General features: G+C 42.2%; 2 protein-coding genes across 2 annotated transcripts; one reads left to right on the top strand and one right to left on the bottom strand.

Annotated features, from left to right (window-relative positions):
• The first annotated feature begins 14,266 nt into the window (after window positions 1-14,266).
• Window positions 14,267-25,645, top strand: zbtb34 (zinc finger and BTB domain containing 34). The gene is made up of 2 exons (XM_070833682.1): window positions 14,267-14,356; window positions 18,912-25,645. The coding sequence occupies exons 1-2, from the start codon at window positions 14,339-14,341 to the stop codon at window positions 20,472-20,474; spliced, it is 1,581 nt and encodes a 526-aa protein (XP_070689783.1). The 5' UTR covers window positions 14,267-14,338; the 3' UTR covers window positions 20,475-25,645.
• Window positions 25,646-33,751: 8,106 nt separating this feature from the next.
• angptl2b (angiopoietin-like 2b) lies at window positions 33,752-44,965 on the bottom strand. The gene is made up of 5 exons (XM_070833454.1): window positions 44,519-44,965; window positions 38,992-39,893; window positions 36,262-36,455; window positions 35,071-35,341; window positions 33,752-34,950 (listed from the first exon to the last, which is right to left on the bottom strand). Exons 2-5 carry the CDS (start codon window positions 39,866-39,868, stop codon window positions 34,751-34,753), a joined length of 1,542 nt encoding a protein of 513 aa, XP_070689555.1. The 5' UTR covers window positions 39,869-39,893; window positions 44,519-44,965; the 3' UTR covers window positions 33,752-34,750.
• Between the last annotated feature and the right edge of the window lie 5,517 nt (window positions 44,966-50,482).

The following is a 50,482-nucleotide window of genomic DNA, read 5'->3' as shown; positions in this document are numbered from 1 at the left end:
GCTGAATGAGGGTATAAAAAGATGGCAGCCCCCTGGACCGATCATTTAGTCCTCCCATCTGCCTCCAGTCAAGTTCTGGACAGGCAATGTTAGAGCTTTCATTCTGACAGTGATGTCAAGGTGGCTGCTGGACAGAAACAAAACCAATCATGTGTTCATTGTAAGGATTATTTTTCACAACTGTGAGCATGACATCATTATGATTAGCATTAACAATGACTCTCTTCATCCACTCTGTTTTTCTGCTGGAGTCAACGGCAGTTTAGATTTTCACCTTTATCGTGGTCGGTGTTTGCTCTTCATTTCCCGTCAAACTCAGATGTCACACCCCGCGTGACCCTTGCCCTTGAGCAAAAACAATATCAAAACACTGAGCTGCGAGGACAACGGAGCCAGACAGGGAACACTGGGATGCCAGTGCCAGACAATAAGAGGGCGAAACGGAGGATGGTAGAAATTCTCCTCCCAGCTGTAGGCCTTGTCGGATCCCTATCCCGAATTCCTGAGCTGTCTGGAGGAGCCCTCGGGGCTGGCAGAATAGCAGGGTGCGTTGTGGGAGTCTGTCCTGTTTCTGTAAGCCCAGGCAGGAGGTCAGAGGGGGGCGAGGGGGGTTGCTTGATAACGCTGCATTTTTGACCCCCTCATGCTCCCGCTGTCTCTGCCGCCACGTCTGATTCACATGGAGGCATCAGTAGCCCTTTAGACCTGTCTCTTAGATTCATGCCAAGACTAATTCACAGGCTTGTTGTGGCCGGCAGTGTTTGACACCGTGCATCAGCTTCCAAGGTGGACTAATGGGAGAGTTCAGGGAAGGTTAAAGGGTTAGTGTGCTTTACCACTGCTCTAACCTTGATCACCACAGTAATTATGAGGGAGGGGGGGGCGGAGAAGGAGCCTGAGGCTACGAATGTGGCAGAGTAGAAGAGCAACAATATGAGTGTGTAAATGCTTATATGTGTGGATGGCGCGGGTGTGAACAGAACAAAACAAAAGCGACAGAAACGAAACATATTTCACATATTCACCTAGATCACACTGACATGGCGTGTAATGTAAGATTATGTCATGTCATGACTTATCCAGGTGGAACTTTTTTTTTTTTTTACTAGAAAACAAACTCTATAATGACATCCAGTGACACCACATTTGGCTTTGGAATAATTTGCGGCTCTGCTGAGTTACTAAACAAAATAAAGCAGAATTTAAAGCACTGAGCGGTCACAGATGTGTGGAGTTTTTCTTGCAAGTGAAAGAAATAGCTCAGATGGAAACCAAATCCTGTGCATTGCTGCTTCAGCAGAAATATCAAACAACTGGAAGGACTCGCAAAAACTTGGCAATTGTTCTTTGCCTTTGAAGTTCTCCATACTCCCGTGTTGTAATAAATACATAGTTGTAGCAAAAGAGTGATTAGAATCAATCATGAAGGTATAATAGATGGTAAGAGTCAAACTGGCACACGTGGAGATCTAACAGTTGCATTCTTGAAGCCACTGAAGAGAGAGAAAAGCTTCGCATTGCTCCGAGTCTGTCTGAGGCTGTCACACTGCATGAAAGTTGACATGTCATATCATGTGTGTTCATCAACATGCCGCAGCTCTCCTCGGAGCGCAGACCGCAGCTCTGTGTGCAGGACCAGTTCGGCCTCCGAGGGGGCGGTTCTGGAGGCGATCCATTATCAGTAATGGGTCAGGGTCGCACAATGGGGGCACTTTGTCAGATCTGTTGGGGATGCACTGCGGTAGGCAAAGGGGTCGCTTTGATCTTGGCGCGTATGTTCACCAGAGTGTGCCATGTCTGAAATCTGATCCTCTCTCTGACATTTCCCTCCCATAACCATCTCAGGATCTATATCTCTGCAGAAAAGAAAAAAATCACACAGAAAAAAAGATGAATATTGCCCTGAAGTGCCTGACTTTTAGGGACAAAATTACAAACCTGCGCTACTAACAACCGACACAGATAATATCTTTGTCTTTGCTATTGTCTCTCCATTGTATCAAAGATAAATGGGCTGTTAAGAGTTGGTGTGTGTGTGTGTGTGCATGTGTGCATGTGTGCATGCAAGTGTGCATCTGTGTGTCTCTGATAGGAGTCTGGACAGCCCAGTGTTTGTAGTTTTTGTAGTCCTGAGGGCCCCTGGTGGGTGTGCTCACTTTAAAGGGCCCAGTGAACTGTGAGGACTTGAGACATGAGACTGTGCCGCCCAACTGGCCCCAGGACACGGGTTCACCCGGAGAATGTGAGCTGAGCAGGGGAACTGGGCCGAGACGGGCTCCCACAAACCTCTGCTCCATTCCTCAAGACAGCAATCCCATCTGAAAGACTCAGTTCTCGCTTGTCAGAGGGAAACTCTACCTTGCAGCGGTTACTTGTTACTGATTTACATCTAAATCTACTATCTTTGTCACAAGTGCTGTGTTTTTAGAGTGGTTTCTTTTACATTTTAGGTGCACAGAATTTGACTCTGTGTATTTCATCCAGCAACTGTAAAGAATATTAAGTAAAAAAAAAAAAAAGTGAACAAGAAATTTATGTCTGTGAAGATTCGTAGTCAAATAGTTTGAGGTTCTAAGTCAAAGCCATCCAGATGTGTCACTTGGTGTTTGAAATATAAGTGTGGTGACATTCTATATTTTTCTACTGGTCAAGAAATCTCATGAACTGAAGCCAAAACTAACAATTCACTGATCATAGTACCAAGTATTACTCTTCAGTGGCTTAGTGCTCAGTGCCGCAGACCTTCATTGTTGTCCAAAAACTATTACAAATACCTCAGCGAGCTGAACTGTTGCACTGGGTGACATGTTTCTTCATTACAATGAACATGGACACTGTAGTTTATTTCTAGTCTACCCCACACACATCATGCTGCTGTCATACAGTAAATGTGTCTTATTGCACAGTTAAAAACAGTTTCCCAACAAGTTCACTATTTACTCCTGCTCCAGTTACAGTTGCTAAAAACTACAGTGACCAGCTGTTTTAGGAAACTACTTGATATTTTGTAAAAATCAAACTATACATTTGTGACCTATGTTTAAACATTTATGTCTGGGACTTTAAAAAGTAATTTGATTAATTCATTGTTGGTTTTCTTCTTTTAATGAGATTTGTAGACAATAACACCAAACATATCCTTTATTAGAGGTCAAACTGAAATTGTAGTTTAAATTAACTTATATTAGCTGGATAAGATAAAATAAATAGTTGCTATTGTTATTTAGTATCATGCTCTTTAACCCAAAATGTAATATTTTATCTGAAGACTGGACAAAGGAAATGTTTATTTTTCTACTCTACTGTACCAGCTAATGGCCATAAAACGTTTTTTAAAAATGATGGGTTTCACACAGGTATGACATTGTTGGGCATTGATTTTACAGGGAGTATTTTAGCTGAAATGGTCAAATCAAAGTCAGCTGGTTGCTCAAAAAATAAGTATTTATTCAATGAGTGTGTTTCGATCACAATTTTTGACACAATAGTCCCCTTTTTGTTAACAGTGAGAAATACTTTGGATAGAAGGCCAGCTAATCATCTGCCTCACTGATATCAGAATAATGTGTACATTTTCACCAGATCACTCTTTAAACTCCTGACACCAGCTGTGCTGTGTGTCTGACTTATTTTTAGTCATGGAGATAGTTTAAGGAAGCCCTTATAGATTGCACCCTCCCAGGAGAGAAAAAGTGAGAAGGAAAGCGAACCCCAGCTGAGTGTCGATATCAGGTTATGATGTTTGCTGTTTTAACATGAGCCTCTTTTCTCTTTTCGCCTGTTGATTCTTCTCTTCAAGGGTAGACAGGCAGACAGAGCCCGGGGGCTGTATCTCCCCAGCTGGGATCTTAGGTTAAGCTCCAAAGAGAAAAAACACCATCGTTGGTGGATTTCCTTCATTGCAACTCTATTTTTTATCATCCGCTGGACGATCCCATCACTTTTTTTTTTTTGGTTGTTGTTGTTGTAATTTGGACTGAGGCTCCTTTAATTTAAGCAACTGCTTTGACGCCAGTTCATGCTAAGGTCAGAGGTTACAGAAACACTGGCAGCGTGAGCTGTGCCAGTGTGAGTTAGTGTCATTTAAAGGTGTAACATTAGGCATAGGTCTGCTTGTTTGAATGAAAAGAACGTCCTTTCTGTTTCATGCCACTATTCGAAAACTGCTGCCTTCGAACACGAAAGAAGCACTAAAACAAAGCAGGCAGCGATCAATTTGCAGTAATGAATTGTGGCTTTGGATATTTGATCTATAATCTTGTGCTTTACAAAGTAATCCCCACAGCACTGGGAGACAATGACTGAAAAAAAGGCAGCACCAACGTTTTCTCTTATGTTCACAGAGCAGCATTCAGGTTGTGCTCTGGGTGAGGTCTGACGGATGTCAATTAAAGGGCTATTTAAATATTTAAGCAACAAAGTTTGCAAGTCGTCCCTTGGGTGCAGTTATTGGAGGGGGGAGTAATGCAGCCTCAGCTCTCCAAGGAGCAGCTGAATGCCAGGCAGGCAGCGTGGATAGTTGGGAGGCATCACGGCTAGGGTTACAGTGTGAATTAAAGCTGACACTAAGAAGCGCTCCTCACAATGACCTGCAGAAAACAGCAGACAAAAGAGCCTATTTTGAAGCAGGACAAAGGGGAGGTTAGTGGAGATACCTGAGCCCAGGCTGGCCTAGTCAGCGTGTCTGTGGAAGGACGAATGGCTGGTGCCGCGGGACCACCGCAGCTAGACGCGGCAGGGGAAGAAACACATTGAAAAGCACATTCCTGCACAGCCATAACACCAGAAAAGACATATGACATACACACACACACACACACACACACGCACACACACACGCACACACACAAGAATAGCCTGAGTGTAAGCTGTAATTTGTAAGACATCATTTTTGGTATCAATATCAGTGTCGTCAATGGTGTGACTGACCGTGTTCTGGGTTTGTGGTCACGCACACACACACACACACACACACACAAACACTCACACATGGCAAATGATTTCATAACAGTTCAAAACAGAGAGAGATTGTCAGCAATCTGTTATGCTCCCTGGAGGACTTTGTCATCTGAAAAGCATATTTAACCTTTCAGATCTTTTCAGAAATGTAATTTTCCCTGCAGCAAAACTTACTCAATCATTACTATTGACATTTTGTGATGAAATTTACATTACCAAAAATACTTCTGAGGGCGCTCCAGCTCTCTCGTAGCAACCCCCCCCACCCGACTCTGCCTATGAATGCTTGTGAATTCCACAAGAGTTTGCGCTATCTCCCTTCATCTGCTGTCACCATGGTCCTCAGCATGCTTTCACCTCCATCCTAATCCCCCACTTCATCTGAAAGTCAGGATGACAGCTCTGGCTCTTGTCCTCTCTCTGCGCGCTTGTGTTCGCTCATTCGATTTTCAACAGCATCCACCTGTGCTTGGAGTGGGGAGGCTGCAGGTAGATGGGTACAGCTAATTGTTGGAGTTACTGGGAGCTTCATGCTCAGTTGCTCCAATCAATTATTTTGTTAATACACAGATCAAACTACCAATACCCTCTCCCCAGGGTTCCAAACTGAGTTGTCTTGATATTGATATTATTTTCCAAACAATTGATCATTTGCTTCTAGCCGAGCCGACAGGGCCCTGGTTGGAGTAATTACTTTGTGCAGACATCTCCCAGGGTGTAAAGTGTCCAGACGACATTCTCAGACCAGCGCTCCGAGGGTCACATCTCACTCTGGTACCAAACTGGACCGTTCAGACTGCCATTTGAAATATTATCTTTGTATTCACTGTGTCACTTTCTCGCTTGGAGTATTCAGATAATACTCTTGACACAGTGGAGGAGCTGCAATCTTTAAGACTGTTAACGACAAATGCCTGTCAGGCTAACCACTCAGGGCTTGGTGAGAAAGGTTGCTTTCACATTGTGAAAATAATTAGATTGTGGCACAACTTGCAACAACCCAGACGGGTAATTAGAGGAAATGTGCAACCAAGCCAATGGAAACCAAAAGAGCCTCCTCATTTAAATGTGGCATTAAATTGCATCTAAAAGCAACACAAACAACAATTTAAGGTGTAAATGAGCCTTAAGGAAGTGTCTGTAACAGATTAACAATGTGGACTGAAATTAAAAACTGAGACTGGATTGAGGGATTGTACGGTGAAATTTGATAGCTAATAATCTATTAATCTATTGATACATTGCATAAGGCCAACATAACTGAATGAGGATTGTGGATTTTGTCCCCCAACACTTGCAGTGGAATTGCATAGGAAGAGATCTTTTCATGGCCAGTGCAGACAGGAGGGGTGACTGCCACAGCCAATAACCATTTCCATGTATGTGGGGGGCATGTAAATATTGATTTATTGATTTAAGACAGACTTGAAAAATGGTGAACCCATCCTTTAATTATTGCAAATTTTGTTGTATAAATTGCACTTCAAATTATTGATTTTTGTCATTGATTATCCACACAAAGAACACATATAACACATAACAAGAGAGCATCCTGTAGATAAATAATATAGATAATGTCCACATTGTATAGTCAGTGTATCATCTTCCATGTATTTTCTGAGTAAAATATCACATTTGACCTGCATTTAAGCACTGTTTTTTTCACAGCAGACATTTTGATTTGGTATAGCAGGAAAAGCCAAGGTGTTACTAATAACAATATCTATGGCTCTGTTCAGTTCAAGTGTCCCAGTGAGCCGGCATGCACAATACCACACCTCAAATTAATTTTATAATTTACACATGTGCTTTTCATACTATGGCAGGCCAAATTGTCTTTGATTTAAGATTCACTCAATTGTAAATATTTTTTAATGTGGTCGCTAATTATAGTAAATTTACAGCCAAGTTACTTGTACCGAATTATTTGATGCTGGTTTAACTAATAATTTCTTGCATTGTTAATGGTGAGTTTGCATTGACACAAGTTTTAATATGAAATGTGAAGCCTGGTAACAGTGCACAGTCAGACAGAGTAGCCCCAGCAGGAAACCAGCAGCTTATATGTCTCCGGTCTCTACTGATTAACATGGATAACTCTGACCCACAGAACGGGTGAGGATTCCTGTCTAATTGAATTACTGTCAGTCTCCTAGCCTCCAAATATTGTCTTGAACTTATACCCCTCTCTGTTGCCAGAATCTATTTACATTATATATGTTGGGGTTTTTTTTTTTTCTCCTTTTCAACTTAACTGCAATTTAGTTTTAGGCTCTGATGCAGAGCGTGGCTGTTTTTCTTCATCAACATATTACAGACATACAACTGTTGTGTGCATGTTCTTGAACCAAATGTCTGAAACATAAAAGATCAAGATATTCAATGTAGTTCAATGTATAATAAAACAATATGGTGATTAATATAAGGAAAAGCAGCGTTTTATTTGACTATACAGAACTAAACACCTGCTGCGTTTTGGCCCCACTTATTCCACTTAACATGACTTTTACATGTATTCAATAAATCTTAGCACAGAACACAGATCTAGAGCTGTGATCTAAGATAGGGAGGACGGAGGTCAAAGTAAAGCTTGTCTTTGAGTGTGAGTCTAATTCTTACGTTATGGCTAAAGTTATGGCACTTATTGCATTGCTCTGGAATGAGGTGCAAAAACATGGCTGCCAGCTCTCTTCCCCCCCAGGCCCTGCAAAACCCAAAGGCAGGACTCATGTACCGTTTCAATGTATGTTATCCATTTTGCACCATGGGAAAACACAATAAAGAGTCCTCAGCAATGCTAAATAAACAGCTTCGTCCTCACTTGTTAGCATCCAGCAACAGCTCCCTTATATAGAATGCATTCGACTTGGGCATTCACGTCACACCGACATGAACGCTCTATTAAATATGCATATCTCAAGTGTCCACGTCTGATTCTAAAGTGGACAGGCTAAGATTTATGGCACCATTGACCCTCATTGCTTTGCTGCTTCCTCAAGAGAACCTGCCACAGGCTGTGTGCCAAACGCTTTAAAATTTAAAGAGGTGATGAAGAAACTATCCAGAGGAGACAAAAACACATCAGTTCTGCCACAATAAGGCTTTTCTCTTCCTTCCTTCCAGCGTCTTCTTCCCAGTTGATCTGTTTTACCCTGAACACTCATTGCTGGCAAGGGCAGTCAGTTGACAACCGGCCGTTCAAACTTTTGGTTGCAGTTACGTATATAAGCCTAGGACCTCCAGTTTAGACGAAATGAAGAAATCCTTGGCTTGGCTTCCAAAGCATATTTCTTTGATACCATGATGTGTAAATGACCGAAACATGCCAAGACTGCAAATATTGGAAACTTCATCATTGCGAGTGCCATGTGAACAGCTTCGCCTTTGCCTTTTCACAGACTGCGGGATGAAGGAGGCTCCAACGCGGTGAAGGGAGATTTTTTTCTTTTTCTTCAGGCTTTTTACTGTAAGCAGAACACCTGAATTCTTTCCAGGCTCTTTGGAGGACTCTGAATTTGACCTGAGCGTACAAGTAAAAAGGGTATCCAACTTCTTCAAAATGTCAGAACGCCACATAAATCTATGGTTGCTGACGTTCTCTCCACAGAGGCTCAGATAAAGAAACACCTCTCGAAAAGTGGCGACGTTGACATACTTTTCTAAGAGAAATAAGGGGAGGAAGAACTCCCATACTCTCACAGCAGCTCTTTGATTTGTCCACAGTTACTGTTAAACTGATCTGAAGTACTGTGACAATACCTCTGGAGTGTCTCATAAATGCTTTGTATTGACCTTAAAGCATTTGCTGACCACAAACAGAACTATGAACAAGGGGGGCATTTCTCCTGTGGGTAGGAGATGATTTTCTCCGGCAGGCACACAGGATCACTGTCTTGATACTCTTAGCTGACCTTCCACAGACAGCAGCACCTTCCATTGCTCCAGGCCTTCAGCCTGAAAATCTCTCCTCTGCAGGATGGATTGGGTTCCAGGACCCTCTCCTCTCCTGGGACTGACCCAACCCGGGGAACAGGGGGCTTTCATGGGAGATCACAGGTGCTTATATACAAAATGGCAATTTTCTTCGTCCATAATTCCATGTTACTGCATTACCAGATCTTATCGTGAGGCCAGTATCTCATTCCTGAGGTTTTAGACGTTAATGAAAGATGCTTTGCCTCTGGCCACTGGGGGCTAAATCAACAAGCCAAGGATTCCTGTTGGCCTTTGTAGGGGAATACCAAAGGCAGAGAGCGGACTGAGCTGAGGTCAGAGACAAAGCATGGAGCTGAGCATGGAAATGCTGAGCCCAAAACAAGCTTGTATGCAATCTAGTGCAGCAGTTCCCAACCTGTTTTGTAATCCTGCTGCCCTGTCAAATGTACTCAGTGACACCACCTGTCATGTTCCAAACGTGTTCATTTGAATTGGTTTTCAAATGCATGTTAATACAATGAATCGTGTAAAAGTAGGTATTGTTACAGTGACGCTCTCATACAGTTTAACTGCATTTGTAACACTGCAGCTTGTCTGTTAGTTTTATGTACTTTCAGCTGATTCATTCATTTTAGCTGACAATTTATTCCAACTGTTTATCCGTTGTTTTTAGCCAACTATTGCAACCATTCATCCATCATTCATCATTCACCATTCATTCATTAGCAGTCTGTCTTGACCATACAATAGGCTACTTTTAGCTAGTTATGTAAACCTTTTATCCATTCATTGTAGATAACTGTTAAGGCGTTTCTGCACACTTAATTACTTACTACTTTTCATGCAATCTGAAATCAAGTGTAACAGCCAACTGTGAATTTCGTAATTTTGTAATCAAAAACATAATTTCTATATTTCTTTTATGAGACGGACTTCTACGCAGTGTTCCCACGTGCACCCGCAGAAGTACCCCCCAGGGTAGCAGGGCCCCTGATCTGATGCTCACTAGCAAGCCGATTTAAATGTATTACGCTTCCTATCTTTCCCAGGTCACACATGGTGATGTCTGCTGCCGTCACACATGTATATAAGCAGCTAAATATGAAATTACTGGATTGAAGTACACCAAAGGTATAATAATACATAATGGTTGCCATATTATTCTTTTCACTGGAGAATTGAAACAATTTGATGATTACTTTTTATGCTCCTTTGTGCCCTGGAATCAGACTAAAACTACCTCAACAATATGTGTTGAGGATATGTAATTTCAGCCACTTAGGATCATTAAAAAGAGATCATATTGAATATCACTTCTAGAGAGGGAAAGAGAAAGCGAGAAAGAAATAAAGAAGAGATTTGTTTGTCAGTCAATTCCTACCCACTCAATCTCCTTAGCCTTGTGAAAGAGGGGGAGAGAAAGGGGTCGGGGTCAGCTTTCTGTAAATCTTGTGATGAAATGTTGACAAAACAGCCAATTTTCTGTAATTTTGCTGCAGCCGTCTTTCAGCAGCTTACTCACTCAGAACCCCTTCATTTCAAACAGCAGCACACTGCGACCTCTGACATGTAGCTCGTCCCTGACTTCTTTGGCCTGGCAGAAAGACAGTAACAGTTGTGCCTTTTAGGTCAGGTGGATGCCGTTTAAGAAGCCAGCTTCATAAAGGACTCCTTTGTCTCTCAAACAGGCTCTCTTGGGCCCCAGTAAAAGGATAAGAAATGTAGTTAATAGCTCAGGAGTGGCCTAATCATCAGCTGCCATTACTGCTCCAATATCAGCAGAGATGACAGACTTATCAATAACAAAGGCCCAGCTGAAGCCTCCACCGCTCTGTCATTTTGATCTTTGCTCCACTAATCAGAGCTTTCATTTGAGCTAAGCACCAGGCAGCACACCTCTCATTCTCTTCATGCTGTGCCAGATATCACTCATCTTTACAAGCCACTCTGTATTCCCTCAACCCCAGGCCACCATTTGCACAAATTGGCTTAATTTCTCAGGCAAATATATGACACATCTGAGAGCTCATTATCTGTGCAATGCAAGTGATTATTGTACTTACTGGTTACACTCTCTTAGCTTGTGAGGTTTTGTTCTGAATGGCTTTGGTAGGAGTCCAGCTGATTTTTAAAATGAAATGAAGATTTGTCAGACTGACTATCACTGTGATGTATAAATATTTCATAAGCTTATGCCGTGTTTGCTTTAAGAGTGCGCTGCAAAAAAAAAAAAATGCACAAAAGCACTTTGAGGCATGTTGTTTCTACCGTTTGTCCAATACAAAGCATATACTAAAGGGTAAAAATACCTTAAAGAACAGCAACACTTTTATTAATAAAAGGCTGTCAATTGTCTGTACAGATTAACTGTGTGTGTAATTAGCCTCGGAGGAAAAAATGCCCTTGTGTAGGGTATTACATATCCTAAAGGGGATGATGTATAAGCTTTTTAATGGTAATATACATAGTTTAATGTCAATATTTCTCTTGTTCATTCTTCCACAAAAAGCTCCTCCATCAAGGAGAAACCTGAGAGGGCCGAAGAGGTGCTCCCGCACCTGGACGAGCTGGCCCTTTCATTTACAGTCATGGTGAGGATCAGGCACTGACTGACTCAGACACCTGCTATTGGGAAATATGTTCTCCATCAGTGAGCTATAGACTATTTCTGGACAGGAGCACTGGGGGACCATTGTTCTCCCCAGCACTGACAGCCAAGGTATTCTGGGACTCTTGGCACACATAGAAAACAATGTGTTATTCATGTTAAGCTTAAAAATTCGGCTACTTACTCAACATTACCAAAGAAAGTGCAGCTAGAGAGAATTGTTTGATAGATTTTAATATTGCAATAAAATGGCAAACATCACATATTCCATAGAAGGGGTTCATTTTTTTTTTTTTTTTTTGGAATGATTGCAATTAATGGAACAACAAAATTTAGAGAAACTGATTGATCAGAATTATTAAAAAAAAAAAAAAAAGAATTAGTATCATTAGATTTACTAAAGTATATTGCCAGCAGCACACACATTTCCTTTACAGACAAAGAATAAATACCTATCTTTCATATTAAGCATAACCTATGGTCTCAGGCTTAACATAAAACAGTGGAGCTCCTTATTCCCTCAGTTTGATACTTGATATGCGCTCTTTAAACAAATCATCTGGTCTCTGCTCCTATACAGTCTTATACAGGGGCAGGGGGTTTGGGGATTTTGCAATGTCATCTGGGATTAAGAAGGAGCAGCACATCAGAGCCCCGGGCCACACCACCTGGAGCCCCTATACGATCCCTGGCGCTGCACCACTCAAAACCAGCCCCATTAGCTTACCGCCAAATAATTCCTGGTCAACCAAATGACACTGAGCTAACAAAGCCCCATTTCAGAAAAGATTACAACTTCAACAGGAAACCCTTTGATTATGAGTTTGTTTGAAATGTTATCAATACCATGATCATTCCTGCGGATCAACAAAACCATCTCTAATCACCATACCTTGGCTGCACCTTCGGTTGTGCATCAATCTCCTGGAAGGAAAAAAAAAAAGCTAATCACGGTCGAGAATAGAGGAGTGATTTGTTTAACAAGAAGCACGTGCAATGACAAAGCGATTCCTTTCTCGACGCTGATCACCCACCTGCACACAGATTAGGTCAGATATTCACCTGAGCTGCCAACCTGTCACTCACACTAGATAAAAAAAAAAAAAAGAGAGAGAGAGACACACACAGCACACATTCATCTCATGTTAGTGCTGCTAACAGTAGACTGCAGACAAGAGGGGTTTTTTTTCTCCTCTCCCTTTTACCAACAGAAAAATCAAACCAAACGTAGCATATACAGCGTTTGTCAGCAGCTGCTGTAATCTCAGAATGAGAATAAAATTCAGTGAAATAAGGCCATGAACTTTAACCTTTGGCTGGGGTCATAATACACAACACAATCTGCTAGTAAAAGATATAAAGGTTGTAAGTGCAAGGTGCTTATTAATAAATATACTTGCAGGGCTTAATTATTCTATATAAGAACTGCAGCGTGGTGAGATTACCACGGTAAACAAATCCTTTTGTCTACATTGGGTGAAGGCCAAACACTGAATACAAGTTCTGTTTTCATAAGATCCTGCATTAAGGTTAGACTTTTCCGTTGTGTTATTTTTGTAGTTTTATCGGATTAATGGGAAAACCATGCAGATGATCGGGAATATTTTTCCACTGTCTTGAGGAAATGCTTTGATCTTTCTCATAAAGTTCCTACAGTGTTTCCAGCATTTTCCTCATTTGCCAGAGCTCAATCAATCATGATGCATGAAGTTCATATGCACAGTTCATATACATAATCAAGCCCACAGAAACAGGTATTAACTGTGGTAGCAAATAAATAAATAGAAATATGATGTGATTTTTCATATTGTATTTGACTGGTTGAATATTTACTCCTTAATGTTGATTCACTTGAACCTTCTGAGAGTTTTGCTTTATAACCAAAGGGAGGGATGGGAGGAAGAAGGTGGTGTTTCAGGATCCATTTAGTCTCTGGCGCCCCTGTGTGGTATGCATGCAGAACTGAATGAAATCCTTTTGAGCTCATAAAAACAGATTATGCAACTCATTCCAAGCAACTTTTCCTAAACACTGCACATGGCTGAAAAACTAGTACGTGACCTTCAAAGCTCCCAACCAGTGGGCAGCTGACTGGTGTCCCTGGAGCTGCTACAGTGACACAACTCAGCTCCACTTACATGTAATTTTAAGGGCTTCATTACAACACCGCAGCTCTGGGTGTTTCCTGATCACACAACCAGTGCAGCCCTCAGTTAGTGGATTAATGAAAGAAGAAAATAAAATCAATTTCTCACCAAGAACCTATTTTAGAAAACAGTGAAGCTTTTCTCTCTCTCTCTCTAACTCTAACTCTGTGTGCGTGTGAGTGAGGAAAGATGTGACCAGATTTACCAGGAGAAACTCTGGTGTCACTGTCACAATGAGTGCAACATTTACAAAACTGAGCAAATACACCAAATAAAGGTCCACTAAAGGTGTTCCCTCCCTCTGTCAGTGAAGTGGAAGCAGATCAGACTGACCTATGCACAACATACTCCCATGGTGTAGGTGTAGTCAGTAGATAAGAGTACACGGATTGCCATTATCTGTTTAAAACTATGTGGTGACGGACTGTAGGTTAGTGCACATTAATATATCTGCGAGTGTATATGTCACGCCATATGTAAGGAACATGATGTCTCAGTACATAACACTGACAAGAGCAAGGGAGGGGCTGCTGCAAAACACACCGATAGAATGAATGCAAAGAGCCAAAAGAACACTTCCTGTTGATGCAAAAATTGCAGCAGCAACTGTCTGACACATCTGGACTGGAGAGGGGGGGAGGCCTGGCTGTAGTGTTAGCGAACTACTGAGGGGAATGGACAACGTTTAATGCTAATCTGGAAGACGGTGAGTTTGAAGGACTTAAAATTTGGCTCGAACCGGTGACCATGATGTGTTTGTAAAGCCGGCGCGTCTTTTCTCTTACGGTGAAAGTAGTGGGGAAATAATTGCCTGCGACCGTACGCTAGCAACGAAATGCTAGCTAGCGTTAGCCGCTAACTTAGCACTGGTCGCTACTTGACACGGAGCGCTTGCTAGCCAAGCTACGCTAGCGGTTAGCATGAGCTAGCTAGTAAAGTGGCTTTTTTCAAATGACAGCCGACATAGTTTGTACCCGCATTCGACGTTGTAGTTTCACTACCAAACCATACAGTGTTGTCAAGCGTCTGTGTAGTTTGTGAAAGCGTTACTGAACCGTAAAATAATCCAACATCCGTCAGAGTGAAGTCTGTGTGAAAGTTACATTTTTTCGGAATTAATTCCTCGGTTCTGGGCTAACTAGCTAACTTAGCGTTAGCTAACTTAGCGTTAGCTAGTTAGCGCTTAGTGCTTGTGTGCTACTTGATAGAAGGGTGGTTCGGCCCAGTGAGCTCATGCAATCTTTTAACTAACGTTATGGTAACTACATTTCACCGTAGAAATGAGAAACGGTGGAGACATTAAACCAAAACCAAGTGGACATGACGGTCAAGCTAACGCTAAGGTGTGCTGCCCCGCTAGGCAGACCCCCCGCACCGTCTAAAGCTAACTTACAACCAACAGAATGGTTTGCAGTAAAGTTTGAGACATGGCACATTTGCTCCTTATTGCATCGCCTCTGTATGCACGTATGATGCGGTCACTAGTACATGTCAATGCCCCCCAGTGTCCATGCGCGATGAAGCTAACACAGGTAAACTCTACATGAGTAAGTTAATGCACCACAGCTAAATGTGTAGCGGAGACTTGCAAGCCTTATTTCAATGCCAGTGTCAGCGTATGGGAGGCATTAGGCCCTGTAAGTGTTCAGTGTGTCAGGGCCGAACCTGCATCGTTACTTTAGATTATTTTCACAGGACATCTGACAAACTGAAAGACTGAAGATACCACAATTAGCAATGCTCCTGGTAACAACTGGTGTAGTCGTGAAGTTATTGTACACGCTGTTAGTGCAGGAAAGTACAAAGTGCAGGAACATGGTGGGTTATTCAGTACACCTGGGTTCACCTGGGTCACCAGGGACTGTTTACTACTGCCTCTGTGACATTCATTCCCTCTTGAATGGCCCAATCACCTGCGATAAAAGCCCAGTTTGATCAGTGCGCTATACCTGGATAACTGTATAATATTTTAACTATCGGCACGTTAGAACAAAGTGGAGCCAAACGAGTTAGGACTTTTGCAAGAGCTGGCAGTATGGTATTGTATTCCTATTCAACCCTATTTCTTATAGTCCTACTTCTGTTTGGGAGAAGCGAAGCAGTAAGACTGAATTGTTTTGTACTGCCCAGCTGAAATTGTGCAATACAAGACATATAGATGCCATGTAGATAAAGTAATGTAAAACAGGACACTTTGAGGTCTGTCCCAGTAATCTGGAAATTCAGGAGTTGCCTCATCAGTGTCAGAGGTTAGTGTTTGTAGCCAGTACCAGACTATACTCTCTACATTTTCTCTGTTATATACAGCAACCTATTTAAAATGTTGCTTTGTGCTCATTACATTGTGATAGTTATCACTTAATTACTGATGTAGGTATCACTGTATTAACCGTTCTCTCTAAATGGTAAGGTAAAAAGATAAATTCATGTGAGACTCAAAATATTCTCAAGTTTCCAATGATGTCGTGTACAGTATTTTTATTCTGAATACTTTGCTGCATGTCAGCCACCGTTTGTGGCTGACATGGTTGAGTTCTTGAAAACCAGACCATTTGGCGGTGATAAAACCTGTTTTACGGGCATTGCGTCAAACGTATGACTGCCAACTGTTATTGCAACAGTGGAATTACTGCAGGGTGGCTCTTTGTGACAAAAGACAACGTAGCAGGATGATATCCTAGCTAATTACTTCTGGTCATTAAAAACACAGTTCACGCTAGTAGGTAGACAGAATGCATGGTAGCTGCTGCAGGAGGGAGGAGTCAGTACTGTTGTGGGTCAGCCAGCTTCTTAGGAACAAGAAGATAACATTTGGCTGTCCTTGTGGATGTATTATTTTTATCTCGTATCATTCCGTGCTTTGTAATTCTGTGTCCAATGATGATTTCTGCTCAGTGTTTTCACAAGTGTGCAACTTTTGTTTTGCATATGACAGTGAGTTTGAGAATGCATGTCTTGTTTGAAAAGTATAACAAGGAGGGGCTAGATTCTTTTTAATTCTTCCACTCGCAGCCATCTAATAAGCATGTGAGCAGGCAGAAATGAAAGATGAGCATTTTTTCCAGTTATTTGCGCCAAACAAATCAAATATGTGAACACACCCGAAGGCTAAGCATACACTATTTAGCCCTGCATACTGAGCTCCCACTAAGCCTTAACAATTTCTACAATGAACGTTATTCTTGCACCAGCAAAGTTCCTCACATCATACTCCCCCTTTAATGTATCAAAATCCGGTCTATTTTTACCTTGTTTTGTACTATCTCTTTTAAATTGCTCTCCCAACCTTTGCTTGTTAAGCAGTTCTGTTCTGGGTCTGGTCTGCCCCACAAGCTGTTTTTCAAAGTAGGTGAAATGCTGCTGAGGTTGAAGAAAGCACACAATGCTCGTCTGCTGACTTTGATTTTTCTTCTAATGTTTTCTTTATTTCTCCCCCCCTTTTTTTTTTCTCTTTCCCTCTTGAGTGACGTGTCAAAGTTACAGTCTTGGACGCTTTAGGTGACGTCTTGCCACCAGAGTGAAGCCAATGTAGTCAGCATCCTTTTAAACGCACCTGCATGCAGCATCTATGTCAAAAAGGTTTACTACCAGGCAGGGAACTTGAGCCGCAGATGGAATTTTTGAGCTGAGTTTAAACATTTTTGGTTTTTCCCATGTGAGCCAAGCATGTGACCCTCGCCCAGCATGTGCATCTCAACTACTGAGCATGCATTCTTTGGCTCCTCTTCAACTTGGCTCCATTCAGTATGCATGCTGTTGGCAGCCATCGCCGATAGGTTTTAGTGTATGAACATGTTGTATTTAAAGGCCTGTAATGGGCGAGGAAATATGAGGTACATCTTCTTGGGATTCTCTCAGTAGTGTTCTGCTACATCTTTCCCTCTCCTGTGCCAGGATGATAGCATATGGTTTGTTTGACAGGTGTCTTGGCAAGCTTTGGCAACTGGAGAAAGTGTTTACGTTCCCGAAGTGCTGACAGGCACTCGATGCGCAGAAGATCATGCTGAATTGCTAGCATGGGGCAGTGAAAGAGGGAAGAGGAGGTGCAGAGGGAGAGATGGGAGAAGGGCAGATGGAGACCTGACAAATACCAAGGTTTTGCAGCATGGAAGCGTTTGCTTTCACAAACACATAGCTGATCAGTAGGTGTTGTAGATTTTGATTTTCCAGTTATGGCTTTCCAAAGTGTGGTTTGCCTAGTTCTGCCAAGACGGCACAGCCTATGTCTAGCTCAAGTCAGTACATTATTTTGTGAGGGTTGTAGGCTACTGCTTGTGCGGCGATGCCTTTCATGTGCAAATTATGTCGGTCATTTTCTGACTATAAATGCACAGCAAAATGAGCTTGCATATGTCTTTTATTCCTTATCTTTGGGATTGAGAGGTAGTGAAATGGTCGGACACTGTAATGTTCAGTGCGTTTCATCTCAATACTTTGACAAGGCTACTGCTGACAATCATTCCACTGGCAAACTACTGTGAAATTGCTCTGCTGCTGGATCTTATTTCACATCCACATTCCTTATACTTGACTTGTCTTTTTCTTTAACATGTTGTACGCCAGTGTGTGGCTTGAGTAAGATTCTGAATGCATTATTGTGTTTGGTTAACATGGGATACACAGCAAGACAGTCTTTAGCATAAACCGTACCATAATGACCAGGGTGCCTATGGATTCCTATAAACGCTTCCCTGTTGTTTCCTTTCCCCTCCCCTCCTGAACAATGGAGCATGACCAGTGCCAGAGTATTTACGCTGAGGCCAATATCAACATAACGAAAAAATCTGATGAATAAGTCAGTTTTCATTTTTAACATACACATGCAATATCAAACATTTATGTTATTAAGGATATACAAATTACATGAGGAACCCTTAAAAAAGATTCCTTAAAAACACATACCAAGACAAGAAGTTTTACTGCTGAACAACAAAATTTAATATCAAGGACAAAGATGACAGTGACAGTAATACCATGGTATAAGTAACGGTAACAAAATATTGGACTGTAACCTTAATTAGCATAAATGCAGTGCAGTGCATTCAATGTTGTCTCTCTTGGCCTAGTTAACTTGTCACACAGTGCTGTATAATGTAACCCTGTATCAAATGCCCATCTTAAACAGCCACCTGTCTCATTTGTCTTGCGTGTACCGTACAGTGTTTTTTTGGCAAGCGTGGAAATGTAAAAATGCTGCAATGGATTGCAAATGTAATGTTTCAGAACCTAACGCTGTCTCTATTTTTTTCTGTCCCTATCAGGCTGTCGACAAACTGGAGAAACATATCCAAGAAATGGACGACGGCAGCTACATCGAGTTTGATGTGCCGGAGTTCAGTAACACCGTTCTGACCCAGCTCAATGAGCTGCGGCTGCAAGGGAAGTTGTGCGACATCATTGTTCACATTCAGGGCCAGCCATTTCGAGCCCACAAGGCTGTACTGGCAGCTAGTTCACCCTACTTTCGTGACCACTCTGCGCTCAGCACCATGAGTGGCCTTTCCATCTCGGTCATAAAAAGCCCGGAGGTGTTTGAGCAGCTTCTTGCGTTCTGCTACACAGGTCACATGTCCTTGCAGCTCAAGGATATTATCAGTTTCCTCACTGCTGCCAGCTTTCTGCAGATGCAGGCCATCATTGACAAGTGTACCCAAATCCTGGAGAGCATCCACTCCAAGATCAGCATCCCAGTGAGCGTCTGCAGCCCAGACAAGGACGACTCGCAGGCCTGCCACAATGGGGTCAATGACAGCAACCTCTTTGTAAACCCTACCCAGATCTCCCCCCCTTACTACTCTCGGCAGAGTCAGTCAGGACATGAGGTGCGCTTTGAGCTGGCAGGAAAAGGCCTGGGCCGGGGACGACAGCAGCCGGAGGAGGGCCAGTCGGACCGAGGCAGCAGCGACAGTGTGTCAGAGCATGATGCTCCCATGGAGGGAGAAACGGAGCAAGTGGAACTGATTGGCAAAGATGGGCAAGTAACAGATGTGCATGTGAAGGTGGAGAAGACCGAACGGCCCACTTACTCAGATAGTTCCTCAGCCGGTGATGATGGCTACCACACAGAGCTGGTAGATGGAGAACAGGTATTGGCTGTTAGTGTGGGTTCTTATGGTCCTGTCATCCAGCCTGCTACCTACTCTTACTCAGGGCTGTCCTCCCCGTGCTTTGTCAACCTTAGCAGCTCCAGTCCTTCCCGCTCCATACTCAGTGGCTTCAGAGGTGGGCGAGCCAGGGCAAAGCGCCCCCTGGCCATCCCAGCAGGGGTGCTCAGTCACATGAAACCAGGCTCGGACGACAGCGAATCAGCTTTGGGACCCACAGGGCTGGAGAACGATGTGAGAGAGCGGAGCCTGCGGAGCCAGTGGTACCCCTACAATGAGAGACTCATTTGCATCTACTGTGGAAAGACCTTCAATCAGAAAGGCAGCCTGGATCGCCACATGCGCCTGCACATGGGAATCACCCCATTTGTTTGTAAATTCTGTGGCAAGAAGTACACAAGGAAAGACCAGCTGGAGTACCACATCCGTGGCCACACGGACAACAAGCCCTTCCACTGTCAGATCTGTGGCAAATGCTTCCCATTTCAGGGCACCCTTAACCAGCACCTGAGGAAGAAGCACATGGGAGTATCAGAGGGCAGCAATCATATGGACTCTCCAGAGAGGACGGAGGGAAGCTCAGGTCAGAAGGACCAAGAGGATGCGCCTGAGGGGATGGCCTTTGAGGCGCAGTATGCAGAAGAGGCACCAGCCAATGATATGGAGGAGAGTTCAAAATGCAGTCCAGAGGCGGCTCAAGCGTCAAGATGTGATTTTTAGGTTCCGCTTCAGGTTAAGGAAGCTTTAAGAAATGTTTATTTTAACTCAGCTTAAAGGACTTTTTTGTTTTTGAATCAGCTCCCTCCACTATGGACATTTCTTGCGTCAAGGGTTTCTGTCAATTTTCTGAAAGTTAGATACTGAATGCAGAGAGCAAATGGGTGCTTTATAGAAATTTGATTCTTTCAAGCAAAGGGAGTAACAACTTACTATTTTTTAGGAGGTCCCAATAATCAAGACCCCCTAATTTAGTTCTCTTTTTATCTTTCCATGTTTTTTAAAACATATTTACAGAGTTATATAGGCATGTTGCAATAATTGATAATGTGAAAGCTCTGGTAAGATGCTAGTCATATCACCTTTTTACCTGACCTGTTTTTGCACATGTGGCCACAGGAGGTCACTTACTCACAAGGAATGATTTTTCTGCCAGTGCAAAGCTTCGTGTGACATATCCGTTCAATACCTCATGATGCAACTACATACTCATAACAGACAGTATTTTAACTTAAATGAAACTCACCAGGTTCTACCTCATAGCCAAGAACCTACCAGGCACAGATATGTTCACCATTTGAAATCCGTTTTAGGTTGTATGTACAGTATCTTATTGCCAAACCCTGTAAAGAATATTCTCTCAACACAAAGCCTTGATACTTAGGGGAAATATTCCTTGCTGATTGTATGGATTTGGGACAAAGTCCTTGTCTAAAGTTTCATGGTCAGCCAGGTTAAAATGATAATTAAGAAGGTGCTATGTTTGGAGTGCATTACATTTGCTAGCTTTCTTGTGTGTTTGTTTTTGGCAGAGAGAATAGAGTAAGAGAATGGCCCTGTTTTCTGTTCGGGTTCAGGCTTTGCTGTTTATTCTACAAAACACTTTTTATCTCTCATCACTACTGGAGATCTCACTCTGTTGGCCAAGGCGTGGTTTTAGATGCTGTCACCCATGTAATGGGAGAATTACGTCCATCCAGCGAAGTCATTTGTATCGCTCTATACTCTGATTGCAGACTTATACTGAATTATTATATGTGTAAATTGTTTTGTCCTGAGGTAGGCTTCTAGGTTAACGCTCGTGTCTAACAGAGGCAGGAGGACTCATCGTCAACTCAGCACAGTAGGAACAGCTCTGGATCTGTTCAAAGAAATCTATATAGTATACTAGTCTGAATTATATGCAAACAGAAAGAACAAAGGAATCTCAGCCATTTTGACATGGTTTTTCTTCCATTATTTGAAAGAGCTATTGGTTTGTTTCCTTTTTTTCATTCTGTCCTACCCTTCCTGATGGGACAAATGATCTGTGTTCTCTGCATCGGTTGGGGTCAAATGCAGACTTGGAACACGTTTTCCTCATTTGTCAAACCTACGTTATGGTGGATGGTGTTGACATAGATACAGCATAGCTAGATCAAGGCTAAGAGGTAAATGCTGTTAGAAGTAGCTGTTGATCCAAAGTATCGATGCACTTTGCAGAGTTAGTGGGTGGGATGGGTGCTGTCCCAATGATGAAATGTGCTCATTTCTGTCTTAATTCTGTTGCAGCAGTGACATTGTCAGAGTAATGCTGCTTCACAGCAGTGATTTTGTTTCCTCTGAGTAAAAATGTTGTGAACTTTAACGAGACATACTATTGGCTCCAAGCCATGCATATGGCAACGATGTATTTTATCTATACTGTTTGAACGTTGGGGATCGGGGATGGGGGTGTTGTTAGTATATGGAGACGTGGGTTTTATTTCCATAGTGATCTAAAAGAATTTGCATTCACAATAAATATATAAAAGGCACTTAGAGAGCCTGATTGGTTATCCCGTCATATTTTGAAAGGTTAAAGCTCAGCTGGGTGGTCCCCTTTGTGCCATTCTGCTTTCTGACTTGCCTTCCAGCTGTTTAATGCTTTTTTATAAGCGCACCTGCTACATGCTTAACTTGTCCCATCTGGTCTACGCTGAATCTGTGTCAATGAATTGAGTTTGATTATTTTACAGTTTTCATATTTTCTACTTTGTGTGTGTGCTTGGTGGGAAAATATTATCTTATGTTGCTTCTGTCTACGGTTACGTCAAGAGTGCAGTTCTTTTATTCCACTGATTGTGCCGTCATCGTCCTCACTCATTGACCGTTAAGATAGCAAACCAAACTGTAGGGAATTTTGCAAAAATCGGTATAGCTAGCTTTTTGTTATCTTTTTGTATAAGGAGTCATCACAAACACTTCTGGTCATCACCGCCCACAGTCAACACTTCTTAGGTGAATGTTTACTAAATCATTTCTGTCAGCCGCTGGTGTGATGTGCAGCTTCGACAGCTGACCTGACCTCCTCCAAATCAGTCGCTGGCTAATCTGAATCTGCCTCTTACGATTCTTGCCCTTCACCTAGAAAACAAGATGGAAGTGCATACCTTCTTGCATTATTGTCAGTAATGTTTTGTGAGTAATGGGTACAAACTGCTAAAAGGATTTTGTGCCAAGAGATCACACCAAAGACTAATAGGTGATTTTTAACAGTAAATTCTGACTGTATTGCGTAATTGAATGCTCATTAAGAAGAATAGGTTCTTAATTTGACGTAGGACTAGTTCATTGCTGTTTGCAAGGAATGTACATTTACCCGCTTTTAACAATCACTTGTGTAAAATTTGAACAATTTGCTAAGAAGACGTTAAGCAGCAAAGTCATAAATAACACCATGTATTAAGCCATACAAAAGCTGACAATATACAAGTTGTGCAATAGGTATTGTAATTGTTTAAAGCCAATGTAAACAAAAGAAAGAATACTTCACAAAAAGTGGCATTTTAAACTTAGTGCCTTGCCACAAGCTTTACATTTTAGATTCTGGCACTTAGAATCCTGTGCCTCTTTCATTTTTTAATGGATTGAATAGAGAGGTTATACTAAAATATGGCCACAGTGTTTATTTTAAGGTGGTGCCAAGAATGAGTAGAAATTGATTCATGTCATTCTTGTCTACTTTGTACAGACTAAGTCCTTCCCCCCCCTGCCCCCTTTTCTTTTTCTTCGCATTTTATCATTCGGGTATGTCGTTTATTTTTTCAGTTTTGTTTTTTTTTTTTTTTGGTCATTTGATGGGTTGATTTCAAGGCTTAACTGCTTTTGTAGCAAATGATTACAATCAAATGAGGCAGACTTGTTCCCTGCAAGCCATTGCCCCTTGTTCAGAGACTATACTGTATCCCTCCTCTCTAACCACTGAGGACAATCTTAGCGATGTACTGTAGTTTTAGGCAATTCAATGAAGGAAGGAGATGCATGAGAAACACAAATCCACTTCCTCTCCGTTCTCTCGGAGCATCTGGCAAGGGAACAGCTGCTTGGGTAGCAGATACTAAACTGAATATTTGTGGAGGAAAAAAAAGAAACTTACCCTCATATACTGTAGCTTAATTGCACGTTGCTCAACCACAAAATTGTATAAAATTGCCAATGGATAATTTTGATAAGTTGAGTTTTTTCTTGTATTCGTGTCATCGATTGTGCACTTACAGTTTTCCGTTGATAGTACATACCAATTCCATCCGGGAAGTCTAGTTTGTCTCTGTAGTTACCGATAAGGGACTCCGCTATAATGGCCTCAAGTACTTTGGTCGGGACCTTTTCCCCTTAAATGGTGCTTTTAAACAAGTCAGATTTTTTTTTTTCTTGTCAAATGATTAAACAAATCCATACTATTGTCATAGGTGAATGGAGGGGAAATTATTTAAACGCTTTTCATGAACTATAATTACTTATGTGATATTACACACCCGCAGAACCAACTGAACTTGACACACACACACACACTCGACTCGACGCTTTGTCAGCTCTTAGCTCCACCCCTCGGAGAGGAACAGGAGATGCATGATGGGCCACAAGTAATCAAAAGGAAGTGTTTACAGGGAAGGCTGTCAGACTACTTTTTGAAATTGCAGCTCGTCCTATTCTTTTTATAAGAAACTCACTTCAGGTAGTTTACAAACACTGATACAGGCTTAGAAAAAAATCTTAAGTCTTCCATAGCTTTTCTGTCAGTTTCTGTCCACTGTGTATTATGGAAAAAAGCAATAACCTTTTTAAAAGTGGTGTATTGGGATCATCAAGCCTATTGAAATATTGGCCTGTCATATATCAAACAAACTGAATGTCAGGGAGCTGTTGAATTGAAGTAGGACCAGGACAATTTGATATTGATTTATTTTTTATATATTTTCTGAAACTTTGGACAGGTTGACTTCCTCTTCAGAAAAAATATATATAAATAATAATAATAATAAAAAAAAAAAACGGTGTTGCTTGCTGGTGTTTTAAATGCTCATCAGAATCCAGTGGTAGTCAGTAAACTGCAACACAAGAACTGAGCGTGTGGTTCAGTCATCCAACTCAGCGGCACTGTTCAGAGTTACGCCTCCAGCTGTGTCAAAAAATAATGAAAGGGATTTTGGGCTGTATAGCCACTGTTTGGGAGCGGGCCGTCTGTTGTCATGTTGAGGTTCAGTGGTCTCCTTTTGGCTCCTCAGGCACCAAAACTGTAGTTGCAGTTGTTCAGGATCGGAGGGGAAGTTTTCAGTCCAGCTACTGTTCCTTTTCCTTTTACAACTCCCTAAACTCTGCACTACAATGTCTCTGGCTCCTATGTATTTGGTGAAAAGGCAAAAAAAAACTTAGAACTCAGGGTATATAGTGTTAAAAGTGGTCTCATTGGACATAAATCTTATGTCCATGGTATAATTGTGCACTTCTTTTCAGGTGGGGGAAACAAGTCCTCAGTCAGTGGTTCCCAAACATTCTGCCTCAAGGTCTCAATGAGCCCATGTTTTCCACAAAGCCGAAGCTTGAGGAGCACTGCAGACCACGAACTGAACCATAATAGCATAAATGCCCCAACTCCTGCTTTGTCCACTCTACACACAACCTCACAACCCAACTGTGAACCTCAGAACTCTACTGTTTTGTACAACTATGAAGTAAATGAAGCTAGCTAGAGCTGATGTTATATCTATTGCCATTTATGAATTTATTTTATAGCATGAAATAAAATATATTTATTCAAATTATATATTTTACTCATAATCATTCTGTGCTGCTTCATTTTGGTTCTTAAGCTTGTAAATTGCTTTTTTATTATATAAAAAATGTCAATAGAAAAATGCGTTTGTAAAATAAAGGCGCTGATTTGGCTCTGACTTGTCGTTTGTGTCTCAAACATGGATTTCTTTACTAATGTATTCAACGGCGTACGGACACTGAGATGACCCACGTCAAAGGATTTGGTGTGAAAGGGAAGAGAAGAATGTGCTGTAATCCTTCAGTTTTCTGGTGCTGAGCAGCAAGACATCCAATATATGTTCAGTCATTTAATCCTCACGATGCTGCAGCAACACCACCGGTGTCATGTGGTCATGAGGTCTGATGCATGTGCAGCTGTGGCCCTCTAGAGGGAGCCAGAGAACAACAAATGCACCTTAAAGGGTCGCTCATGTAGTGTCAGAGGTTCTGCAATTAATCTAAACAAGATAATGTCAGAATGAAGAGGCCATTGTGAGTCTATTAAAGGCTGTTAAAATGTTACTAATAGCCTTGAGTAACTGATTAGCCACTGGTGTGAAAGTGAATATTGGTTATGTTAGACAATGATTAGCAAACCAGATGTCTGTTTTCCTCTTGTATGTTCTCTCTCGAGGCCTTAATAATGTTTTTTTTTTCCTTTTTGCTACTAGCTTGAGCTTGTGGAAAGTAGGCCATTCACAAAAGTGATAGAGACCAAGTAGCAGAATATAAAAGAATTATTTGCTTTACTCTCAGATGGCTGGTAATAAAATTAATTTATCACCGAACTGGCCGCTTTTCCCTGCTGGATCTCCACTCACATTCTCTGCCTAATCTTCGGCGGTGTTATTGCTCCTGTCCCTGCTGTGTTAAAAAATGCACCCAAAGGGAAGAATATATTCCTAAAGTGGCACAGCTGTGCAGCAGCCTCCCATACAGTAACCGCTCTATGTGGCTTTAACAGAAAGGAAGACCATGATGCAGCCAAATGACTAATAAACCACCACATTGGCCAGCTATGTGCTTCACTGGCATTTTCCTGAAACAGTTTACAACTGTACTTTTAGGCTGCCTGTTGCAGTTTGCCACTGACCTCACACAGAAAAATTCCTGTATTTTCTACTTCATTTACCTATTTTTGCCAGTTAAACCTTTACTGTCGGTTACTGATAATCTCAGTCAAAAAATAAAAAAATACTTGGCAGCACGTGATGTGAAATAAACATCACTTGTTGCTGAAAATTCTAATAAACTGGATGAATTGTTAAAATGACAGCGTTATAGGGCTGCGCAGACATGCGATCCTAAAATAATAGGCTAAATTGCTCTGTTCAGTGGAATATGAGAATAAAAAGAACCACAATATACAAGGCCAGGAAAGCCGAGGTAGTCGTGTTTCCACTGGGAGCCTTTAACTGCATTCTATGGCTATGATGTATTGTGGCTCCCTGTAACACAAACTCAGCCGGGCGGACTTGAGTAAATAAGTGATAGGTATAGCTGTTTCACACATTTGTTAATTTGTACTTTCAGGAGGATCATTGGTTTTGTTATGGCAGTTTTGCAGCTAGAACATGACCGACGGGTGTTGGGTTGCCTGCAGGCTTTTGGCTTCTGCGTCCATGCAGACGTGAAACTGCAACCCTCTGCGTTAAGTTCACAAAGGGTCATTTCCTCTGAGGATTACTTAAGGACAGTCACCTTTGACCTCACTGACCACATGAAAATGGAGCATAATGGCACTTTGACAGGGGAGGTGGTGTAGAAGAGGAAAGCAGGTGAGAGGTTCCCACCTACGCAAAATTGAAAACGCAGTAGAGGCCCCTGGAAAACCATAAGTGTGTTGAATCACTCAATAGGAAATACTGTTAACCTTTGACCCGCTGGCTCCACTCTCACTGCGCCACTATCCCCCTGCGTGCAATGGCCGCCGGGCACAGGTGCGCTCAACGTGCTAAAGCTATCAAGGCCGGGACAGAGCGGTGGAAAAAACAAAAAAAACACATGAAAATGAAGCCAACAAGAACAACAGCTGGCAGGTAGGGTGACATTTCTGTCCCAGCAGCCTCACACTGGCGATTCTCTGCTCGTTTTAAGCGGCTAAAGAGGAATTAAGTTACTGAATTCAACCGCGTGCTCGCTAGCTAGCGTGGTTTGGTTAGCTGCCCATGCTAATGTGACGCTGAACACCTGCAGCGTCAGGTAAAGTCAGTCAGTTCGGACATTTAGTAGTAGTATTATATAACACAGCTCCTCACTCTGAAGGTATATGAAATATATTATTGGTGGTAGTGGTATTATTGTTATTATTATTATTATTATTATTATTATAAGACTCTGGACTCACCTGGTGCAGTAATTTACCTCTGTGTAATAATAATTTTTAATACATCTTTTTTTTTATTCATACTTTTATATATTTGTATTTTACATGTGTTTGAAGTTTATTCTTATTCTTATTCTTTTGGAGCTGTGTGTAACAAAAAGCAATTTCCCCCTGGGGATTATTAGAGTAATCCTGATTCTGATTATCCTCCACATTTTAACTAATCTGTTGGTATTGTCTCGTTACTGCTCAGGTGATGTACCATCCTCACCCTGCTGCATTTTAGCCATAGGCTGTGTTTACTGTGTTTACCTGCTGAACGTGAAGCCAGGCTGTGCTGGCCTACAGCAGGCTTGTCACGTGTTGACAGTAAGAGAAGCACAGGTGTCAATTGTAAAGTTAATGATTTAGTTTTCAGTGACCCAGGTTTGTGCTCGCTGGCTCGCTGAGACACTTGAATACAGCAGAGCCATTGTTAATGTTATTGGTAACACCTGTGCTTTTTTCCTACCATGACCATTTCCTACCATCCGACTATGTGCTGTGAAAAAAGGCCTGTTGCCGCCAAAGATAGCTGGAAAACTGCATGTTTGCTTCGTGGACATTGTCATCCCAGATGTGATGTATGAAAAATGAGATTTCTGCTCATAAAATGAACAAATTGAGCACTTTTCCCCGCATCTGTACCTTTTTATGTCCTATCATTACTAACAACCAGACCACATACTTTTATGAATATGAGTGAATGATTTATATGAATATGATGAGGTTCACATAAAATGGTTCCCAAAACAAATGTTTCTACATCAGTTTCAGTGAGTTTTTTAATGTCTGATTGTTTTAAAACGCTACCGTTTAAACAAGTCATTGCGAAGATGCCACCATTCTTCCTAATGCTGGTATTTTAGCAGCTGCATTAGCAGATCTGAGCACAGAATATGGTGATTGAAGTCAGCATTGTCAGTGAACTTACTTGGATGAGGTGTATGTTTAGTGGAGTTGGGGTAAAAGTGCCTCGCTCAGTTGGCACAGCGTGTTAATGAAAACCTGGGGGAAGAGGAACATCTGTCAGATTCGGAGAAACCGCTCCTTTTCCCAATATAAGCCTTTTCATGTTGTTCACATTTTCCTTTATTAAAACTGAGACAATCTGTTGTACTGGAGTTGATCCATGCGCCAGTGAATTTGACTCACAGCCGAGTAATAGTCCAGAGGCCTTTGCTGTACTGCTGTTTCTGTGCGGAGCTGCTGACCAGAATTTGACAGGAACTTACTTTTGTCTCATTCACTCGTTTTCTGGTGGTCTGTGTTTTCCAGATCTGCAGTGATAACACTTACCTGCAGTGTGATTTAAAATGACAGCTTTGCGTCGTATTTGAAGATTTTACACATCTGGAATTCAGTCATTTTTAGGACGAGGGCACTTTAAAGACTTAAAGTTCAGTTAAGGCCTGTGATGAATGGATATTTATTGGCACCAAGACTAATGGTGCGTTAACAGTAGGTTATACAGTGTGCAGTGTGAGAAAAGGTAAATACGAAAAGTAAATACGTGAAATTACATAGAAACATGAATAAACTTCACTATATATACTAAACTTCTATTCACCAGATAGGAACACTGGCAGTGCAGCTTCTCTTTCTCCATCTCTTGCTCAATGCACCCAGTGTTTAGCTATTCCTCTGCCTCCTTTAATGATCACGGTGCACACTAAATGTAGTTTACTTGATGTGTTGGATGTGAGGCGGATTGGAGCACCCAGCAGTAAGCAACATCCTGGAAAACTTTAAAACACACATGCATTAATGCTTAGACTGTGTAGTGTTTAGCTGCTACTGTTGATGTCCAGCTGGGAATCATTTTGCGTATTTACTTCATTGCAGGTAGTTTTGAATGAGGAAATCCACAACTTTCTTTCAAGGACATACTGGCTGGTTCAAAACAGGGCATGCCACAGTGGCTGTGTGGGGAGTTAATGTTTGAAGGAACATTGTGGCCACATTGTGGGACGTCCACGGCACTGGTAGCATCTCTGCGCTGATTCTAGTACACTAGTGTGCTCATTTTTGGTTGGAGACAAAATTGCCTTTTTTTGAATTATTTGTACACGTGTCAAACTAATACCAGACAATAATGAAGTTTGTATGTGTGTCCTTGATCTGTGTGTAATTATTGATTAGGAGAGCAGTGAGTTTGTCTTTTAAAGGTCACAGGCTGCACGTGGACATGTCACATGTACCAAAGTGAAGAGCTGTGGATTACACTGACTGTGAGAGATTTTTGGTTGTCTAGCCGTAAAGGTAGTTTGCTAGTTTTACAAGTTTTGTTGAAACAGTGAAACACTGGAATGGCCACGGTTAATAGCTTACAAAATAAAATTTCCATTGTGCAAAGGAAAATTCCTCTCGTCCGTTCCCAAGAGATTTCCTTTAAGTTTCCTGTGGACCTGACTCTCAGACGTTTTGGAAGAACATGAAACACTGGTCATGGCTTGTGGCTGCAAAGCTACAAGCAAAGCTGCACATCTCCACAGTTGGAAATCAGTTCACATGGTGAGCTTTTGGAAAATGAACGAACACAGAATTCAATAGTTCCACTACTCAAGTAATAAACAATGAAGTGACTATTCTCCCAAAGAGAAGCTTCACCACATTATTATGTGTTTCTATTTTCAAACATCTCCTAATAACTCCCATATGCATCACAATAATTTCACAGCAGCAATGAGGAGTGGTTTGAGTAAATGACTTGGAAAAAGATGTTGGTTACCTTTTTTATTGCGCTGCCTTTTGTTGGACCTCACTATTCTGCACTCCACAGTGTGAAGAGTTGTGTTTTTGCTGACTTGCAGTGTGACAGTGGCAGTGATGGGCTGTGCTCAAGTCAGAGTTGTGTCATCTTAGTGGAATGCTCCATTACAGAGACGTGACACAGACACAGAGGTGATCCAGACACCGAAAGCAGCAGCAGCAGCGGCAGCATAGCTGTGGTACCTCAGTTTGTGGTCAATAATGACAGGAAGATGGAGCGATCACGCTGAAGAGGAGAACGGAGAGAGGGAAGGAAGATGACAGAAAGATAGGAGTGGATTCACTCTGCAGACACTTCATGCTGGCTCTCGGCACAAAATGTGTTTTAACAACTGTGCCTTTGCAGGAAGAATGATTCAGTTCTAACCGTATTATAATTATCCTGTTTTATTGATAATTATATAATTGTGTTTTATTTCACAGTTGTACTGGCTACTTGCATGGAAAGATTTCTGCATGACCCTGGTTCACAACCAATGGAAAATGGGAGATGGATCCAGTGGGGAAAGTCACCTCCCTACGCAGTCCGCTCATACTGCTGGATGACAAAGTTTTTAACACGTCCTGAACACAAACACTGGCGTCTTTAATTCAAGGACGGTGACAGTTCTGAGTGAGTTTCAAATAGAAGTTATAGCCTTGTTTTTAAATGTGACTTATTGGTTTTCATGACCCCAGTTGATCATATTAGGTAGAGTTTTAACAATAAAGTATAAGTTATGTGGCATGTCTAATCTGTTTCGCTGTGAAAGCATGAGATGTGAGTGTTTAAAGTCCCCAATGAGTGGTTTCTCCTGGTATGACCACATTTACTCGAAAGGTGAAGTGAAAAGAATCCGTGGGAGCACATGGAAGTTAAAAGTGGTCTTATGTAAAGTACAAGGACATGGACTTTTACAGATGTGAAACAACAATACAGGCCAGTTTGAAGGTTCAGGTTTGGAGGCTCAGGAAATGCGGTTCTCTTTGTGCTGAGTGAGCACTGTGTCAGCTCTCGGTTTTCCACATCGGTTGGGGAGTGGGGGCTGCACAGGCCACCCTTACTGTAGGGTTTTCCATCGTGGTGAGTCCTCAGACGTACATGGCATCCAAAGAGTCTGTCGTTTCTGTTTATGGAGACGATGAAACACCGTCCTCTGTTTTACCACGATTAGGTTGATTGACAAAGCAGACTTAAACTGGTTTTAAGATGTAATTGCTATAAAAAACCCAGTGTTGACCTATCTGGGAGGACAGAGGGATTTGGTACAAAGTGCACTGTACTGTCCCATCCATCATTAGCAAAAACACAGCCAACAAGCGTCACAGTTGTGGTGATGAATGTCTTCCTTTGTCCCATCCAAAGCTTCTTTGTGATGGGAAAGAAAGCTTTTTAGCTTCTTGACTGATGAGCCAGTTTTAACAGCCAGAGTTTGTCAGTTTAATGTAGGACAAGTGTTTTTGGCCACTATCACAAAAGCATCCATCTTTTCTTTGGCAGCACAAAATGCTAACATGGTAAGTTAGCTTTTATTAGGAGCGAGGGAATTTAAATACACACGTCATGTTTTGCTTGCTTGATAATGGCTCTCTTTAGACAATCTAAAGTCTAAAGACTGTCTAAACCATCTTCAACTTGAATCTGGTCACAAACTATGACATTAATGGAACTTGGTTCATTGCAGTGCAAAATCATTTTTACTTCATTTTCCAGCTGTCTTTGGAAATCTCACTGACACATAGTAAAATAAAGGTGGTTTCTGCTGTCGGTGGAGGGGGCTGCTGGATGCGTTAGTTTTACAAGCCTGTCACATTTCATTCGTCATTCCCTGGTGTGCTGACTCTAGACACAAACAGCAGGCCTGATAGTGTTTAAGACTGCATGTTTCTATGCAGTCAGTTCTCAGAAGAGAAACACTTGATGTCGTTCTTCATAATGGCATGAAGTTTGTTGCTACTGTTATTTTGAGACGTCATTCTTTTCACTTCTGTTGTCTGTACAAACTGTTGAATTTAACTAAAGCAAACATGAAGGCATTCCACTATGGGACATAATTAAAAGCAAATGTGCTGCATGGTGGAGAAATGTATGTGTAAGCTGTAGCTTTGATGTTCCAATGAGTGAATCTGATATTGTCAACATAGTTACACATCATGTATTTATATGCTTTAAGCTTTCTTGTTTCATTATTCAATATTTTAAGGGACATGTAATGTAAGACTGAGCATCAGGCTGAAGAAGGAGGGGAGGCTTTTTGGTTCCTGACTGGCCCCGGGATCTCCTGAAGCAGTAGATCGGTACTGAAGGGCCAGTATGTTGAGACTTGAGTCTGCACAACACATAGATTCCTTTGGCACATCTTTTAGCCAGAATGCTAACATTATGCTAGCTTTTACAGTATGCTTAACAACAGCAATAGCTAGCTAACCAGCTGCCTCACTGTCACAAACAGATGAATGGCCATGCGTAACATTACTGTCAGCTGCAGCCTGAGGCAGTAAGTTAAGTTACTAGATGATTGCTTGTACTGAGTTTTTTAAGATTGCAGACAAAAGCTCCAGATCACAGGGTTGCTCCTTTGGGTGAGATCAGAGAGTGACGATGACGTCAAGGCTCAGTGCTCAGGGTTCAGAGGCGACCGGTGTACTTCCTGCAGCTTGTGTGTTCCAGTCTCTGTAATATGGTGTTCAGGGGATGAGACGCTGAAGGACCAGCGTTACACTCACAGTTGGAAAAAGCTCAGATGCCATAACAAATTTTAAACAGGGGCTCTGTCTGCATTCCTGTTGCTGTGGTAACTGCAGCCAACACATTAATTTAGAGGCTGTGAACAGACGGTGTCACCTAAACTACTTGGTAGGTGTCCATTTGCACTTTTTTAAGACACACCCAGTAGCCAATCAGAATTGAGTATTCACCCAGACCGCGGTATAAACCAGGAGTGGGCAGAAACACATTACAAGAAATGTCAGATCTTACTGATGAGCACTTGCTGAAGGCCTACTTGCTCTACTTTTTATCAATAAGTGCTGTTTTTTCATTATGTTGACAGCTAGTTGACTATACTATACTAAGTTTGTACCAAGAAGCATGAAAAAGAGAAGCACACAAGCTGTACATATTTTATTGCAACTTAATAGTGACATAACAGGTTTTAATACATTATATTACAAGTATCTTATGTACAAACGCGATGTGTTGGATCTATTGACATCAACAAACCACTAAATTTATACAGTAAATACAGTGCTTGATTCATACAAGCAGATCGGTGGATACCTGTTCAAGCAATTCAAGATTCAAAACAAGTATTTCTAAGGAAAGAAGCAGGACTTTGAAGATAATTTACCTTCTTGGATTTTGGCTGAGTAGATTTTTGTTCTTAGATCCGTTACATATTGCATAAGCAGACTGTTAATAATGACATGTATTGGTATTAGTCTTACATTAGAAAACAAAATGGTACAATTTTGTAGTATATTTTATTGTAATTGACAATACTGGCCAGAATATTTACCCTGTATTACAAGTCAACAAATGTTACTCTTCCTATAATTACACATTTGAGAAATGCATTCAGAATGAAATTAAAAGTCACTGGATATGTTTCCTGTGTCACCCTCATTCACTTGTTACAGTAAAAGAAAAACTTAACATACATACTAAATATATATTTCAGGGTTCCTAACTCAAAGCTACTTAACTGAACTATTGCAATCTGTTCTTTGCATCTCAAATTAGGTTCAGATTGTTTCTCACACTGTCAACCAAGCAGGCTTTTGTTGTATCAAGGACTGTGTGTCTAAAACAACTCCTGAGCAATGACCAAGTCATATCGCACTGAGCCATATGCAAAATTGAAAATGGTGGAGATGACTGAATAATACTGAACAGAGTGCACAAATTCTTTGAATTGTCAGGAGAGACCAGTATATTGGCCTGATGATTTGATATTGCACTTTCACCAACATCTTTCTTTCTCTTTGTCATCTGGCTCAGTATGGTGCCACGCCATTCAACAGAGAAGATAAAGGCTGCATGGATTTTAGGAACTCGGAAGGCTTTTGTTTCGTGAGAGTTACAGTACAGTATGTGTTCCTTGGATGTTTAATGAAAGGTGTTTGGGTTTGGACGGATCAGCATAACCACTTTCTTCAGCGAGTAGGCTCCTCCTCTGAACTCAGCCCAGTAGACTCCGTCTTGGTAGCGGCTGCGGTAGTGTCCTCCTCTGTACCAAACTCCATTCAAATTTGAATGTGCACAAGAGTTGTACCACCAGCCTCCCTTCTGGTAGTGGGCACAGTTGCCTAGAAATGTAAAAAAAATTAAAAAAAAACACATTTTGCATTGAACACCTTTTTAATCAGCGTTTTGAAACTGCCAAAGTTTTGTCCAGTTTAATACTTCCTAACATTATTATTTTTTACCTGTATAGGCATCGTGGTCTCTGTCCAGTGTTGTGAACTGCTTGCCGTTGTGCCAGGTGAGGGAGTCTCCAGCGTTGCCATGGTAACGGCCCACCCTTAGCTTGTAGAAGTCAGCCTCAGGCTCCAGTCTGAAGCTGGCATACTCTGCAAACACCTTCCTGCCAGACCAGTCCTCCAGTGTGACCATCAGTTTGTAGTTTGCCTGGTTAGTCAGCCAGTAGATGTTCTCCAGACCCAGCCAGTACTCTCCATCAATATTGCCAAAACCTTGCTGTGAGGTGCAGTGATAAGAAAAACACTATCAGTCAGATTAGGAAATCCTTTCTGAATGGTCTTTGAAAAGCTTCGGACAGTTAGTTTGGATGTCTGGGGGATGATTCAGGGTCATTGCTCGTGTTCTGGAGGTAATTATGAGTTTAGCTCTTCAATGGAGTTGTTTATCGTCAGGGAACATTATTATAAATGGGCCCTCTGAGTCCAGTTTGTAGCTAGCATCGGGTGTCCAGATTTCCACTATTATTTTGTTATTGAAAACACAGCAGGATGCAGTGTATTTTGTATGAAATCAGACATACTGGATGATGTCTTACGGCTTTGTTCTGGCCCCAGGCGTGCTGTAAGTTGGTTTGTGGTATCCCCTACCCTGCACATGCTTTGAATCATGGAATCACTTGTGATGAGTGTACAAATGCAATATCAGATCTCATGTGGTTTGAAGGTTTTGTAAAAGTCTTGGTAAGATCCCCATTGTTGCCTTAAGCTGAGGTTTATTCAGGACTCTTTTTGGCCTGCAAACAAATGTATACCAGTGAACTGCTTCTCCCTGTCTAAGGGATTTCCCTTTCAGAACATGGAGAAAATGAATTCCCCTGAATAAAACCTATTTTACACAGCCCTTTTTATCAGGTACCTTCTGATGCACGATTCATAAAATAAGGCTATTTTTTCCAGAACATCAGAAATGCTGACGCAACCAACCATTTAAGTCCAACATTCCCACATTTATATTTCAGAGTGAAGTCATTCACAAAGACCAAGTGATGTCGCTGGAATTAATGAGTCATAAGTCTGTGACTTAACAATTACCAATTCATTACTTGTTCACATCTGGTTAGTTTCAAAACAACCTGCAAAGGCCACCAGCTGCCCCCCAAACTATGAAGTCCTTCATTTGGTGTGAGACTGTCGCACCTTGTATGTCTCCCAGTTCCTGAAGAAGTTGACAGAGCCGTCCAGCCTCCTCTGGATCACGGTCCAGCCACCTGGGTCGTGCCTCTGGTCGCACCACACCTGCATAAGCCGGTTAGCATTCTCTGGCTTTACCAGGTACATGCCGCTGGCAGTGTGGCCGTCCTCCAGAGCCTGCAGACAATCCTTGAATGGACCTGAACAGAAAGAGGACAACAAGACACTGTGTCAAAGAAGTGCCTTAAAAGTTAAGAATGGGAAATGGAGAAAAAGCCGTGGTGACAAAAGGGTTTTATTCTCTGTCATAGGGAATCCCATTTTTCAGCAGAGGCTCTCATTTTAGCAGCAGAATTGACTTTGGCTTGTTCTCTCACAAGGGAAATGGCTGCCGGCTGCACAGCCAAAAGAAACATTGGCATAAGGGCAAAGGGAATCCTGACTTCTGAATGATGAAACGGTAGCAAAACCCTTTCCAGCATCTGTGATACTTAAAAGTTCAGGATTATTATTTTACTTTCACTTGCTCTTAGATTGAGTATTTTATACTATACTAACTAACATATAACATATTAAGGCTTCACATCATGTTTGGAAAATTGGATTTCCAGGATTAAATTAACTTTAAGGACAGCTTGTAAAGTTTTGTCTTAAGCTGCACTTCTCTGCTAGCAAGTTGCTGAAGTTTTCTCCAATATTACACTAAATTGTCTGAAGTAATAGGATAGCTCCTACAGCATGTTATGCAGCTGGAAAAAGAGGAGTAGTGTCAGTAATAGAATTCATGCTGCAAATGCTTTCTGTATGTGGTGCAATTGTTTTATTGGATCTTATGCTGCAACTTAGTGAAACCTCATTTGCCTTCATGCCATTATGATTTTATCCCAAATCCAGCAGATATGGAAAAATACTAATGTGCGAAGTGGCTCCCCTGTGTTAAATGGCTGTGAAAGTGTTTAAGTTCTCAAGATTTCACACTGTGTGCTTTGCCAACTGGCCTGGATTACACAGTGTTTAAATACAATGGAGACAAATGAAAAGAGAACTGAGAGTCCCACAAATGGGTAGAGGTGAGGGAAAGGTTGCACCATCAGTTTGAAGGAGGAATAAAGAAAGAAGTGGTATATAAAGAAATGGACAAAGCACTTTAGTTATACATATAAGGGGTGTCACAATTTTGATTCTAAATTAAAAAAAAAATGTTCAAAAAAAAAAAAATTCGATTTTGACCTTCGGAATAAAAAGCAGGATCACTAATTCTTCCAGTATTTTCCCCTCCACCTCACATACTTGTGTGTGTGTGTGAAGAAGGAAAAAAAAAACACTTCAAAGACGATGCAGTGTAGCTTATAGGTATCCTGCAGCTGCACTTTTGGAGACACCGTGGCCTCGGCTGGAGTCAGAGATGACAGAGAAACAAAGAACATGTCATTGACATGGTGCCTTCTTTTTAAAGAAGGTCACATGGTAGTTAATGACAACTGTCTGTTACATGAAAAGCAATCATCTATTGATGTGTATGAATCAAGACCTGATAGTCTAACAATGGCATCGTTGCTGGAAAAATCGGAATTAAATTTTTACCTTAAAATTGGAGGATTGTGACATCCCTAATACATACATCAAGCTCTGCTGACCTGGCCTTTTTAAAAGTATTTCTCTCAGTAACAAGGTTGTTTTTTTGTTTTGTTAAATCACTCTTGATGATATCTTTCTCTCGGCCTACTCTTCGCCATCCATTTACTCTCAGGAATGTCTCTGTTGAGCAGATACAAGCCAGAGAGCTGCCCTGCCCTGCCCTGCTCTGTTCTGCCTGATAAAGTTTGCTGCTTTGGTGGAACATATGACTGATTCTTGCCTGGTGCAACTGGAACAAATGACATCACTGAGTCCCGGTATCTCTTTCTGTTCGTACTTTTACCCCCTCCCCCTTTTGCCTACACTCCATCCCTGTTTCTGTCTGTGCTCCTGTTAGGTCTCTCACCACCTCCCTCTGTTCCTGCATTGTGTGGCTTTCTGTTCGTGTTAAGGGTTTATGTAACATTTTGGGGTGTTAGTCGCATGGCTGTGGGCAGGAAATTACTTGCCTCCTTTGAAACATTCCATACAAAGGCTACCGTTCACATGCAGCCTAAGTAAAATGGCAAGCAGTATCAGAAAATGTCAGTGGAAACCGCTCCCAGTAGTTGTGCTGGGAATGGTTTGTTCTTTATCCCACCATATTAAAACTGAAGTGTCTTAACGAAAAGGAATGGCACTAGACTATTGACTGCAACTGATACCACTAAACACCCTTCACATCACTTTTAAAGCTTTATCATCCATGAACATGTGTTCAAGAGCCCCGTGGGCTCGGATCCAGCTATCCATTATGGCACATGTATTTACCCTGCTAATATGCTTTGTGTTTTTGTGCAGTTTGAATCATGGCAATTAGAAGATATGCATCTGAAAAGGCTGTAGACAACAGCGTTTCTGTTCTCACCGAGAGCCCTTTGCTCTGGGAATGTGTGGGACGTATTTAAATTGACTATGACTGGAAGAATGGGTACTTGGTGTTGTCTTGTGATTAATGATTAAGAGGCTCACAATATAGTCAGCTCAGACACACAGTCCTTTGTTTGTGAGCAATGTTTGTGATGGCAACGGTTGTGTGTGGTAAAAAATGCGTCAAAAATGGAACTCAAAAGAAAGTGTCTTTATTTAAAATTTGATATTGGACTTTGTTAGACTCACCAGAGGGCTTGTCAGTGGTGGAGGGGCTGTGTGTGCCAGTGGGCATCGTTGGAAGAAGAGGCGGTAGAGATTTTTGGTCACTCTGGATCTCGTTGCTGATTGGGTTGTTAATGCGAGGAGGGACAGGAGGCTGGTAAGGCTTGAGAGGTGGTGATGGCGGAGGCGGCTGAGGTCGCGGCTGGGGCACGGGCACATGGCGTGGGGGAGGGCGACTCTGGCACTGCTCCTCCAACAGGGCAATAAGAGTTGATTGGTTTGTGGCCAAAGAAGCCAAGTGCTGGTACTTGTGCTCCAGATCTTTGTATCGACTGGTGAGCTGTTGCATCTCAGAGGTTTGGTTCAGTATCTTGTTCTCCATCTGAGCTAATTCGAGGGCATTGTCTCTTTTCCTGATGATCTCATGGAGCAGCTGCATGTACAGCTGAGTGACTCTGGAGTTCATGTTTCGGCTCTCCTTCCTCAGAAGCTTGACCTCATTGACGATACCTCCATCCACCTCTACCAATTGCTGCAGGGTCTCGATCTGCCTCTTCTGTTTCTGCAGCTCCACATTTAGCAGCTCCAACTCCTGTTTGTTGACCCGATTCTCCAGCATGGCCTCCGGCTCCTTGGAGTTGACACAGATGGCTCCGGTCACTTTCTGTTGAGGCACAATGAAAGTGTAGGAGCACTTGTCCTGCTGCTGCTCAGCGGGAGCACGTTTGCTCCTTCCAGCGTAGAGAAACTCTCTCTCTAGACCATCCTCGCTACTCTCAAATTCTTGGGTCCCGTCCCTGCCATGGCTGCTGTCCGCCGGACTGCCCAGAGTCTGCTGGACGCCACAAGCTAGTCCATAGACAAGAAGGAGCCCCAGCAGGACCATCGGTGGGGGCTCCATGAGTCAGTGTCCAACTCACTGAAGCCTGAGGAGAACAGGGAAGAAAATGGACAACTTGATTGTATTGCAGTGGAAAAACTGTCACAACTGACTCACTTTTGTCGTCAGTAAGCAGAGGACTGTATGAGCATACCTGTCCTGAATCTTTTTTCTTACTTTTCTAATTGAAAGCCCTGTGGATTGTGCTGCATGCTCATTTTGACAGGACATCAACAGAGACTTTCACAGCTATGCTGATTGAAACCAGAGGAAGGCTGCACATCAGGATACAATAGTCCCTGGTCCTATCATCCACTACCTGCCAGGAGCAGGCAGGAACATCCCAACCTAGGCAGGACGGAGGTCATTAGAGCCCTCAAAAATGTGGGCTACCGAAAACAGATTGGATCTTAAAGGAAATCAACCACTGGGGCCCCGCTGAGCGTCCCAGTGGTTGACTTTCCATGACGGCAAGCGCATTATGTTCATGTGCAATATATAAATCAAGAATCTCACGTTTGCCACACTGTACATGTCACTACTGGCGTGAGCACACACTGCTGTTTTCTCAATGGCTCTTAAAATTTAATTAATTGAATACATCTGGCCTCGATCCTGATTTGTTTACATCAGCTTTCCACAATCAAATGTATGCAGGACACGCTGTTTGAAAGTCACTAATCCCCTCACTGCCCTTAAGAAAAATATTTCTTTTGTCTAATGATGTGCTGATCTCTTTAGTCAGTTACGCCGCTGTTAGTGGAGTGTGTTTAGCTTAGTTTGCTCTGCTGGCTCAGGTTCTCTTTGGGCGAGTGCCACTGCTTATCCCTGACACACAGAAACACTCCTATCTGCTCCCCTCAGCAGGCCTGGACACCTTTGCTTATGGAAAATTTGAGACAATACCAGATGATGCTATTCAAGGAACTGTTTGAAATATTGATTGTGTTGCATCAGACCTGTCCACAGCCCTTACCAAAAGAGGGAAATAAAGTTGCGTTTAGACACGGAAAGGCCATTAATCAAAATGTATGTATCCACCTTGAACATGTCTAGTTTTACTTTGACTGCTAAAAGCTTACATCACCCGTCTAGCATGCTGAAGAGTCCAATCAGGGATGTTAAATGAAATTATCCGTATTTGTCTCAGTAATCATGTCTGATTAAATCTGAGATAAATCCCTGTTAAGATTAGTCTTAATTAAAGTTTTGTTTCCTCCAAAACAGTACCTTGTGGCACAACTCATAACTTTCCTCAAGAATTACTGTTCCTCAAAGTGTAGACATTTTTATTAGAAAAATAAGTGCAGGCCATTTTTGTAGATGATCTGGTGTTATTAGGGGATGCCACTGAGTGCCGAGGAGAATGTAACTCCTGTGTTAGAATATCAAGGCCTTGAACTCCTGGGGCACCTTAATTGAAAGCTGCTGCATATTGGATTACAGAGGGGTCCTGTGTAACACCTCCCCAGAGTCAGAGGGGCCTGTCTAATCAGAAAGCATTATAGAGAGGCCTATATTGGCTTGGTTTTTGAAGTGCTGTGTAAGGATTGCCTACCTTGCAAGTGCTTCCCTCACACATTTGCTGTAACTTATCTCTGTGTGAGAGATAATGTACCATATAATAGTTAGCACAAAATTGGGAAGAGAGCAGAAATGTTTTTGTCTTGTTAATCCGGGCGTGCTGCCAGCAAATTAGGTTGGAGACATGGAGAAGAGAAATGCAGCGCTCTCCAAGAACATGACCCTTGGCACATTCGACCCTTCTGGCTTTATCTGTCTAGAGCAGAACGTGTAAACACTTCTTCTGACGGAAAAAAAAAACGTTAAAGGTGATAGAAATAGAGCAAAAAATTGCCTTTTTCCCATTGTGCACTCGTGAAACCTTTTGCCCTGTTTGACATTATGGATTAGCTGTTCAGAAAAAAAGAATCACCCACAGGACAGAAAAGTGTACAATGTCTGATTAGCCTATGTATTTTTCCAAAGCAGTACCTAAAAGTAGCACGAGTGCTGTGTATAAAAAGACCTCAAAGAAGAGCACAGTTTCTGTTTCAAATTTACCATGAAACTGTCTTCTGTCAGCAGAGTGAAGGGTCTTTCATAGCACTAATCCTGCTAACAAAGCCTGGCTGTATGACGTCACCTCAACAAATGCTGATTGAGGCAGAAATTAGTCGTGTCATAAACATTTTTCCCACTTTGCGAAGAGATACTTCTCATCACTGAAGTGATCTCATTGTCCCATAGATCAAGCCCTGAAGAAATCCCTAATAACCGCTCATCAGAAGTACGCTCATGCTACGATAACAGGGCAGCCCAGAGCCTGTCCCTTGTAATGCGCTGATGACTGTGTTTGGCCAGTGGCTCCTGCGGTTTCTCCCCCTGGAACATGAGCTCTGTCTCTCTGAGAAATGCCGTGTGATTTGCCCCCGCTGTGGAGAAGTCCCATGTTGGACGTTGTTAGCCCGGAATCTCCTGCTCTAGGCTTCACTACACTTCAAAGCTGAGGGGAAAATGTTTGCAGCTTGTGATGAAACGTGTTTGCGTGTGAGTGTATGCGGTATGTGCGTGTCCATGAGTATTTTTCCGTTAATGTGTGTTTTCAAATAACACTTGCTGGGCTCAGTCTCCCAGGGACCTGAGAGAGTCCCATCTGCCCCGACAGAGACAGCCTGTTATTAACCATCCACAGTCTGCCAGAGGGAACAACAGAAAACCTCCTTCTCCTTCTTCGCTGTTAACAGCCCCCACTGCTCATTATGGTTCTTAACATCAGTTCACTTTAACAAGCTGCCATTGACTGGCAAGTAGCTGCAGTGATTAACTGGTGTTGAGAAGTGTCATATACGTCTACTCTGCTCGGGGCCTGAAGACGAGGACTGAAGAAGTGCAGCGAATAACCACTCTCATCAGTATTTGATTGGCATCTCCTCTTGGGTAATTCCTTCAAGTCTGCTTCACACCAAAATGTTTTGGTCTTACTGTCTTCAGGTGGTAAGCCTGTGTTTACACGACTCCTCCTCCTGGATTTTATTCGATGTTAAATCAAGTGTGATAGGCGGGTGCGGCGGGTGGGTCAGTGTGTCTCTGAGCAGCGCTGAGCTCCAGCCTTTTTGGTCATGCTCAGCACATATTAATTAGAAGGTGGGCAGCGTCGCTCAGACTGGCTGATGTCTCTCACCCCAGCCCCTCTCATTTCAGCGTGAGCATGGCATTCCTCACATTCTTCGTCACCTCATTAGAGTGAGCTGCCATACACACATGGAGAGTCAATGGTGGTGGCAGACGGAGAGAGCTAGACCCTCTAGATACAGGACCACTACACTCCTTATCCCCGCCGCACCTATAAGACATGCCGCTATCATCATCGTCATCGTCGTCGTCGTCGTCATCATCATCGTCCGCACCAGGCGATCGTGCCACACAACCGCACAGCGCGTAATTTGTCATTAGCCAAAAAGACAGGATACTTTGCTGGACGGTTTTGTGCTGCATGTTCAAATTAGCGCCAACTCCACTGAGAACTGGCGCTCTCCTGCATGACACCCAATATGTGTTGGATCAGAGTCAAATTCAATTTGCTCATGGTAATCTGCACTATTACATTACCTTGAGGGTGACCTCATTCTTTCCTCAAGCATGTAATCCTTGTAAGCATGTAACATGACATTAGGAACATGACTGACCTCACCTACCTGCTCAGTTTGATGGTATAAGGACAGTATTTGGCTTGACTCTCCGTGGAGCAGGAGAGTTCAGCTTTTTGTTCAAATTCAGGTTTTGTTCGGTGTCTCATGCTGCTTGGTGCGTTCTTCCATACCTCACTTATGATCTGAGACAGACAGGGCGGCAGGGGGTTCGCGAATTGTTTCGATAAGTTCCAGCATTCTACCTCAAAGCCCCCTTATCCAAACACTACTACTGGCAACAGAAACAAAGACGGGATTCAACCGCCTGCTTCCCTGTCCTCCTGAGCCCAGGGGAACATCCTGAAGCTGCAGACTGCTTGACATAGGTCATAGGACATACCTTCTTTTCCTTTCTTAGAAGTCAGCGGTGCATTTTAGAAATTAGAAAATAAATCTCTGTGTCACAGCGTACCGCACAAGGCTCTTGTTGTAAATCTTCCACATAATCTCTTCATTTCCCATGTGCCTTTATTTTAGCCCTTCAGGGTTCCTTTTTGACAAGCTGGGTGTTTTAACAGTAGCAAAGAAGCACTTGGCCCAATGAGCCCGCTCTCCAGCATCCCCCAGGGCCGAATGAACCCCCCTTCAGCCGAGTCTTCTGTCCAGTTACTCATCAGAAAGTAGAATTAGCTTTTGGAACTTAAACAGTGAGTCAGATAGCAGTCACGATGGCAGTCAGCATGCAGGTGCTGCATGCTGAATTAAAATTCCAAAGAGAACTTTATTTAAAGGGCATCAGCTTCAGAGTGACCAGCCAAAGTGTGACTTCAATCAGTTTAACAAAATTATTTCTTCCCCATTATGTTAGAAGTTTCCCAGCTTACTGACCGCATGTGTCACACCGAGAGAGGCCATCATCTCCTCTGTGAGGTTACTTGTCACCAACATAGACGATTCATCAATGCAGAGAAAGTAATGTTTGAATTAATGTACACGAAATACAGCAATAAGAGAAATCCAAAGGCTAAGCGATGCTTACCAGATAACTGTAGAGTATTGATGAGGTTCCCTCAGTTGCCTTGCCCTCCTGGCAGAGCTGATTGAAGTTTCTCCTGGTAGAAAGTCATCCCAAGTGTGAAAGCTGCTCCCCTGCGTCGTCCTCTCCGCCTTTCTGCGCTCTGCCTGTCTAGCTACTCACTCTTTGTCACCTTAGTCCATTCCAGCAGTGGAGAGGTTGTGGTGTTTTAAAGCCTATTATTAAAAGACTGTCATTAGCCAAGCAGGAGCCTAACTTGCCAGAAAGTCTTCAGAAAACATTGAGTAGATTGTTCCAAAATCCACTTGAAAAAGTTGGAGCACTTTCGAGAGACAACTGGTAACTCTGTCTAGATGGTGAAGGTAGTTTCCTGATGAATGGTGAGAGTCCAGGGCAGGTCGTGTACTGCCTGTGGCCCGTTAGGAGAAGACTGTCACTTTTCTGCGGGCTGAATCCATCACTTCTGCCTCACAGCTCTAAGAGGCTGTCTCTCTCAACTGCACCTCTCTCCCTCCCTCCCTCCCTCTCTCTCTCTCTCTCTCTTTCTCTCACACACACACTCTCTGTCTCTCTCCCTCTTTCTCTTTCTCCCTCCTTGGTGCTTTTAAATGATGAAAAATACTCTAGCAGTGTTTCAGTGGGCAGACAAATTGAGCTCAGAGCCTCCCCCTCTCCCTTAAAAATGAACACATTCTTGTTTAAAGCAACAGCCTTCTTTCTCCACCCCTCCTCCCCATGGCACAAAAGAGATCCACAAGCATGCACAACACAAGCCATACACACACACACACACACACACACACACACTACTCAAATTTCCAACCCCCTGCCCCCTGTCCACTGGTTCACCACCACTATTTCTGGCTCGGACTGCATGGGTCTTCTGGTGGTGGACAGCACTGACGTTACACCGATCAGATCCTAATTGGCCGTGAATGAACACTTTCCCCCAGAAAGAGACGGAAAGGGCCGACAGATAGGAAGCAGATCCAGGTGTTTGACTCAGACCAGGTCTGGGTGAGCAACTGCCAGCCTTCATAGCCTGGAGGTGAGATGTTTTCAACAGGCCTGATCTGTGGACAAAGCAGCACACTTGAACTGCATCTTGCTAGATTACGTCATTACTTGAAAAACAAAGCTGTTCTTGCTTGTGTCCGTGTTTTGCTGGACAAAAGGATATGAAACACGTTATCATGTCAATGCTTGATGGATTTCTCAAGCAAACACTTGGCTCTGGAATACTGTTGCCTCGTCTGTTTGTCGTTTTTTCCTGTCGTCTTCCCGTTTTCAATAATATTTCAGTTTTTGCCCAGCCAAAGATGTTGTCATTCAGTTTCATATTTTTCATTAAAATTAAAAAGTGTCCAATAGTGTTCTATCCAGTGCATGTATGACCTTCAGAGTAGCACTTTCCTGAGAGCACATTTAGAGAGGAATTTACGCACAGCTACTCCCACAGCTATTTTAAGATTATTTGTTAATCTGGTATTAACTGCTTCATCAGCTATTTAAACTAAATTGTCTGAACCCAGGTTTTAGTAGCACCACGTGGTCAACTAGTTTCATCAGTTGCCATTATGTGGTTTTTAGCCTTGAGCAAACAAGAATTAAGCATCATTGTTGCATGTAAAAGCTTATCAAGCTATCATGCAGTGTATGCAAACATCTGCTCAAGCATTTAGTTCAGTGTTTTATTGTTGCTTTGTTTAATTAAATGCCTAAGTTTGGCACCAGAGTTTGTTTTACAGTGTACAGGATGTGTGATTTTACCCTCTGGAGTATAAACATTAAATATGTTACAGATGGAGACAAACTTTTATGTGCGTCAACTATAAACTCAAAGTGTTGGGGTGTCTGTTAGATAGGAAATTAAAGGAAAAAAGAATCAACAGTGAATGAGGAAAAGTTGCATACATCTCTGGTGCATGTCTCTCTCTATGTATGCAACTACTTCTACTGATTGTGTACAGTATTATCAGCATTTTCCATTGGTTTGAATTTCCATCATCTATTCCCTTTAAGCCAAACATTGGCCTCAGTGTGTCTCAGAAATCCAGGCTCTTGTACAGTTAGCATTCATGTGTTTTTTATCAAGGAATGCATTAGTCATAAAACAGTCATACTTCAGGTTTTGGGAAATGTTCCCGTCCACTATTAACCAAATGTAGTAAAACTGGAAAAGCTGTTTACAATAGCTAGTATTTAAACTTTCTGATGTCGGGTGCTGTAACATCCCCAGGGCATGGTTTAGTAGTAAGTAACACAACATATTGTAAACTACAAAGCGTTCAAGATGCAGTGAGCTTAGGTGAACGCAGCGGCTTACTTTAAATAAATACCTACAAAGACGAACCCCATCATGGCAGCAAGTATGGTCCTTGTGGACTACATCAAGGATTATACATTCATGTATGATTTCTTTGTTCAGGTAATGCGTGGTTCACCTTTTAAAGGTAGACGGGCGCTGATTTCTTTCTTATGTGAATGGAATTGTCTAAATGTTTCCCCTGATGTCACAGTGAGAATGTACTACTGAAAATTTATGTGACAAAGTTCCTGGCAGAAGATATTGGACCAGCAAGAAGTGGACAAATTCATTTCATAACATCCGTGATGAAGCCAGACAGAAGGAGCGGTCACACATTTGACAAGCTAATCCCTTTTAAGGAGATTTTTGATCAAAGAAAATGTGATTAAACTTAAGCTCTCATGTGTCACATGTTCTACTGAACTGGCATTATTCAGTTGTTTACACCCATCTTCTCCTCTTTCCTCTCCTAAATGACAAATGCAGCTGACTTTGCGGTTAACTAGTGAATGGCTCACTCAGTGGTCGGGAAGCTCAGATTCCTCTCAATACCTGAGTGACTCATTGGGTCTCATCCAAAACCACGGTGTTGGTGCAGTGATTAGTTCTCTTTTCCATCCCTAATCCTCAGCAGGTGGAGGAGCAACAGATCATAAAAATGTCAGAGGGAAAATGTTACTCCCATATTGAAATGGTAACCAATCAATGCAGTTTAAAGCTTCTAGCACCACATGGGAGAGATCATGGAAAGAGGCTTGATGTTGGAAATGTCTCACAGATGAACTTCTGTGTTGATGAATGAATGAGCATGCTTACTGGTTCGTCTGGGATTAGCAGAAGGCTTCCACTATGAGAACAGTTAATAAAATGTAGACTTTACTATGGAATAATTGCGTATAATGATGTTCATTTTAATACTGTCTTGGCTGTTATCCACTAAATAATAAAGTGGCCAAATCATCAAATAAATGTCAGATTTAATAACAGTTACATACCAGTAACATCGGCTGAATTAGTGACTTGTATAATGGATCTTCCTACAGCAACTACAGCATTTGATTCAGAGCTAAACAAGCTCACACAGATATGAGGAAGTTAAGGAAGATTAGTGAGCCTGCAGCAAACACAGCACTTTTAGATCAATACAGCACTTTAATATCAGCATTCAAATGCTTCACATCTTGAAATATATTTAAACAGGCAGCATAACTTATGATCTGTTCTGATGTTGATGTTCAGAATAGAAGCTAAAAGCACAGCACTGATGTAGAAATGCTATTGGGTAGAAAATAGCTTGCAAAAATTAAAGGTGCGTTAACAGATATACAGCATTGTCTTTTTTCCATGAGGTGATGTTTCAGCAACAACGCACCTCCTTTTAGAGCTGAAAGGAAAAGCATGACATCATAGTTTTTATTGCTTTCAGGGCAACTGGATGCACGCATTCTTCCGGTGGAGGCTGGCAGCCATCTGGCATTATCAGAGCCAAGGGGGATTTTCCATTTTGATTCTGTTGTTTCTCTGTCATCTCTGACTCTAGCAGAGGCCCCCATGTCTCCAAACGTGCAGCTGCAGGCTACCGGTAAACTACATTGTGTGTGTGTGTGTGTGGAAGTGCGCGCAAGTAGGCGGGGATGGAGAGTAAAAAAATAGTGGTAATAGAGAATAGTAGGAGAATCACTAATCCTGCTTTTCATTTTTTGTGATCAATTTTATACGATGTTAAGACACTTCCAGTTTAGCTTTTTCAGATGCAGAAGTTCTCCCACAAAAACGACTTCAGAAGTCACTGTAGGGAATATATGAGTATGATTACTATGTAGCTCCCACATCACTTTCCTCCAAACTGCAAGTTGCCCTTTAATGTTGTACTTAAGTCACCAAATTGCCCAGTGGCTCACTTTGTCCGTTTACTTTGCCTGGTTGGTCATCTGGCCTTGCAGTGTATCATAAAATGTGCCATCCCTGACCCTAATAACACCCAGGCCAGGAATACAAATGATGGGTCAATAAAGTAGCACAAGTAGGGTAATTGCTTCTTAAGGTGCAAACTACTGAAGGTGAAATGCCCCTACAGGCTAAGCTGAAGTGGAAGGGAAGCCAATTACTCCTATTTCATTAGTTAGAAATAACATCTTTAAAGTAGGAATAGCACCTGACTTTTATGTCGGTGATAGACTTCATTTGATTCAATACCCACTGACTATGTGTTATTGGCAAAAGTGGAGTCTTTTGCCAATAACAGTTGTCCAGATACTTCCGTGGCTCAGGGCACATTTGCTGGGTACAGGTGTAGTCCATGTAATTTCAATAGAAAGTACTAAATGAACATGTAATAACTTGTATATTCAAAAAGCTACGCAGTCACCTTCAGCCTTGGCTGACATTGCCGTAAACTGCTGAAAGTCAAACAACCCATTTGTTCATAGTTCAATACAATTCTATTAATACTTGAATGTATTTCTCTGTATTAATCGTGTTGTATCTCCGTTGTTGCATGTTTTGTGTCGGCTGTCGATGTATGTACCTAATACGAGTGGCTTACTGTGTGAGGCCACCACGGTGACCTTTGTGTGAACACGAGTATGTACAAAGCCAGCATGTCTGCCTGTCTCCCAGCCATGATGGATGGTTCTCCTGTGACCTCGTCACCCCTGGCCGCCTGTTGCTCGCTGCTTATGTTCATTTTGACTGACAAGCCAATTACAATCGTGAATTCACTTCAGTAAATAGTTTCACAAGTAACACGCGTCTTGTTGCCATGTTTATTCTTTGTGCCTAGATTATGAATCGGATGGTAATGTAACAAATGCATCAAAATAGAAATATTAATATTTTCCTCCGTGATGTGGCGTGGAAAGAGTTGGCTTAATTATTCCATGGCCTTTCTGTGTAGGACTCACTGTGCGCGGTGGCTAGACCTACAAGGACTGTTCTGTTGAGAGGAAAATCTTGAGTTTTATGATCCGAGTGGAAAGAATGGGACTGGCTCAGGGTTTTGTCAAGCTCACCCCAACTGTTGCAGAAACCGCCAAATGAGACCAGTAAATATGGAACGTGTGAGAATTCAGAGGAAAAGGATTTCATTCAGACTTCATTAGTCTGATGTAGAAAGCCTGAGCAGCCTGTGTGGCCTTGTCTGAAATTCACTCGACATAACTCAAGCAGAGATTTAACAATACATCACTAACAATGCAGGAGCTGCAAATGCCATCAGGAGATCTGGCCCACCAAGTGTGTAGATTCAGACCTTTCAGGAGTTACTCAAATTTGGCTTTGCTGTCTCTTCCTTAACAAGCATTAAACCTTAAACCAGGTCAGTTTCCTACACATATTGAGTTTGACATCATGCCTTGTAGCGTGGAATTCAAAGATCAAGGTCACAATACAAATTTGTCATAAGTGCTAAAGCTTTAGCGTATGGTTTCCAGACATGTTTTACTAGAGGGCTGTCTTTACATCATTTGGAAAGAATCCAAAGGAGCACACTCAGTAGGGAACGGCTTTTTCACAGGCGTTGTGATGTGGGATCCATGGGAGCAGGACTGAACAACAAATAAAGGCCTGTGCCATATAACATCAGCTTGAAAATATAATGATGTGTGAGCTAATGTGCCGTTGAAAGGCAATGGCACTTGGTCTGCAGGAGTAGTATACTG

Source organism: Pempheris klunzingeri, chromosome 7 (assembly GCF_042242105.1).
Source record: "Pempheris klunzingeri isolate RE-2024b chromosome 7, fPemKlu1.hap1, whole genome shotgun sequence".
Lineage (NCBI taxonomy): Eukaryota > Metazoa > Chordata > Actinopteri > Acropomatiformes > Pempheridae > Pempheris > Pempheris klunzingeri.
Note: the sequence above shows the minus strand (reverse complement) of the source record. Positions and strands in the feature narration are given on the sequence as shown.

Bases quoted from the DNA above. Each gene is read 5' to 3' on its own strand.
- angptl2b (XM_070833454.1), bottom strand. From the start codon at position 39,868: ATGGAGCCCCCACCGATGGTCCTGCTGGGGCTCCTTCTTGTCTATGGA. The intron at 36,456-38,991 runs GTGAGTCTAACA...CTTTCTGTTCAG, and splicing joins CACCACTGACAAGCCCTCTG to GTCCATTCAAGGATTGTCTG. The intron at 35,342-36,261 runs GTGCGACAGTCT...TGCACCTCACAG, and splicing joins GGAACTGGGAGACATACAAG to CAAGGTTTTGGCAATATTGA.